Here is a 72,089-nt window from a genome sequence, read left to right as displayed (position 1 = left end):
CGTTCAACATCAACACCTGTTTTTTGGATATGTGCGGCAATTCATGGGTCAGGATTTCCATCTTCATCATCTAAAGGAAGAGGTCTAACCTATTGAAACAATTGGTTATCTTCTTCTTCACCAGCCTCAATTGTAATGTCAAGTAAATCGGGGTAATCTTTTTCCACAACTTTGTCATTTTCTGCCTCCATATCACGAATCTTTAGCTTCATATTATAATAATAGAAAACTAATTGTTAGAGCCTCGGGCAAGCAAACCGATTTCTTTGCTTTGTATGAATTAAGGCAAATGTGTTCTAATTTCTCTCACAAGTTGAAGATGACACAATTTGCAATAAAACCTTGATGGCCAACCTTCTTAATGTAGGAGTGTGGTTTCCATACATGAACCACCATTCAGCTACAACCAAATAAATCATATCAATACTTATATTAGAAAGCTACAATAATATGCTAATGTAATGTATTATTAATTCACAAATAATACTCATTGGGAATCATTTTTTACCTTGAAATAATCGTTGCTCGATCACTGAATCCTTTATTTACATCTCGGAATAGTATAAGCTACATATTAAATAATTGAAAGTAAAAAATTGAGTAAATGAAATTCAATTATTTAATTTATATTATAACTATAATCATTTACCTCATTTCCAAATTGACTAAGACCTTCTACTGTAGGATCTAATTTCGTAAAGACTTCATGAACAGCTCGAAGTAGACCAGGATTAATACCAACTGTACGTTTATATTGAAACCTTGGATTAAGAAAGAAATGGTACAATAGTAAAGTAGAAATGTAGAATTAGAATGCTATGAAAGAAACATATTAAATACCAATAACTTTTGAAGACGGATAATACTTAGTTACCTGCTACATGAAAATGATGTTTAAGAGTTCTATCCCAACAATTTGCCATTATTTCTAATACCCATTCTTTAGCATTAAGTCAATGAAGTTCTCTTTCATAACTCGAATCAATTCGTATACAAATGGCATTTCCCACTCTCTCCTAGTACGCATGGTCAAACATAAGTTTTTCAACCTTTTTATCGATTAATGTACGACTTAACTTGTGTTGTGCCCATTCATAACTGATAAACACTTTCTTCAAACTCACTTTCTTTTTCAAAAAACTGTCGAGGGCAATATAATTGGTTGCAAATCTTGTTGCTCCAAGACCAACTATGTCTCCACCACACACCTTCCGCATCTGTGCAAGCAACCAACTATGGTTATAGATGAAGTTGGTTATCTTTCAAGCCTTTGTAATCATATCTACAATACTTAGCCTTTTACCAATGTCTTCAAACATTAAGTCGATGTAATGTGCTGCACCTAGAGTTCAATAAAGATTGTATTTCTTCATTAACAGCTTCCATGCCTTCATGAATGCCGACCCATTATCTGTAACTATTTATACCACATTTTGTTTGTCAACTTCCTTGATCACATCCTTCAATAAACCATGTATGTATTTGTTGTCCTTTATATAATTTGATGCATCAACAAATTTGAAGAAGATTGTGCTACCTTTTGAATATACCATGAAATTAATTATGCGTAATTTCGTGAGCTCAGTCCATCTGTCACACATAATCATGCATCCATAAGTCTTCCACTTTTCTCTTTGAATATTGACATAAGCTTCCATGTCTTTGTACTCCATATCCAAGTACTTATATTTGATTTCATAAGAAGAGGTGGTTTTATACCCATACCTATCATCCATACATAATTAAAGCATATAAGAATATTTGTGGGAATCATACTTTATAAATAATAATGATATTATTAAAATGAATACAATTTTAAAAATTATAGTAATTACCTGCTTATTGTGCACCAACAATCGTGTTCTTGAAATGGTGAGAGTCTGCTTCATTGGGCACAACAATCTCATATATGAAGAACTTATTAATCAAATTTCCCATGGTTTCCTTGATGACATCACCTTTGAAAAGATTTTTCACATTTTTCTGTCTTGCTGCTGAAGATTTGTACAATGAGGGTGCACTAGGCGGTGATGGATCCAAATATCGAACACTTTGCGATATTCACATATGCCTTGTTGGATTAGTTAGATGTGAAGACTCACCTATTATAATTATTAAAATTAAACATATATGTTAATTTAATATTATTGATAAAGTTGATAAGAAACAGTAATAATTCAAATTAATATTATACCTGTTTTTCTTTTGTCTCTTACAATATGTTTTTCTTGTTGTTGATTCCATTTAGTAGCTTTTGATGCTCGAATCGTCGATTTATAAGCATGCCACTTATCAAGGTGCATGTCAGTCGAATACATATACACATCAACATCATCTCCATCATGATGATGATGATCATCAAGGTTCTACTCATCCTCCTCATCAGTTACATGTCTATGTCTTCCTCCCATTGTGTCTCACAATTAAGCTCGGATCTCTTCTATATCTGCAGGTTTCTTCGCTTTTGCCTTTTTTTCCTCTAGAAGTCATCTTATTTCTTGTTTCATTTATGGAGGCACGTTAGAACATTTTTTTGTATTTGAATGAGGGTCTGTATGTGACAGGTAAAATTTAAAACAAGTAATCTCACCATTTTTTATTGTCAACCCATAGTAATTGCATACTGTTCCATTTTTGTTCTCTTCCATAATTGTACAATATTTCCAACAAGGATCTCGACCAATGATACCACTTCCACTAGCCATTTTCTAAAAATGTATTTTAAATTCCTATATGAAACTAATATCAAATTTAAAATTATTAAAGATAAAACATCTAAGAAATTTAATATTAATATTATTCATGAAATTGATAAGAATCATTACAAATAAAAATTGAAATTAAAATTGAATTATGCATATATGAAATAGATAAACATTACAATTAAATTTTCATATGAATTAAATTTAAATTAAATTACATTAAATTGAATTAAATAAATTTTCCACATTCATGAAATTGATAAGAATCATTACTAATAAAAATTCAAATTAAAATTGAATTATGGATGAAATAGATAAACATTACAATTAAATTTCCATATGAATTAACTTTAATTTTAAAATTATTAAAAAATGAAACTAAATATGCATAGTTGTCAAATCAATTTCCATTCCATATGAAACTTAATGTTAATATGATAAATTTTAAAATTAGATAATATCAATTAAACTATACATAAAAAATAACATTGAATTATGCATAATAAAAATAAATTTTATGAAAGGTAAAACATATCTTAATTAGTATTGACTTGGAGTTAATCCTCTTCACCACCAAATTTTCAAAATTTAAAATTTTGGTAGAGATAAAAAAAATAAAAATTTGGAGCAATAGAATAAAATCAAATTTTTATGTATGAAATGGAGTGGAATGTGAGTATTTATAGGATTTTTTTGGTCAAACTAGCCGTTGGATGGTTAAATAGTTGTTATAAATTAATTTTAACCATTGGATCAAAATTTGGTTCAAATTTGGCCATTAGATCTTCAAATAACCATTGGAAACATTTCGTAGTCGTTGGATCAAGTCAAGATTAATTTTCCACCATTGGATCACAAATCTGACCATTGGATGGCTTTACAAAAGCACGGGTGAAATCTAGGTCATTGGATCATCAAAAATTCAAATATGATCATTAGATGAATTTTCAATTTTTTTTAAAAAAACAACAGCCGAAGAAATCATAGATTTTCTGAAAAAATCAGCAATTTTTTCCATTTCTTCCCTTTGCTCCATGTGTCGCTCCATGGCCGATTTAATATTCGATTTATTGGTTCCAAACCGATATATCACTGATATTTCAATGACATTTTCGACATTTTCCTGAATTTCCTCCTGTTCGATAATCAGTTCTCAAAATCATTTTGGGGTCATCCAATATCCGATATATCGGTGAAATATCGCCAATAAAATCTGAAATTTCAATCCTTGGTAAGACCTAAATTAGATAACCTCTAAGAATATAAAATTCTATGAATGAGAATAATTTGCTTCAAGGAGTTTGATGCTTATAATTTACGTTTATAATGTAAATTATAGTCTTTAACACCTCTTCAGTATGGTCAAATAAATGTCCTTGTAGTAATGTTTGAACACATGATCTCTTATCAAATGAGATTGTGATATCATATTGGACAATCATATTTTCTAAAAGTTTAAGTTTATAGAATTTGAGCTGATAATATCATGCTTTCCTATTATATTGATTTTAGGAAAAATCGTTTCTTGATTTATGCAAGCAAATGCTTTGTTTAGTGTGAACTTTCATAATATATATCAACATTGTTCTTTGGAAATCATGATATCGACTTCAATTTCAATTTTAATTGAAGTAAAAATACATAAAATTATAACACCAAATTAATTTATAACCATATCCATCTTAAAATGCTTTATCCTCCAAGCCAACAAAGAAAGCTTAACTTTTTGACTTAAAAGGGAGAATTTTTAGAACCATGGAGACACCCTTTAAAATGTTGTTTCCCAAAATCAACCCTTGTCTTAGTCTTGAAAATGAACCAACAACAGCTAAGCATCTTGCTTTCATGTGTTAAGGGAATCTTCAATTAATAGCTCCATTAGTTCTTTATTAATAGTGAAGCAAGTGACTTGAGTTTCAAGGTTCTGCTTTATTTCCCATATTCCCTAACAAATCACACTGTGTGAAGACTCATTTTTTAGTTATCCTACCATGTCCCTGGTTTGTTCTTAATTTTTAAATTCAACATCTAGCTTATATAACAACATTAATTTTTTTTTAAAATTTTTTTTAACAACTATATGCAAGAGGTACCACATTTACATTATTGAATGATATTAGACACACTAATTTAGAGAGAAAAATCACTCCACCATCAATGGAAAGAGAGGGTACATGGAAAACTCTATTGCCTCCTCCCTTCATCCTTTGTTGAGGCACATTGTGCTCCTATAATTATTAATTGTCTTCATGAAATTATTAGTCATTCCAATTTAGAAATCAATCATTCCACCCCTAAATTAGTCACTCATCTTCTATTATCCCTAATTTCACTCTCAAGGATAGAATTATAAATCATTTGTTCAATTAGTATGAACTATGGTCCCATTGCTTTGTATCTTTGGTCTTATTACCTTTCATTTTGGACCCATTTCTTTATGCATTTGGACCAATACAATTGAACCATTATTCCTATAGCTTTTGTACTAAAGTTCTATTGCTTTTGTATCATGCTCGTATTTGTTTGTACGGAGGACCTATATATGTATACAATTAAATAAATTGGTTATTCTCAAGTCCAATTTCATTGTGCTATAGTATATATTAAAGCAATAACCCTCTTATATAATTGATCATCATGGTAAAGATATCACCAATATCTCATGGCAAGAATTGGATAGGGTACAAAATGCAATCTTTTTAATTCAAAATATTTTATTTACACCTAAACTCTATGCCATAAATTTAAAAAAAAAAACAAAACAAAAGGAAAATTTACATCGTATTAATTAAAAACAATACTTTTGGAGCTCTCTTTTTCAATAGTTGTTTTTACTTTCCTTGTATTTTGCTTAACGAATTTCTTCTCTACTATCCACAAATATATCCGAGATAGCTTCAAACACCCACAAGCATATAGAGAGAAATAGGAGCAAAATGTCTTCTCTTAATAATTAAAAAATAAAATTAAGGGTTGCTAATTTTAAGAGTTGGTATTATGATTGATTTTTTCCCCCAGTTATGAGTGGATGTAATTACAATGAAATATTAGTATTAGGTTGTCATTGTAGTAAAATGACAATCTTGTATTTCGTAATCTTAATTATTGATGTTATGTGCATAATTGGTCAAATATGCATGTATCATATTTAATGTCTATATCTTGTCATATTCTTAATTGCTCTTTATGTTATTTATATTTGGGTATATTTTTTATTTTAACATTTTTAATATACTCCTTAAAGTTCTTAAACTTAAATATTTTCTAAAAATTAAGGACCATATATTAAGGAGGGGCATTTTAGCAACCTTGATTTTGTCATCATAAAAAAAAAATGGAGATTGTTAAACCAAGATTTGGTTAATCTCCATTTTGATGATAATAAAATAAAGCTTGAAACTAATATTTTATCTTAAATGTGTTTAGGCAAGAAGATTTATAAAGTGGTAATCATAAAGAAAAATAAGTCAAAAGAAATTCAAAAAGAAAATGAAGACCTCAAAGTGGAAATCACTGAAAACCCATTCCTTAGGATCTTTTTGTAAGGTTGTTGATACGTTAGGATTGTACATTGTATTTTTATTGATGCACCTACAATCATCCAAGAGTTAAATTGCCTTAAAATATTTTATATTTGGACAATTTCATGTTTTTAATCAAAACCTTAAGTCAAATTCTTTATAAACTTGCTTTAAAGGTTTTAATTTGCTTTACACAAGTTGTTAGAGGTTCCAAACCTCAAAACTGGATTATTTGAGTACTTCACAATGCGATAGGTTAAGGGTTTAGGAAATTGGTTGAGCCGGTTGGGCTTTATCAATCAAGGGGCATTTTGTGCACCCTTGATTTCCAGTAGCAAGTGTTCAAAAAGTTTAGACCAATTGAGGATTAGCCAAGTTTCGATCAAGGCCCAATTGAAGCCTTGAACCCCAATGGTCAATTTTAATGCACAAAGGATAGTGAACTAGTCAAGTTGATGCTCAACCAATCAAACCCCAAACTATGCCTATGGCTAGTTTGGGCTTCCCTCTCTTATAAAAAGGTGTCATTCTTCATTGTTCAAGAGAGTTTAACATTCCAAAATCTTTCTTGATTATATTTAAGCCTTGAGGGAGTGTTTTTTTAATGCACCTTATTTCAAAGCTTGCATATCCATTTAGTGTACCTTATTTCAAAACTTGCATATCCATTTAATGAACCTCAATCCTAGTTTTTCTTCATATTATTTGAGCTTAGCTTAAATTTGTAGTAGGATCTTGTGAGATTATATTTCCTATCAATTTGTATTCTTTGGAAGTCTTGGATCAGTGGAACTCTCACTCAATTAGGAGCTTGAGGAGAGTGGACATAAGTCAGGTTGCGTTAAACTACCATAAAATCCAACGTCTACAATTTGTCTTCCTTACTCTCTCTATTTTATATGCAATTAATTTTCATTATATTTCTTATACATTTGCATATAATTGTCACTTGCCTTACATAGCTTAAATTTGCAAAAAGTGACCTTCACCCATTCACCCTCCCCCTCTCTCTACAATGATTACTTGAGGTTGAGCTAGCTAAAATCCTAAGAATTAGGTATGCATTTAGTATATGTAATCCAGTTTAAAAATGGTTATAATAAATTGAAAAAAAAAATGAAAAGCATAGAATCCATTTTTTTGTAAATAACCCTACTATTTACCCATTTTCCCGTGCATTAGCAATCCTATATCTTATTCCCTTTCATTTCCCAAGTCATTACTCTTATGTTGGTTCCTATTGTAACCAAACTTCTACAATGCTTATTCTTACTCGATGCATCCTCTCCCATTCTTACTCTCATTCTTTTACTAGATTCCAAGAACCAAAGAAACAAATTATGATGACTCCAATATCTTTTAATTAAAGTAATTTAGTAAGTGGGTGTTTGGTAAAAACTTAATACTTATTACTTAATAATGACTTAATTTGACTTTAAGTTAAATTATTCATAAATTATTAATTTAAAACTTATCACTTATTTTTTACATTGAGTATTAAGGCTATTTCATAAAGTTAATTTAAAATTGATTCTAAATCATAAAATTGACATATTTACCCTTATTAATTTTAATTAATATTTATATTTTTCCTAATTTTAAACAATAAATTTATTTATTAAACATTCATATTTAAAATATTGTAGATATATAAATTAACTATAAAAATATTTACTATAAAAAATGAGTTATGAATATAGAGCCATAATTGTAAAATATACTCTTAGTAAATATGGACAAATGTTATAAAAGAGATTTGAGATTAAAAATAAATTCATTATTTTGAATTAATACTTAAAATTATTTTTTACTTTAAATTTTGATATTAAGTTATTTTACCAAATATAGTTAATCTACTTAATGACTTAAATTAAGTCATTAAATCATTAATTCATATTAATTCACCAAATTGATTTACCAAATATCATCTAAAAAAGGAAATTAATAACCATAGTTTAATTGAACTTAAATGTTAAAACAATGTCTGACTAGGAAAATTTCAATAGAGTTTCCCTCTATTTTCTCTCAAAATGGCCCCCACACCCTCTCTGCTCACAACGCTTATGCAGGGAAGATTCCTACAAGTGCCCACCTCTAGGTTTTGGCATGTCATAGATCTCCTCGTTCCCCTCATTTTGCAATTCTCTAATAGCTTTCATCATAAGCAGCAAGAGAGAGAAAGTTCTCAACCCAATCATAGTTAATTTAATTCCTATATTAATTATTATTTTTAGATATTGAAACCCCTTTAATTTGCTTTTATAGGATTTGAAGTTGATGAGAAATGGATGACAATGATATTTGGAAAATGGGATTCAGAGTATTTATACTTCTTTAGTGAGAGAACTACACAACTCTTCTAAAAAAATGACATTCATATTACGATGTGACAAGATGTCAATGCAATCTTGTGGTAGATTTGAGTTTTGTCATGGTTAGAATGCTTTGGTGCAATGGACCACGCACACTTGGGAAAGGGATGCACATTTGACATGCTGAGAAGCTGTGACCATGCATGGGTTGACAATCATACGGCTTGCTCATCGGGATCACATGCACAAAGCTTGGAAAAGCCTGTCAATCTCTCTTTGACGTATCAATTGAGAATGTTGACTTCCAAATTTAAGACATCAAATGGAAGAGAGATAGTGCCACTTAGAAGACATTCAAAGTATATGAGCATAATTTTTGCAAGGAAAATAATACTCTTATCATACAATGATATGTTTGATTTTATTTTATTTTTTTCCCAAATCGAATTGTACTGCATGTTATGGGAGAATTTCAAAGTAAATGGGTGAGACTCATTCTTATGAAACCTAGCTATTAACATGATTCTAACCCGTTAAACTGATTAATATAATTTTAATTCATTAAACTCATTAATATGATTGTATTTTAATTAACCTTTTTAAAATTTTAATTTTATAAGAATATTAATTTAAAATATTTTTTTTTAGTTTTCTTAACTTTTAAATTTAATTTTTTTAACTTTTAATTAATTTAATTATTTCTTTTAAGTTATAATACATTTATAACATAAAAATTAAATTAAAATTTTAATTATATACTATTTATAAATTTATTTATTTATTAAATTATAAAAATATTTTTAATCTTTAATATAATTATACTTTAGTTCTTTAAATTTTTTTAACTATATGATATTATTCATAATTAAAAGGTATTTTAAATTTTTAGAATTTTTAAATATTTAAAATTAATAAATTGAGTTAAACAAATCATAAATGTCTTTTCTCATAAACATGACTAATTGAATGAGTTATATGAGTTGATATGATTACAACAAAAACGTGATTATGTGTGACCCGAACCCACTAAAATTTATGTCTTTTATCACTCATGTTAGGCTGTGTCAAAATTGCCACATGCATTAGTACACTGAGTAGCCCTAAATGTAATTGCCTAAAGCCTAGATGCTCTTACATGGGCTTTAGTCAAAGATTGGGTCGTCCCAACTCTGGGCTTAGTCCAAGAAGAGAAGTGCATCAAGCATGTTGAGCTTGCCTAAGAGCTACCTTAGTGAGCCCAAACCAAGATGGCCCATAGATCTCAAGACTAGGCTGACCCAAATAGTATGACCATGTAATTACACGGGCTGGGCAGTATCCCTTCACTGTTCAAGCCCGCTCTCTTTTGGGCCTCAAGGCTTAGTAGGCTAGCACCAAACACCAATTTATTGGATTGATTCGAAGTGTTAAAAGAGAAATTATATTTGCATCTACCAAACTTCCTATATATCCATTAGAATTATAGGTTTTTTAAAGATAAAAGTACTTATATGTGAAAATATTGAAATTCTTTTACAAATTAATTCAGATCATCGTCTCACTTCTTCTTTCATTTCTTTTTTTCTTAATCTTTTCATTACTTTAGTAATTTTTTCTCTCTAAAAATTATAATATTAGAATAATAAAAAACAAATAATCATCTCCGATAATATTAGAAATGAGGATATATGATTTTTACCATTTTTTTTTATAAATTTAAGAGCTTAAAAAATGAGGGGATCATAAAAAGGTTTTTGAATTTTAGGGATGGATGCTTTTTGAAGCTTTTAATAGACACTATATCTTCACATACCTCTTAAGGTGTCTAACAATACTATACATCCAAATAAGTCTTAAACTTTTATGTAAAAAATAATTAAAAGCCCATTTGGTAATGTTTCTTAAAAGTGTGTCTAGTCCTAAAAATATTTAAAAGCATTTTTAAGGTTAAAAAAATAGGTATTTGACAATATATATTTTTTTTTTAAAAAAAACTTTTAAAAATTTAGAAAAATACTTGAAGCAATTTTTAGAGAAGCACTTAGGAAGTGATTTTAAAAAAAATCACTTTAAAAGCTTACAACTATTTCTGAAATACCCTTAAGTGTTTTCTAATACTCTCCATTTCTCTTTCACTTTTTTCTTCCTCCTTCCTTCTCCATTCGAGTGGAGACTCTACAGTCGAAGGCTTTTGTCACCCTCGTTCAATATCGTTGAGCTCTACTCCAAAGTACTCTCGGTTCTAGATGGGCAAGTTTATAAAGTGAATAATGTGTACATTGCAAATATATATAGGAAATTAATGCTTTTAGGCATTCCTACCTCACAAAAGGAAAGAAACTCGCATATGCTTATAATTGGACATTATGTGGGCATCATAAAGGGTATAATTTTAACCATATTTTATATCCCAACTCTCCACTCCACATAGGAATACAACAGGGTAAGAATTAATATTTGACTCTTTTAATTTTAAACAAATACAATTTAAGAAAACTTTTGAATCTTAAGTAGCTACCACCCATCATTTTGTAATAAAAATTTATTATTTTTAATTTAATAGATAATCAAATAGTTTGTTTCATTTTTTAGTTAAAAAAATTATTATATTATGATTGATGTTTATTTATTAATCCATTTAAAAATATATATTTTCCAATTTTTTTTGTAATTATAAAAATGATTATTTTTAGTTTTTTTAACAATATAAATATTTATACATTCTTTTACAATGAAAAGTTTTGGATTTATTATAATATTTACTTTTTGTAATTAAATTATATGTCCTTTTTGATAATTTATTAATATTAAAATATTTTTATACTTATGCAACATATTGTCAAAAAAATTATTAAAATAATTTTTCCAGAATCTCGTAAGATAGTTTTTCATAGAAATATTATAGGGAAAACTTTTTCAATAAAAACACTTCATCTAAAAGTACTATCAAACGGGTTCAAAAGTTTATTTGATAGTGTTTTTACTCAAATTTTTTTTACTTAAAATGTTATTTTTTCTAAAAGTTTTTTAAATGAATCATTTATCAAATGTTTTTTTAAAAAGCACTATCAATTATTTTTTAATACTATAAATGGTTTTTAAAAGTGTTTCTTAAATTTTATCAAAAAAAAATATTTTTCTTCAAAAATACTTTTTAGATTGAAAGTGTTTTTTGAAAACACTATCAAATGAAGTTTACAAATGCGTTTGTGAGTGGTTTTAGAAAACATTTTTAGTATTTTTAATACTTAAATGAAAAAATTTCAAGACTTAAAAAGGTTAAAAATGTTTCCTAAAATCATTACTAAACGAGCTGTAAATGTGTGTGTATAGGATGATGTATATACATAAGGACTTGATCACACAATACATTCATCATAATTTGACCCCCATAGAAGAGGCACATGAACATTAAGCACCGTGATGAGTGCCTAAGTTTCCATGAATCTTTTCACGACAAAATTCTAAAGCAGCTTTGACCAACACTGTACCAGTACTAGTATTCAATTCCCATGCCGGCCCAAAAGAGATATAGGAGCTCAGCCCAAGCCCAAGCCCAAGCCCAAGCCCAAGCCCAAGCCCAAATATAAATTCATTATTATTAGATCAAAACATATTCAAATTATTCAAAATCATTATTCCATGAACTAAAATCACCCAAACCTAGGTCAAAGTCTTGATCAGAAAATCAAGTCTTAAAAGCAAAATTCAAACAGTATAGTCGGATTCTCATAATCAGTGAAAGGACTTCATGATATGGACATGCAGTCCTTTGAGGACAGATGCCTTTCCTCTTCCCACAAGTCATTCCATTTTTTGTGTACATTTTATTCTACTGCATCCATCCCCTTGGATGGATCACTTACTAAATCATGTATGAATGAGAAGCCTTTCATCTTATTGCGTGACTCGGGAAAAGAAAAACAACCAAAATGGATCCTCCAAATGACTTTGAAGCTCTCACCGAGGCTTTCTCAGGTTTGCCCCTTATATTTTTCTTATCATTTTTTTTCATTTAATTTTGTTTATTTTAGTTGGATAATAAGAGTGTGTTTAACAATGATTTTAGGAAATGCTTTTCGTTGTTTTAGTATTTGAACTTTAAGAATGCTTCTGATAGTGATTTTATAAAGTATTTTTAACATTTTTAATACTCGAAAGATAGAAATTTTCAAATATTAGAAAGATTAAAAACATTTCTTAAAATCACAACCAATTACACTCTAAATTATGGTATAATAATTTAAATTGTGAAATTCAATTTTTGTAGGCTTTTGTTATTTTCTATTTGCTTTATTTTATATAGGCTCACCAGGAATTATATGTAGTCCATCTATTTGAACCAACCTTAATTTGTATTTTTTAGGATTTGGAGTTGATGAGGATTCGATGGCATCGATCCTAGGAAAGTGGCATTTGGAGCACTTGGAATCCTTTAGAAAGAGAACTAAATTCTTCTTGGAGGATGAACGTCTTTTTGAGAGGTGGGATGATCACCATATTGGATGCTTAACGAAAGAATTTCTGCGGTTTAAGGTACTCATGTTCTTCCTCCTGTAATAAAAATGTTAGCTGAAAGTCATAATTATGGATATCACATGAAAAATGCTTGAAAAATGTTCTCTTTTTAGCCTAGTTTTAATGTATTTTGGTACTAGATATAGCCTATAAATACTTTTCTGTATAAAAAATTGCAATATATAATATGAGAAAATTCTAATATATATATGATATAGTACCATTACTTCAAATAATGAAAAATAAAATGAAATAAAATTTTCATTTCATAGGCTTGTTAATGTTTGCTAACACTTACCCTTTCTTATAATAGTTTCATGCCCAATCTATACTCATGGATTAGTCAGATTGACTTACATTTTAGATCGACTTATTTTTTTTTAAAGTGCTTTTAATTGGCACGATGACACATTTTAGTACGATATCCAAATATACTTTTTGTGGAACCTATTCAAAAGGCACCACTAAATGGTGTCGCATATGTAATTTAGGTCCCATTGTTTTGTATTCTAAGCTCATTCATTTGTATCACATTTGGGGGTCTCATTACTCTGTATATTGATTCTATCCCATCATACCTTGGTCTCATTTGTTTATACCTTAATTTTGTTTATTTATACCTTAATTTAATTTGTTTTTACACCATAATTCTTTCTTTATATTTATATTTGTACCTTTATTCAATGATCCAAATTTCATCGTATATTTCTAGAAACCGAAATTCGAAGTTTCAGAGGCATTAATTTAGTATCTTAGTATTTTCCTAAGAGCATTGTATTATATTTTGCCAAGGCACATATATTAGGATGTGATGATACATTAGTTATGAATGGTTGAATTTTTTGCAATCTTATGACTCTTTTGACTTTTTTTTATTGTTAGGATATTGTGGTGCAATGGATCATGCATCCTTGGGAAAGGGATGCTCGTTTGGTGCATGAGGCTATTACTAAGGGTCCTCAAGCATATGGCTTGCTCATTGAGATTGCATGCACAAGATCATCAGAAGAGCTGCTTGGAGCTAGGAAAGCTTATCAATCCCTCTTCAACCAGTCGATCGAGGATGTTGCTTCCCGACTTGAAGGCATTGAATGCAAGGTTAATGTCACTTCAGTCAGGTTATCGCATCAAATGAATGATATTCAAAGCATGAGCACAGTTTTTATATGAAAAATAATAATTTTATCACATAATCCTTATACTTTATAATCTTTTTGAGAATCCATTTCATGACAGTTTTATTACTTCTTGTAAAATATTAAAATTTTCAAATACTCTTAACGGTTTTATTTATATGATTAAAAATATATTATAATATTTTTGTAAAATTAAAAACATTTATTATGATTTGTGGGATTGCTTTTTATATGATGACTAGAGCCCACTTTGAGCTCAAACCTGGTCAGCTCATATGTTTCAAGATTGGGCTAGCCCAAGCAATGTGGCCCAATCATTGTGCCATAATATGCATGGCTCTTTTGTTGATAACCTAAAAATTAAGCCTCAAATGCATGGCAATATAGTTGGCTAACACCAAAGTTCTTCCCTCTCAAGCCTCATCATATGTTTGACCCAATTTGGATTAGTACAAGGGCAAAAGAACACAAATCTAACTTTTTTTATGATAGATTAAGGCCCTGTTTGACATCTTTGATTTTAAAGGTATTTAATAAAGGTTAAATACTTCCATAATTAATGTAAATTATGGTATAACGAAAATTTGTTTTCTTATATTGATAGCTCCTAGTAGCCCTTGTGAGTTCGTATAGATATGAAGGGTCGCGAGTTAATGATGGGACTGCTAGATCAGAGGCCACGACACTTGCAATCGCTGTTAAGAATGTTGATAAGAAGAACCCAATTGAAGATGATGGGATAGTGAGGATTCTAACAACAAGGAGCAAGCTCCATCTCAAGGCAGTGGTCAAGTACTATAAGGAGATTTATGGCAAAAATATAGATGAGGTAAGGAACGAGAATGATATTATAATAAATGTGTAATATACCTTAATTTTTATTCTTCAAACTTTAATTCAACAACAGTTGTAATTAAAATAAATTTTAAATAAAGAAAAAAAAAGGAAGGTACCTTAGTTGTTTGAAGGAATAACAATGATAAGTAAACCCCTTAGTAGATATATAATAATAAAATTGAAATTGTAATATGATATTCCATATTAGTTAGAAGAGAAGTATTAGGTGTTTTTTTTATATACTAGACTTATCTTAATTATGTAATCTATTTAAAAACCATGGTGAGTAAGAGCCTAGATTTTTTACCAAGAGAGCTCTAGTTACTAAGTCTAAATCTTTGGGGAAGGAGTATAACATACCAATCAAATTATAAAAAATAAAATAAAAATGAAATGTAGCAAAGGAAAACAATTTAATATTTTCATATTTTATTTCTTTTTTCTTTTTATAAAAAAGTGAACAAATTAAGTAGGAAAAACAATGAAAAATCACATGAAGGGTTTCTTTGATTTACTTTTCTTATCATCTTAAATTACCAATTTAGTAGGATTCTCATTAATTTGCTTAGGATCTTGACACTCTAATGAGTTTGAAGGAGACACTTCAGTGCCTATGCAATCCCCAAGCACATTTCAGTAAGGTAAGATTAATTCATCATGAACAATATCTTAGAAATGATCTTATATTTGTTTGTAGAATCATGTATTGGATTGATTGTTTCAATTCTTTTAGGTCTTAAATGATGCATTCAAAGATGATGCAGACGAGAATACCAAAGAAGCCCTAACTCGAGTAATAGTGACACGGTTCAATGTTGATATGAAGGAAATCATAGAAGAATTTGATAAGCAATATAAAATTCCTCTAACCCAGAAGATTGAAGATGTAGCTCTTGGAAACTATAAGGATTTCTTGGTGAGCTTGATTAGAAGAGTGGCCTAATAAGAATACAACTTGCATTTCTTTAGTCAATATTTTAACAATCTTTTCCATTCTTGTAAACATGTACAAACACATTTGATGATATTAGTGATAAAATTAAATTAAGCTTGCATTTGTTAGGAAGTTTGTTAAGAGTTTGTTTTTGCCAGCTCAGATTGTAAGTAATTAACTAAACCCTCTTGTAATAGCTATATATATATATATATCATAATCAATAATAGACTTAAGTGAGTGTCGTCATTCTCACCAAATCCTTTCTCTCTCTAAGTTGGTATCAGAGCAAGTTTGCATTTGAGAATTCTTCTCTCTCTCTCTCACTCTCTTCTTTCTCTTTCTAAATTCTTCCATTTTTTTCTCGAAATTTTTCTCTAGAAACATGTCTTTGACCTCTTCTACTTCCTTTGGTGCTCCTAATTTGCCTCTTGCCTCTTTTGTTCCAAATTTCAATGCTTTTTCTTTTTGGTTGGATCACAATAAGTGCTACTAATGGCGAGCTCAAGTGCTTTCAACTATACGAGCTTAAGGATTTGAAGGCTTTTTGTTTGGATTTGTTCTAATTCTGCCTCAATTTGTCAAAGTTCTTTGTAACAATCATAGTTCTCCACCAACTAGGGTTTAAAATCTTGATTTCCTAATTTGAATGAGACATGATCAGTTTCTTCTAAGCTAGATTCTTTTACTGGTGAGCGAATCAATGCTCAATCATGTCAATCATTATGCTACTACTATTGAAGTTTGGTCCACACGTGAATAACTTTTTTGGTCTCAATTGAAGGCCAAAGTGATGTAGCTTTGTATGATGCTATAGACATTGAAGAAATGAGCTCTTAGTGTAAAGGAGTATATTCTTAAGACGTGAGGTTTAACTGACAATCTTAACTTTTTACTTAGGTCATTATTGATAAAGATCTCATTCTTTATATTCTTATTGGATTTGATCCTAAATATGAGTCAATAATTGTTAATCTTACTTCAAGAAATGATGTTTTCACTCTTCAAGAGGTTCAACTTGTCATATAAACTCATGAAATGATGATTCAACATCAATTGGTCTTTTTGCCAATTGATTGGCAAAATTCTCCCTCTATTAATGTTGCTTATCGCAGATCCTTTCTTGTTGTATTGAGTAATGCCAATCATGGTGGTAACTCTCATTTTCATGGTCATGATGACCTTGACAATGGTGGTTCTATTCATGGCAACAAGCCAATTTGTCAACTCCGTGGCAAGATTGGTCATGTGGTTGCTAAATGCTACAAAAGGTTTGATATTAGCTTTTCAAGTGTTGATTTGACTAGTTATCAGGCAAATGTTGCTTTCACCTCTAACTTTGCAAATCACGAGTGGTATGTCGATAGTAGCACGACAAACCACATCACTGTCGATATGAATGATTTGACTATCAAGGTAGATTACATGGGCAATGAGAAGCTTATGGTTGGTAATGGTTCTAAACTTGCTATTTCTCATTTTGGAAATTCCTTTTTACCTTGCAAAAATTCTTCTAAACCTCTTCTCCTTAATAACATCTTACATGTTCCACACATAACCAAAAATCTTTTCAGTGTTCCTCAATTTACAAAATATAATAATGTTTTAATTGAATTATGTCATGACTATTGTCTAAGCAAGGACAAAGCTTCAAAGAAAATTATGGTGGAATGAGCTCTTAGGAATGGTCTCTATCAACTTGATCTCACACAATCATAATCTTCATAGTCCAAGTCATCTTCTAAGTTCAAGGCCTTGCTTTCTCTGCTACAAGAGCCTAGTGTTTCTCAATCTAGTTGTCAAAGTGTCAGTCAATTCTTCAATAAAAAAAAGTCTTTGTTCCTATATTGTGCTTCATCTTCTACCACTACAAAATTGATTTGGATTCAATCTCTATTTCATGAGTTGGGTCTTTCTCTTGAAAAACCCTCATCTGGTGGTGTGATAACATTGGTGTTATTGTGTTACTTCAAATCTTATTTTTCATGCCAAAACTAAATATATCGAGATTGATATTCGATTCGTGATTGAGAAAGTGCTCAATAATGAAGTGGATGTTTGTTATATTCCATATAAAGAGCAAACAACTAATGTCTTTTCTAAGCCTTTGTCTATTTCTCGTTTTCTTTTTCTGTGTAACATGCTTGTCCAAATTAATCTTGAGCTTTGGAAGTTGTGTTTATAGCATACTATATTCACTCTATTTGATAGGAAAAGGGGTTGGAAGCAAAAGGTGTAGGAGAGTTAATACAGGCATGCACCATGCAAGCAGTGATGATGGCTTTCAAAGGACTTCCAAAGGGTTCAAACCTCATTAACTCACTCTCTAATTCAACACGGACAACCATATAGGGATTATTTGCTAAAGCAAGGAAACAGGCCATGCCAGAGAAGACCTGAAGTCTCAGTGATAAAGAAAGCTACCTCCTATGGTGCCCTCCTTATTGAAGCATCATTCGGTCAAATTCGTAACTAGTCGGGAAGTAATAGGAAAGATGTCTCTCAAATTGAAAGGGAAGAGAAGAAGCGAACTAGAGAAAATATTAACCTTCATCTAGAAAATGGTTCCAAACCCAACTATATGCTGTAGAAAGTGTCCTACTAACACATCCTCTAAGAGATTAAGTCACTGAAAGGATTTTGACCATCCAAACCCTTTTCGGTCATAGTGGGGGAGTGCAAGCCTCATAAGTATTGCGACTACAATGAGGATTGAGGGAATCGGACCGACAAGGATTGAAGTCCAAAACGACATATAAAAGAGTTTGTAAAAAGTAGGAAGTTAAAGGAGTTCATGGATAAGAAGGGGATTTGCAAAAAGAAGAATAAGATAACAAATAGAGACGACTCCTTCCACCTCTAGGGCCACCCTCGACAATCATTGCCACTATTCATAGTAGGCTACGAGTTACCAGGGAATGATTTTTTTGTTTTAGCAAAAAAACAATCATAGGGATATTTATTATTGATTACTTTGTTCTGAAGCCTACTACACACACACACACACACACACACACACACACACATATATATATATATATATATATATATAAATCCTTCTAACTGCAGTTGTTGCTTTAGCAGTTCTTGATAACAGTCTAACTAATCATTAACAATAGTCTGTTCATATTGTTGCAGGTCTTGAGGTGCGGTTGCTGCTTCTGGTAGTCTGTTCTTGTTGTTGCAAGCCTTGAGGTTCAGTTATTACTCCTAGTAATGTTATGTTGTTCAGTTATAGGGCATGGGACAATGGAGAGTTTGATATAAAAGGTGGAGAACTGAAAGCTTAGAAGATGCTTGGTGAAGATATCCGTGACCTGATCAGATGAGGGAATATACTTATTAAGGGTTTTATGAAGGACTTTATCAAGAATAAAATGAAGATCTATATCAATGTGTTTTGAGCGGGCATGGCAGATCGGATTGGCAGCTAGGGCAGCTGTACTTTTGTTATCACACCAGACTAGGGGAGGAAGTTCATCTGACAGTGAAGGATTTGAAACCAAATAAATTTTATTGAATTTGATTTTCCTTCTAATTTTCTTACATTAAACCTACTAAGAGAATGTGATATTTCTTCCTTTTTTATTTATTTATTTTTTTAATTTCTTTCCTAATTATTTTCATAATCCGAACAAAGCATAAGTCTCTATAATTGGAAAGCAAATTTAAAATATCCTCCCATTCTTTGAGTGGTCTATGAAAGTATAACTCATCATTCTTCAATAATCTAAAGGCTTCTATATATAGGCTCACATTATTTCTTCATACTGCGACATTAACTTTATATTATATTGATTAGATAAAAATAAAACAGCAAGGTATAAAAACATCAATAAACTTCAAAAAAAAAAAAAAAATGTCACTGTGACAACAGGTATTCATCCTCATTTCTCTTTTCCATATTTCATATTTCGAAGATACCATTTTCTTTCAATCATATAAAGAATAATTGAATAAAAAAACCATAAACCAGAAGAAATTTCTTGAAAACTAGATGATCAAAGGTACTCCTGGAGTAAAAACAGATCATCAAACAGCTAGGAAGGCAAGAGCAACCATGGCTGCCATCAGAAGTTGATACCCGGACCCAGAGATCCCATGAGCAGAGTTGGGTGCTGGTGCTGTGGGGTGGGAGGGGGCTGGTGCAGGAGACGCCGACTCTTCCAATACAGTGATGACAAGCTTCTGTCCATAGTTGCCGCAATGGTCGTTTACACCACATATGTACCACTTCCTTCCAGGGGTGGCCAGTGTAATTACATCATTTCCAGTGGTAATAGCTTCATTTGCTGGTGGTATAGTGCAGTTCGTGAAGGCCGTACCATTCACTTTGAAGACATTGTGCCGTCCCGCCGTGTATTTGAAGACTGCATGTATGAGAATTGACCATAATACTTTTAGCAGCTGGAATAAAAGGAAGTGATAAAGGGAACACGAAATCATAGTCATGATAAAGGCTTAAGCTACATTACCTAGTTTATCTCCAACATGAAATACTTTGTCCTTGGCCCAGGCTTCATAGTCGAAATTGATGGTCCATCCTTGGTCATCTCCAACAGTAAACTCTGTTGCCATGGCCACAGCTGGAAGAACAAATTAATGCCAAGATTGCTATGGCGCCAACAAACCGCTTAGAAGCTATTGGAGCTTATTGAAGTTGAGTAGTCACCAAGTTTCTTCTAATGATCAGCTTCAATGGTTACTTGAACCGGTGATTTCCATCTTGGGGTCTAAATTAAAAGTCTATTTATAGCAAAATGTTTTGACCTGCAGAATCTCATTGAAAGCCTAAAAAAAAAAAAAAAAAACCAAAGAGGAACAGGCTGGATTGCCGGCCAGAGGGTGTTGCCGGAGAGAACTTTGGTTGATACGCAGTTATGCCATACCTAATGTTGTATGACAATTATAAAAACATGTATGTTTTGGCGGTTTCCTTTGGCCTACATATATATACACAAATATCAAATGACAATTTCCCTGAGCAATCACTAGTGTGTTTTAGGTATAAATTAAATAATGATTACGTTTAACTTCAAAAGTACCACAAATGGAAGTCCCTTGAAGAAGTTATTCTGGCCAGCTTGGACACTAGGCCATTCTTACACAACTAGAAAGTGGAACAACAAAAGTACCAATCCAAACTTAATTTACATGACCTTAACCTGGGCTGATTATATTGGGAGTCTTAGAACATTTAGCAAGAAGCAAGCAATGTCAAACTTTTAATCAACGACTCCACCTGAGTTTCCATGGTTGATAATGAACATCTACGGCTTTATGATTGACTAAAGTGATCCTGAACTTTTTTTAAATGGAAAATTTTATGAATCAAATTCATGTGGAACAATAAAGTTTCATTATGTGATGAAATGCCAAATATGGCATTGTAACTGTGTAGCCTAGCTTAATATATAGTATTGACCATCATCATCTAAGCAAGGATTAAAGTTTCAAGGGGATTTGCTGCAATATTAGGTATCGGACTCCACAGATACGAAATATGATAAGGAAAGACTGACCAACGATTTTATTACAAACTTTTCTATAGGTGGGGCACTAAGCAAGGAATTGAGGTGTTTTAAAAATGTAGGAATGGAGTCATGGGCATTTTAACCATCAAGTATGCACATGGACGAAAGGGAGGGGTAAATATGAAATTGATCATTGATTATCATTGGCTGATGTATCATCGATATTTTAAAAAATTTCCCAATTTTTCTATCAAATATATTTTCATGCTCCTCTTACCGTCTTACTTGGCCAACTCAAACCCAAGTTAGAAAGTTCAAATTGAACCCTTGGCAGCCGTTGGGCCAACTTTGCACTTTGTTGTATATAGACAAACATTACTATATTAAATAGATTATAATTTTAATATTAAAAGAATATTTTAATAAACAAATTAATTATAATTATTTTATTTTAAATTTCATTTAATTGATTACCAACCATCATTATAATTTTCTTAGTAAGTCTTTTTTCTTATCATTTATATGATAATTAAATATAAATAATATAAATATTAAAAAAAATCATACATGTATCATAATTTATTTTACATCATTAAATGCATTTGAATTAAATAGATTATAGTTTTAATATTAAATATATTTTCAAGTTTGACATATTATTAATATCATAAATTTATGTATGACATATTCAGACTTACAATCAATACTATCAATCCTTTCAACAAAATGGGATCCCTTTGTCTAATAATGCGATGAAACCACAGCGATATTCATCTTGGTACTAAAGTAATATTGCCATATAATATGTATAAATTGTTCTCATTGAATGAAACCAAATGTTTCCTATCCTAATTCTAAGTGTGCACTTCCAAAATTTATATTTTGTATCCTTAAAATCCAAATATCGATATATCTGTATTTACTGATATTTTCATCCTTAAGCATACTGTGGATCCATATTTTTCACATGCGTCCCCACTCAATCGGCAAGACTCGTTTTTGTTGGGTGAAAAATTGTACTTCATAAAAAATTAGAGTCGACACTTATTTTTATTATTTTATTTAAGGGAAAATAAAATAAGAAACTAAAACCCTAAGAAAAAATGACTTCTTAAACTTTTGAAAAAACGTGTCTTTGAAAAACCCGAATCTAGGTCCAGGGATTAAGTTACCTATTAGGAAGATACCTTAAAAGGTAGCACCCCTCCAAACCCTAAAAAGGTCTCTATTAGCTAGGTTGAGGGAAGTATGACAATTAATTGATTGATTGAGACTGCAAAAGAAGCAAAGGTGATCAAGCCTAAGAGTAAACAACATAATATTCATAACCAAACAATCATACCACAAGAAACACTCATGTAGGAAGAAGGGATTGGCATACTTGAGCTACATCCCAAAGCGCTTTCATAAAAATATTGAAGTTAGTTTAACAAATATAACATACAACATGCATTTCATCTCATTCAAATAATCAAGTAGCAAACAAAACATACAAACCAACAACATATATATCTAAATTTGCACACTCAAAGTTTACATATTTGCATAATTATAGGGATAAAAGGCGTGAGAGACATACCTGGATAGTATTCATAACTTATAGTGTGCTTACACGAGATGAAATAGGGTTAGAACAATTCATGATAATAAATAACTATGATAAAAAACACTAATATATAAACATTTGTATAGCTAAAAAAAGGCAAGATTCCAAAGGAATATCATCTATCACCTAGGACATACATATAAGCTCATTATTAAATTTAAACTAATACTTTAGGTAGCCGTAAGTATCAAAGTTAGTAACTAAGACAAAAACATGCAGTAAATGGGCAGAACAGTTGCATTCACTTGAAAAATCCTAAACAAATATCTAGAGACATCATTTCAACATGGGAGGAATCATATGGCATCCTCATTATGTCTATATTACAATACCAAAGCCAAGATCAAGTAAAGACATATCAATTAACTCCAAGTTAAAGGTAAGTTAAACATTGTATGGAAATCCCAACATGCAATCACAACAAGAACCTTTAAAGAATAAATCCTAAAAATAAATATCTAGAAGTGGATTTTAATTACAAAAATTTTTGGAGGCCTCTTATACATGTCTAGATTATCAACCAAAAGGCCAAGAAATTTAGTAAATCTTTAATTGATTCCAGTTTTACAGAAACATCTCTAAAGGTCCAGATCAGAACAAAATTCAATAGTATGCATGAACTGATTTTTTAAACTAACATAGAAGTGCCACAAAATCATACAAAAAAATCAAACAAGATGTTTATAATGTCTATTTTTAGTTATTATATTTGAAAATAAACTTTGAAAGATAAGGATTCCAAACTAAATGGATAATAATCTTCATTCAATTTTTTTTAACTAATTTAATTCAAAAACAAATTTTGAGTTTCATGGAATCATATCTACTTATTCATCCTCCTTTTATTTGACCCACATGTTGACAATGAATTTTTATTTTTTTTTTTAAATTCAAATTCTAACATCTCCCACTCATAAACATTGGCTAAAATCTGTCTTTTTTCTCTTAATCTTGCATCAAGTCACTTTTCTTCATATAGAAAAAGAAATGTGCTGCATGATGAGAAGCTATAAAGGAGTGTTTATACTAAGTGTCCATCTCACTAGCGCAACACATCATTCGAAATAAAATATCTCATTTATAGCCCAAACTTGTTAATCATACCAGTTCAAGCACCTTTAAAAAAACCCCCTCAATGAGTCATATCTCAATTAAAAATGTTTAACCTCAACTCATATACATATTTGTACTCATAATTATATCGAACACAAAGTTGATATATGAGCTACAAATAGTGGTGTGTTATTAGCAATCTTCTCCAATCACTTATGTCAATTCATTTAGGTTTGACAATTTTCCTAACATTTTCCATTCGACCGTATCATTCATGACCCTATGATTGCATGTTAAAGTAGTGACATTTTACCCTTTGATTACTACTCAAAAAGTGCATTTTTATAAACTTAAACTTAATTGTACTAAGCACTTTTGAGTAGTAGTTAGACCTTTATATCCCATTTGGCATGATAAGAACCTAGCAAATGTTACTAACCAATTTTTGGTAAGTTTTAGTGTTTTTGGTAGCTTTTTGATCACTGAAGTAGGCCAAGATTAAGGGAGAGTTTTGTGCAAGCTATGGCAAGGCAAGTTGAAGGTCAATCACATGAAGAATCCGAGCCTTGGAGCACTTTAAAACCCCTTGCCAAACTTGGAAAGGGGTTGGCAAAGCTATCAGTAGTAAGATGGAGGGAAACAAAGCATTTTGCAAGGAAAAAATCATCAAATTCGCAAGGTGTGCCAAAATTTGGCAGGGTGTGCCAAATTTTGGCAAGGTGTGCCAAAGTTTCGCAGGGTGTGCCAAAGTTTCGCAGGGTGTGCGAAAATCACTTTGTGCGCACTGACCTTCGAGATTTTTCTCCAGAACTGTAATTTTTCCTTTTTACTCCTTTTGTAATAGATAAATGACATTAGGGTTTGTTTAGGAACTATAAATAGGGGTTGGAAAACCTCTCAGATATTATGTTATGTTAGATATTATGTTTTAGATATTTTGTAAAGTCAAGTGTTTCTTTGCCTTTCCTTCTCATTTTCTCTTCACTTTCTCTCTAGCCAAACACCCTCTGAGGATGATTTCTTAGAGGATGAGTGGCTAAGCTTCACGTTTCTTGGAGTGATGGAAGCTAGGTAAAGGATCCAGATGTAAAGGTGGGAGTTTTCCTTGCTTTAAACGAAGGTAGTTGTGTATCATTAATGGTTTATATTTCAAGTTTCAGCTTTAATCCCTTAGAATCACATTGAATGGACAATACTTGGTAAGCTTTTAGGATTCTATGGATGCTTATTGCTAGATCCATGGATGTTCATTAGTTATCAAGTACGAGCCATTGGAAGGAGGTTCAAGGTGAGGGTCTTTAGTGTTTGAAGCCATTAATGGGAAGCAACTACCATTTTTCAAGAATCGTTTGGATCAAAACTTATTTGCTAAATATAAATCCGGTTCGGGAGATAACCATCCTTTATGTTATTGTCCCTAATGCGAGGAGAAGATCCGGAATTTCTCACTTTGCAACAGGAACCTGATCCTAGTAACCATAGCTCCAAGAGACTTTCTATTTATAGTAATTTCAATTGTTTATGTTTGCTTAACTTAAAATCAACCCTTCCAATCAATCTTATTTTCATTTAAAAACTAACTTCCAAAAAGGAATTCACCATTTCTCCTTTCATTAATGTTAAGTGTATAAAGAAAACCCATCCTTGTGGACGATCCTAGAGCCACTATACTATAGTAGCTTTGTCTTTGCTACCCTAGTATAAGGTGTTGTAGGCTTTATAAATGTTTTGATAAACACCCGACTGGACATGAATCACCCTTGCTTCATGACATAGTCCTAGGTTCAAGGGTATAGAGTAAACTTTATAGTAACTAGTCTATAAGAGTTCACACAATGTTGGAGTAGGGATCCATCTATCTCTCTTATAGTTATAGATAACACATATAGTATTATGATATGTATGTCAAGATGGAGCTCCCACAAGAGTGGGTGTGTCACTCTCTAATGTCATAGGAATCTTAGCCTAGTTGTCTCCCTACGTGCCTAACTTGAGTTTCTTAGCACAATCGTTTATCAAGCACCTACCTAAGGTCTCACATTTGGCTTTGTTCATGCTATATGAATTTGTGGAATAACTTCACATTTAACTTTTATTTATCAACTTAGGTAGGAGTCCAAAAATTAAATACTTAATGAGAAAATAAAGGTTAATCTTAATAAGGAAAACACCCAAGAGGGGGGTAAATTGGGTTTTAAAAATTCTTTTTCAATCACAATAAATTCAAGCAAAAGAAGCACAAATATAGAGAGATAAAGTTAGAGAAAGCAAACTCAGATTTTATAGTGGTTCGATACCCCTTGCCTACGTTCACTCTCCTCAAACTCATAACCGAGTGACGTATCCACTATACTTGAAGCTTCAACCAAGCTTCACAGATCCTAACTATATGCTAGAGCAGCTATGTTATCACTAAAAATAGTGATAGGCTCTTTGGCTAAATCCATGACTTTTAGGTTTTGGAATAATCTCCTAACCAAATAGCCTCCTATATGGTCACTAAACAAGTGACATATTATGACTCCATGGTGGATAAAGCAATGTAGGATTGTTTCTTACTACGCCAAGTAATAGTAGTGTCATTGAGTAAGAAAGCATATCTTATAGTGGAGTTGAGCTCATCTCTATCACTAGTCCAATCTGCATTACAGTATCTTCTTAATCTCCAAGTCCCCATCTTGATAGCAGAGGACAAAATCTCTAGTCCCTTTGAGGTAACGAAAAATATTCTTAGTTGCTTGCCATTGAACTGGGCCTAGGTTACTTTGGTAATGACTAACCAATCCAACTACAAAACATATGTCAAGTTGAGTACACAACATAGCATATATCAAGCTTCCAATTGCACTCGCATAAAGAACTCTTGCCAGTTATTTCCTTTCCTCATCATTCTTAGGGCACCGATCAAGACTTGAGGTGTAACTTTTCTCGATAGGTGTGTCAATAGGTTTGCAATTTTGCATCCAAAACCAGTCTAGAATTTTCTTAATATAAGTCTCTTGAAACATACCAAGAAGTCTTCTTGAGTGATCTCTTATGATCTTAACTCCAAGCACAAAATTTGCTTTCCACATGTCCTCTATATCTAAAGTAGAGGGCAACCACCTTTTGGTGGCAATAATTATGTACATGCCATGTTGAGCTAATAGAATGCCATGTCCATGTCTATGTTATATTTCTTAGTTAATATAACATATTTTTTTTCCACTTGCTATTCAATCAATTTTTGTCAATTTTCCTATCAAAAGGTCAATATAATATTTTAGCCAATCTTGTCATATATTTACACAAAAATTGTCCAACCAATATGTTATATTAACTAAGAAATTTAATAATAAGCATAAAAATTGTGGTTTTTTCTTTAATTTTTTTTTTCTTTTTTCTTTTATTTATTTATTTATTTTTATTTTTATTTTTATTTTTTTTGTTGAAAGTGATATTTCATTTAACTTGGAAGATCATTTAAGGACCTACATATGTATCTAATGTAAAGCAAAATGTATACTTAAATTTTAGGTGTAACATGATTCTCACAATTTGTTGCTTCTTTTTCATAATTATAGATTTGTAACTTTATTTATTTACTTTATCATCATGCCAATATGTCATTCTTATGTGAATCAACGTAATCCATTATAATCATATTAGATCTACTTTATTAACTTTAGGAGAGAGAGAGGCACAAGTGAGTCATTTTCCATGAACATAGGAGCACATATCTTTTCTTCATGCCATTAAATCAAAGTCTTTGTCAAAGTTATATGGTTGCTTCACAAAAAAGAAAACTGGGTAAGGATGCAAAATATATATATATATCATATTAGGGCACATGATGCTTTTTTAAACTCTAGAAGGCATATCTATATAACAAAATCCTAACAAGTTGGGTATGACAAAGGAATTTTTTTTTTTTTTTTACCACAAATTTATTATAAAAAAATGGCTTGAGTGCTTAAGCGCTTATCAAGGGCAGTTGGGCACCTTGGGTTCTTGAGCACTCCATGAAATGTTTTCACAACTTGGCAGTGTTTTAGCCCACTTTTTCCATAAAACCATCCTATGCCTTTTTATTTACCATTAAGCTTACTAAGCAATTTCATTTCATACTCAACTGTATACAACATACATAAATTGATGAACTCAATCTTCAATGACCAATATAGTCTCAGTGAAGTATGTAGAGTGGATCTGGTAATGTTTGGAAACAAAATTTTAAACTTGAATTAAACTAGATAATTTAGCTCACCAACACTCCTCATCTTTCTCCATTGCATTTTCTTCTCCATGAATTTACTTACCTGCAACACCTAAATCAATTGAATCACGAGAAAAAGAAACTACTTGACTAATTTTTGGAGATTTTCACCATTAGTAGTGTAGCTTCTGTTTTTAAGATTAAGCATCCGTTGGTTACCTTTCCTAAATTTGGTTTCATGGATTTCCATTAAGTATGTATTGTTTTAACATATTTCATGCATGTAACCGTTGTATTTGAGCTCAAGCATACTATAATGGATTAATGCAAGCTACACTTGTCAGCTCATGGTTTGTTGTAGGGCTACTACTTGAACCTTGAGCAGGGATGGTTCCTTGAGGAACCAAATAGGTAGGTATCTCTTTGGTTATGAAGGTTTGAATTTTTGGAATTGATAAAGGTTTTGCCTTGGAGATGTTGGAAACCATTGGTTGTTAGTACCAATAAAGGTAGGTTCCTGCTCTTTAATTAATGGTGGCAAAGGTGAGGGTGAAAGCCTTAAAGGAGAGGACATTGGGATTCTAAAACAGGTGAAAGCTTACTTAAGAAGATCCCATGTGGATGTGATAGGACGCATAGACATGTCTTTGGGCATCAGATCCAAAGTACTTATTTATATCATCATGATGTACCATGGATTAAACTTTGGTGTGTGACAAGTTAATTATTACTTGTGCTCTATTCTATGTTATTCTCAAGCTTTCCCATTTGATGTTCAATGTGATGAGATGTAAAATTATCTATTTTACATCTAGTGGTATATGCACATGAACGTGATTATTTCTTCTTCTTAATCATAATTTGAAGTGTGGAATCATGGTAGGATCTTGAGTATAGATCAAGTCATGTTCTCGAATTTTGGGTGTGACATAACCCATAATAAGAATTTTTTTGCCTAATCTTTATAAAATAATAATAATAATAATAATTTAACCACCGAAACATTTACCTATCTAAAAATCAAATTATCAAAAGATCAATTTAATATTCTAGCTAATTTGATTATATTTTATCATGTATTTACTAAAAATTGCCTAACCAATATGTTATATTAACTAAGAAATATAAATAATAAGCATAAAAATAGTGATTTTTTCTTTAGTTTTTTTCTTCTTTTTGTTTTTTTTTTCTAATGTTGAAACCAATGTTTCATTAACTTAAAAGATCATTTAAGGACCCACATATCTTATCTAAAGCAAAATATGCAGTTAAAGTTGAAGTGTAGATGATTCTCATAATTTGTTGCTTCTTTTTCATATTTATAGATTAGTAACTTTATTTTGTTCTTTGATCATTATGCCAATACGTCATTCTTATGTGAATCCTTAACGTCATCCATTGTAATTGTATTAGATCTACTTTATTCATTTTAGTAGAGAGAGAGACAGAGACAAAGAGAGGCACAAGTGGGTATCCTTTTTCATGAACATAGAAGCACATATCTTTTCTTCACCATTGAATCAAAGTCTTTGTCAAAGTTATATAGTTGACTCAAAAGATTTCTTTCCTCCTAGCCAAGAAACAAAGAGTAGTTAGCCTATTGACTTTGAAATGAGAGTATTTTTTTTAAAAATCAACCTTCTCTTACTATGTAAGAAAAGTAAGGGTAAGTTAGTTTACATAGGAATAGGAATAAGAATGGGGATAAAGAAAAATTAAAATACTATGTAGAATAAAGGGAATTAAAATCCTGGCTAGAATGGATTTTAGTTTCGATGAGAACAAATATTTTATTCCTGTACTCTTATTTCTACAATAATCCAAATACAGTAGTAAATAGAAAATAAAATGAATTTTCATTCTTAATTTCCAAAAATACTCTAAACCTCTAGGCCCTTAAATGAAATCTACAATAGTTTCATTAATGTTTTGATAATGAAATTACTTAATTTTGAAGGTTGTTCTACTTTTTTATGTCAAAAAAAATGATTACATGTAAACAATACACTTGCATTTTTCTCAAATCTTTATTTATTTATTTTTTTTAAATAAAAGTGGCACAAAGACACTTCTGTCAAATACTTTCTTGCACCTTTCGAAGGAAATGTTTCTCGAAGAAATTATAAAATTAAATAAAATATGGTTTCTATAATATGAGAAGAATTCTAAACTTTGGAACCACTTCTCACTTCTAATTAACCAAGCTAGATAATGTACCCTTCCCCAAGAGCAAGTTTGGCATAAATATAGATTTCATTTAACATGTTAAAAGTCTTAAAATTTGGAACCTCTTTTGAATATTCCTCATAAGGAGCTCCTTTAATAAGCAAATAATTCAAAATTTTGAAACCTCTTTACAAGATTCTTTGTTGGAGTATATATCTCATTGTTATCTTATGCATATATTTTCTATTTTTTAATAATTATAAAAAAATTATCCTTCTAATTTGAGAATTCTATATATAAATATTGTCTATTCTAAACTTTAACTTTCATGAATGCATTTAGAGAAGTCAACATTTATGAGTGTCAAAATTTCTCTTGCTATTTCATAATCTAATTTAACAATGTATAGTATTTCCATTGTTGTTGGGAAATAAAAATCTTTTATTGTCTATTCTAAAATTTTTGAAGAATCACTTGAAATGATTATTAAATTAGTACTATCGGTAAATGCTTCTTCTAAAAAATCGATATTACTAAAAATACTATTAAAATTACTACTTTTTAATTTACATAAACACTAAATAATTCTCTATAAAAATAGGTGTAGTAGCTAGAAGTACTATTATAAAAAATGCTATAGACCAAAAGCCTACTTGTCAAATTCACTTCAATGGAGCCCTGATATTTTTAACATTTTTCATAAGCTAAAACCACCCTCAAGTCTAGCTCAAAACCAAATTGAAAAGATTCAAGTCTTAAAAGTGGATAAAACTTGAAAAATAACTTAAGAATCCCATAAATGAATGCAAGTACACTATGATGATGACATACAATTAAGACATTTCCCCCCTCCCACAAGTCATTCCATCTTTTAGTCTCATGGTCTTGCTTACCCTATTTACCCCTTAAGCTCACTTATAAAATTAATGCCATGATGGAGGTAAAGGACACCATTCTTGTTGCCTCCATCAAAAGAAGGAAAAAACAAACAAACAAAGAAGGAAAAACAATTATGTCTTCGTCAGATGCTCTCGCAAAGTCTTTCTCTGTTTCTCACTCTGGTAATTTCTCCTTCTCTCTTAACTTTGTTTTTTTCTAAATCACAAACAACTGCCTTCTTTTACAATATACTTTCTACTCATTCATCTATTATTTTCTTAATAATTCTAGTAAAAATTTGTGACAGTAAGGATGATTACATATGATCTCATGTCCCATATGAAACTTTTTCCTTTTTTTTCTTTCTCTTTTTTTTTTTTTTTTTTTTGAAATTTACACTATAGTTTTTTCTCCCCATTGATTAATGAATACAGTCTACAAAATTAATATAACAATTTTGAATTTAGATACTATTAGGAAGTGTCCCAAATTCCTAATTAGTATAGATTCCTTTTTTGTAAAGAATATTATATAGAATATTTTTAGGTTGATATATTATTGTAATATTAGACTTCCTTATAAAATAAGGAAGGTTGTTGGAAATATCTCTATAAATATTCTAGTTCATAAGGGGAAAAAGTTATGAGATGGAGATGGGCCTATAGAGACTATACGAGGTGGATAGAGATGTGAGGAAGAACGGGAGGTACCTGGTGGAGCTAGAGGGCTCGTAGTAAGGTATGAATACAAGGAGTGGGGAAACATGGGATGTTTCGGGAACCCAATAGTTGTATCTGGTTCTATCCTCTGTAATATTCTCTATTATATAGTGGAATTATTCTCTCTCATCCGTGGACGTAGGCATGCTTGGCCGAACCACGTTAAAACCTCGTGTACCATATGTGTGATTGTTTTATCTTTGTGTTCTTGAACTAACATTGTTGGCATCAAAGCTTTCGCTGGCACAACAGATACAATATCAGATCTGGAGAGCAAATGTTACATAATTCCCACATTCAAACATTTTTCAGTTTGTTTGTTTGTTCTTTCATTATTGATATTTATTGGAAGGTTGAAATAATCTTGATTTACATTTCCAGGATTATTTGGAGTTGACGAGAAATCAATACTGGAGATCTTAGTAAAATGGCAACCAGAACACTTGTCAACTTTTAGGAATGAAACTTCTAGCATCTTTTTGAAGGATGAACGCTTCTCATTTGAGAAATGTGAAGAAATTCTTCTTAAATTTCTAAAAAGGGAATTTAAGCGTTTTAAGGTATCTATATATCAAATACAAAATTAGATATTTATGTTAACATAAAATTAAAAATATTTATATATTATTTATCATAAAAAAATTAATTCTTATAAGAAAACAAAAATTTCAATGGAAGTACAAAGACAAGGAGACTAAAGATGACTTAAGATTGGTTTTTGCAATAATATGATTAGTTTTTTTAACATTTTTGTGGTCAGGATGTTGTGGTGCAATGGACCATGCATCCTTGGGAAAGAGATGCTCTCAAGGCAAGAAAGGCTTTGAAAAGAGGCAATCAAGCATATGGCCTACTCATTGAACTTGCATGTACTAGATCATCAGACGAGCTCTTGGGAGCTAGGAGAGCATACCAGTCCCTCTACAGTGAATCCATCGAGGAAGACGTTGCTTGCCGAGTTGAAGGCATCCAACGCCAGGTTAGTACCACTTTTAGTAAAAGAAAAAAAAATGCATCAAACGATATTTGAAGTATATGATCATATTTTTAGTTATTATATTTGAAAATAAACTTTGACTTGGATTAGTGAGATGTTGTGAAATTTTTTATAAAGTGAAGAGCATTTCTATCTTATAAACTTATTGAAGCATTTTGACCAATTATTTCTTAAGAAAAATGCATTCGTCTTCCTTTCTAACATATATTTTTTCCATAAATGATGGTTGGGAATATGAGCCTACTCTTCTACAATTGGAGTTTGGAACTTTTTTTTGGGTTCAAGCCACCTATTTTGAGCCTTAAAACCTCATTAGTTAGACTCTTAGAAAGTCCTATAATTGTGTCTTTTCTCAATAAAGGAGTTTTATGTGGTGCAGTTTTGGTTAGAGTACTATGAGAGGTAATATATATAGTCATATTAAGGAACCAATCGAGAATTAATGTGATCATAATTAGGTAAGATGATCATATTTAGAAAGTAACTTGGTCATATTTGAAAGGTAACTTAGAGTCTGTTTAATATTATTTCTAGAAAGTACTTTTAGTATATAAAAAATGGTTTTTAAAGAAAAATTAATCATTTTAAAAAATTTTAAAAACTTTTTAAAAAATTAGAAAGTCATCTAAAAATACTTGTAAATAACACACTTTTACTATAAACACTTTAAGTAAAAATATTGTAAATACACTGTTAAAAAATACATTTAACAATATTTTTATTCAAAATATTTTTAGTGAAAGTATTTTCTTTAAAATTGTTTTACAAAAAAAAATTCTATCAAGTATTTATCTAAAAGTACTATAAGTGATTTTTCAATTTTTTAAAAGTGTTTCTTAAATTTTATCAAACATTTAATTTTTTTCCCCTTTTATTTAAAGCTTTGAAATGGGCCTCAAAAGCATCCAACCCAACTTGCTGTAGCCCACACCATCCATCCAAGTTGAACCTTGTATTCTGCATGGAATTTCAGTCACTTGCAAGTAAAGTTGTATTGGTCTTGGTTTCATAAGATGCATATTACATATTTATTAGTTTATAAAATAAAATTTATTAGTATATAGGTATTATAAATTAATGAAAATAAAATTATTGTAAATAAGTTAAATTTGATTATAGTAATTAAATATAAGAAAAATATAAATTTATAAATAAAATTATTAACATTTTAAAATAATATATATATATATATATATATATATATATATATATATATATATTTCATTAAAATAACTTCAATATATGTATTATTATTATTTTTAATCATTTTTTAGTTTTTCAATATTCACCGATATGTCCCCGATATATTTGATATATCTATAAAATCTAAGTATCGATATATCTATGATTAGCAATATTTTCATTCTTATTTGTATCAACAGTTTTTGGTAGCACTTGTAAGTTCGTACAGATATGAAGGATCACGAATGAATGATGTGGCAATTGAATCAGATGCTCAGAAACTTAATAAAGCCATTAGAAATGGTGATAAGACGATGTTAATCAAAGATGAAGAGATTGTAAGGATTCTAACAACAAGAAGCAAGCCTCATCTCGAGGCGGTCTTCAAATGTTACTATGATGATTTCGGCAAGGACATTGCAGAGGTATAACATAGTCATGATATTATATTTGTAAATTCTTAGGGCATGTTTGAAATATTAGAATATGAAATGGGAATAGGAAATCTATTTCACATTTCATTTATTATTTTATTTCAAAAATAGAGATAAAAAAATTATCGAATTTTTTTTTATTTTTTTGATTTATTTTTAATTCTTGCTTATCAAAGGCACTTTTTATTCTTTACTTAAACATTAACAAATGAATAAAGTGAAAAGAAAAATGTGAAAGTTAATCAATATTAGACTTAAAGTTAGTATCTTTTATCCTCTTTGTTACCGTATCTTTTTTTTTTATCTTTCTTTGTTCTTTTTTCCTCTTTCTTATATTTCATTCTCGTCCTTTTTCCTCTACTATTATTAGTTTTTCACACACTAGAATAGGAACAAAAAAAAAAACCCATTCCATTTTCTATTCATTTATTACTCCAAATTATTTATTAAATATAGGAATAAAATTAAATTTTCAATCTTGTGGATGCAAAATTCTATCTTTTTCGAATTTTGATTTTTCTCTTTTACATGATTTTATGATTTTTATTTTCTTATTTTCACATACCAAATACATTCTAAGAAGTAATTAGATTGAAATATATACTTTGCTAATAGTTTAACACATAAAATTACGAACATACAAATTATCAGGAAAAACATATTATTTCAAACCATGGAACATTATTTATGCAGTTTTTTCCCTCTATTTTTGTTCTTTTTTTGTTTTATAAATTCTCTTTTTAGAAAAAATAAATAAATAAGTAGGACAGCAGTTCTCATTCTCATGTTGCTTTGAACAATTCTTTTCATTGTAATATTTATTAGAAGTCATTGTTCTTCGAATTAGCTTTCAAAAATATTCATTTTAATATAATTCCTCATTATTTAATTTATTTAGGATCTCGGTGAGGAATCAGGTTTGAAGGACACAATTTATTGCTTGTGTGCTCCTCCAACGTATTTCAGTAAGGTGAGATAAATTCACTATAACACATTACAAAAATGATCTTTTTATTTTTATTTGTTAAAGCATTTCTTGAACTATTTTTTTTTTCTTTTTAATCTTAGATTTTAGATTCAACAATGAAAGCTAATGCAAGCAAGAATGAAAAAGAAGCCCTAACTCGAGTTATTATAACCTGAACTGATGTTGATATGAAGGACATTGCTGAGGAATATAATAAGCAATATGGAACTCCTCTAGCCAAGAAGATTGAAGATGTAGCTCTTGGAAATTATAAAGATTTCTTAGTCACGTTGGTCCAAAGAGCTCTAGCTAAAGGAAGTGAATAAAAATGCCTCTCTTAATGAACTTGTTTTTTTTCTTTGAATCAAACTCTACTTATGCTTTATTTTCCTATGTTTGCAAGAGCAATGTGTAATAATAAAAAGTGCGGTGTTCCTATGAAGTGAAACTTTAATAAATCATTAATTCTAGTATGATTGAGTTCCAAAGCATGTCTTTTAATTGATTGAAGCATGGTTATACAATAATATTCTATTTGGACTAAGGATAGTGCGTGACAATAACATTTAATTTCAAAAATCCTATCTTCATAGCATATTTTTTCTTGTTTTTTTTTTTAAAAAAAAAATGGCCTTATGGGCATTAGGTTAATTGGCCAACTTCTTCTCTAAACCAAATCATAAACTCTGAACCCTACTTTAAGTTTGGATTGTACATTAATCAATCTAATTAAGTGATATTTTAAATCAACTAAAGCTCTAAGGTTGATGTCGATCCAACTAATTCAACCTTAGTCGCGTCGATCGATGCATTAACAAGCATGCAAAAAAAAAATAAAAAGAAAGCTTACTTATTCCATCCTTGTAATGCCACTACAACAAATATGAGGTTTTTCCACAAACTAATTTGTGATTAAAAATTAGTATCTTGTGACAGAAGATTTTTTTTCCCATAAATTTTATTTTATTATTATTTATTTTTATTTTTTTGGCGAGTTTGTCGCTCTAAGTCTATGAGCAATTATTTTTAACCACAAAATTTAATTAATAAAAAAAATGGCTTTTTGATCACCTTCAAGTCTCAAAACAATCACACAAAGTATAACTAAATTAAATTTTCTCTTTTTGTTATGCAATACTCAAATAACACAATTGGATTGGGTGCTCTTGAAATCATCAGAATTTTACTAGTAAATCAAGGCATGCAATCTAGTTTCTACAAGTACCGGCTATGGAAACTTCATCTTTGCAAATTATTTTTTAGGGTTTTTGATGCACCAAATGGTTGCATGCAATGTAGGTATCAAGTGCCTATAGATTGGAAGTCCCCGATCAAGTTCCTGAAAATAGGTAAAGAGTCATGTATGAATTGCATTCACTTTTTACTCATTAACAATGTGTAGAAAGGACTAGTTGGAATGTTGCGCACAAGTACTACTTCCATAAATCTAATTAAAGATCTATTACTTCCTTGAAGTTGCTTCAATGCAAAAACCCTACTAGAAATTCTAACTCAGCTACCAAAAAAAGAAAAAATTGTGGTTCAATTAAAAAAGATGGAGTAATTTCCATCATCCACACCTTAGTGAAGGCAGTGCTATGTTCATCTTTGTAGAGGTTGGAAGTTGTGATAAGTGATGTGTTGCTTCTTATACTCATCAATATCCAAATTATTTCTTCATGATAGCATAAACTATCCATGGAAAGCATTGTGAGGAATATATAGGATATGTTGGAAAGTGTGGTTTCCATTCTTTAGAATAAAAAACACTTAAAAACATGTTTGACAAATGGTGACTGAAAAAACAATGTTGTTCTATGTCTTCTCAAAACTATGTTATCAGAGAACATATTTAAAGATAAAAAACACTTAGAAGACATATGGAGAGCACATCATTCTCACTTTTTCTTTAGCAATGCTTCTTCTCTACTTGAGACTCATCTCTACAAGCATAACTCCATTGGCATCAGCAACATCTAGTTACACCTTGTCCAGAAATTGTTTGATGATTTTTCTAGACCCAAAAACAATAGGGGAAACTTTATGATAAAGTAATACAAGTATTTATGTTTTTGTGAGTGTTTAGTTAGGTTGATAATTTTGGACAAATTTCCTAAGTGTCTCTTAACTCAATTTTTCCAAATCTTTCTTTGGACTACTTGCCTAATGAAGATCAAAATGCTGAATTTGCTAAGGGACCAAAAGATGTAGTTGAGGTTGTAGATGGATGAAATGAATCAACCAAGTTTTTCAAATTAGTTATTCTAGAACTATTTATTTCTTAAAAGAGTTGAGGAGATTTAGTTGTTAAGAAAATTCTCTTTTTGATCTTGATTTCCAAATTGTTTTCCATCAGATTTTCTTAAAAAATGGGTTGATTCTTCTATTCCATTCATCTTTTAATTTCCTATTTATTTAGGTTTTGGCTGAAAACTCATTTTCTTCTTCTATTCTATTCATCTTTCAATTACTATTTATTTAGGTTTTCGATGAAAACTCATTTTCTTCTTGATTGAACTTCAAGAAGAAGTTGAGGTCAAGCTTGATGAGTACTTCAAGAATGTTCCAAAAGATGAAGGCATGCAGCTGAAGTGAGAAGGTGTTGGTTAAGCAATCCGTGAAAGATTAGCAAACTTGAGTTAAGTAAAACCTTCTACGCATTGGTTACTCTTGATAGTGGATTTTTTTTTTTTTTTTAATATCTAAGGAGATTTTCCACATAAAATATTGTGTCATTGTCTCTTTTGCTCTCATTCTACTATTTGATTCCTTTCCAATGTTAGATATCATTTGTTACTTAAGCATGTATGTTGAAATGATGAAATATGAGCAGAAATGGGTGTAATTACCTTTTGGATATTCTTGAATAATTTTTTATTCATATTGTTAATAATATCAAGAGGTAATTGGAAATGTATTAGGAAGATAATTGTTTTTATGAATTAATGTAATTAGGGAGTGTTAAATGATTACTACTCAAAAAGTGCATTTTTATAAACTTAAACTTAATTGTACTAAGCATTTTTTAGTAGTAGTTAGAACTTTATATCCCATTTGGCATGATAAGAACCTAGCAAATGTTACTAACCAATTTTTGGTAAGTTTTAGTGTTTTTGGTAGCTTTTTGATCACTGAAACAAGCCAAGATTGAGGGAGAGTTTTGTGCAAGCTATGGCAAGGCAAGTTGAAGGTCAATCACATGAAGAATCCGAGCCTTGGAGCACTTCAAAACCCCTTGCCAAACTTGGAAAGGGGTTGGCAAAGCTATCAGTAGTAAGATGGACGGAAACAGAGCATTTTGCAAGGAAAAAATCATCAAATTCGCAAGGTGTGCCAAAATTAGCAAGGTGTGCCAAAATTTGGCAGGGTGTGCCAAATTTTGGCAAGGTGTGCCAAATTTTGGCAAGGTGTGCCAAACTTTCGCAGGGTGTGCCAAACTTTCGCAGGGTGTGTGAAAATCACATTGTGTGCACCGACCTTCGAGATTTTTCTCCAGAACTGTAATTTTTCCTTTTTACTCCTTTTGTAATAGATAAATGGCATTAGGGTTTGTTTAGGAACTATAAATAGGGGTTGGAAAACCTCTCAGATGTTATGTTATGTTAGACATTATGTTTTAGATATTTTGTAAAGTCAAGTATTTCTCTGCCTTTCCTTCTCATTTTCTCTTCACTTTCTCTCTAGCTAAACACCCTCTGAGGATGATTTCTTAGAGGATGAGTGGATAAGTTTCACATTTCTTGGAGTGATGGAAGCTAGGTAAAGGATCCAGATGCAAAGGTGGGAGTTTCCCTTGCTTTAAACGAAGGTAGTTGTGTATCATTAATGGTTTATATTTCAAGTTTCAACTTTAATCCCTTAGAATCACATTGAATGGCCAATACTTGATAAGCTTTTAGGATTCTATGGATGCTTATTGCTAGATCCATGGATGTCCATTAGTTATCAAGTACGAGCCATTGGAAGGAGGTTCAAGGTGAGGGTCTTTAGTGTTTGAAGCCATTAATGGGAAGCAACTACCATTTTTCAAGAATCGTTTGGATCAAAACTTATTTGCTAAATATATATCCGGTTCGGGAGATAACTATCCTTTATGTTATTGTCCCCAATGCGAGGAGAAGATCCAAAATTTCCCACTTTGCAACATAAACTTGATCCTAGTAACCATAGCTCCAAGAGACTTTCTCTTTATAGTAATTTCAATTGTTTATGTTTGCTCAACTTAAAATCAACCCTTCCAATCAATCTTATTTTCATTTAAAAACTAACTTCCAAAAAGGAAATCACCATTTCTCTTTTCATTAATGTTAAGTGTACAAAGAAAACCCATCCCTGTGGACGATCCTAGAGCCACTATACTATAGTAGCTTTGTCTTTGCTACCCTAGTATAAGGTGTTGTAGGTTTTATAAATGTTTTGATAAACACCCGACTGGGCATGAATCATTAAAGCATTTGCATGTGACTTGTATTTATAAATTGTTGGGAGGGTATTATTGCATTCATTCTTGCTTGTGATATTCTTTATCCTTTGTTGAATAGCTATTAAAAGAAAGGAATATAAATAAATAGTTGTTAAAAGAAAGGAATATAAATTGTGACGATTCAAAGGGAATGATAATATATGTTAGGGGATCAGGGGACTTGGGAGGAGCGAATAAGTGATTTTATACATATTCAAAAGGTATTTATAAAATCACCTATTCACCCACCCCCCTCTCCTTCTTTCTCTAGGTGTAGTTCATTGATTCGTGCCCAATTGGTGTCTCAACTGATTCGTGTCCAGCTGGTGCTCCTTGATTGAGGGATTAATCAACAAAATTTATAACCTATAACACCATATACTAGGGTAGCAAAGACAAAGCTACTATAGCATAGTGGCTCTAGGATCGTTCACTGGGATGGGTTTTCACTTCACAAATGATATCAATTCAAAGCTGAATTGGTGCCTTTTCATTTCAAGGTTAGCTTTAAAAGAAAACATAAAGATGTTTGAATGAAAAAGGTTGGTTTTAAGCTAACCAAAAATAGTAACTGATTTTAACTACAAAGAAAAGTGTTTCTTGGAGTTCAGATCACTAGGCTCGTTCCTCATACAAAATGGGAGTTCCGGTCACTTGTTTCTTTTCCTCGCATTAGAGAATTAACATATAGTTCCTTCTCCAACCGGTGTTGTACAGATGCTTCCCATCAATGGGTTCAAACACTAAATCCCTCTCACTGATGCACCTTGCAATGGTTCATGCCTCTCACGAGCACTTACCATTCAAGGTGATCTTTAACCTTGGACTTCCCTTCTCAAGCTCGCAAGAGATAACTAATGGATGTCTCCTAGGAGTCCAAAAGCTTACCAAGTGTTGGCTATTCTAGAAAATCCTACCTTCAAACCACCTACCAAAGGCTCGCAAAGGGTAAACTAGTGCATTTCCATGGTTGGAAATCACTTGCCTTACCAAGTGTTGGCCCAGGTGATTTAAAGGCGTTTTAAGTTAACTAAAAACATAGAAATCACTAACGGGTTACACTTTCTCTTCATTAAAAACTAAAACAACAAAACTTCCAATTTATGCATGTGGAAACTTACCCGGCTTTCCTCACTCCAAGAGACAAAAAGCTTAGCCTCTCATCCTCTGTGGAAAAATCCTCAGAGTTTGGTTGGCTAGAAAGAAAAGTAAATGAAAAATGAAAGAGAAGGAAAAACAGAGCAAGGCTCTGTATATTCTATATATGATCAATATTACGGATTACATATATGGTCCTCCTCTCTCTTTTACAGTGGATGCAAGGGAATATATATAGAGGAGTTTTTCCAACCTTCCTAGCTAAGAAATCTTGTGGTTGGTGGCTTACAAGGAGAAGAATGGAAATTTATACACAAAAATCTGAAGAAAAATATCTAAAAGAGTCGGTGCAAAAATATCGGGAAGCTCCAGGAACATTTCGCAGGTGAAAAATGGTGTCTGCGAGATTTCGCAGACACTCAAGAGGGCTGCGAAATATTTTCGCAACAACAAGTTAAACTCGCAGGGCTGCGAAATTGGCTTCCACCTTGAGGTTCTCAGAGTTCCAGCTTGCGGCATGTATCGGGTAGCTTCAGGAGGAATTCCATAGCACTGTACAAAAAGGCTGCGAAATTCTCGCAACAAAAGGCTGATTTCGCAACACTTTGGAGTGATCTGCTTGCAATGGCTGTAACTCCTTCGTTTCAACTCCGAATCGCGTACCGTTTGAAGCATTGGATTCTTGACTTCCTGATCTTTGAAATGGTATATAGAATGTAGAAAATGGACTTCGGGAAGTGCTCCAAAAGTGCGCATGAAGACTGCAGCTGCTTGTCCTCTGTTTTCTTCACTCTGTTTTTCCTTTCTCCTTGCTTCTCTCCTTGCATACTTTGAACGAATTTGGCAAAGGGATATGGAGCTCCAAAGCTTGGTTTCTTCATGAATTTGAGCTTCCAAAAGCTTTGCCATGAATTCCAAATAGCTCATCCATCATTTGGCATGCTTGAATTGATTCATAAGCTGATAAAAACATGTAAACTTGCCACAAAATAGTTAAAACCAATTACTAAGGACCTTAATGAATTAATTGGGTTAAATGAATATGATTACTACTCAAAGGTGCTTAAAACCATTATAATTAGGTCTACAAAATAGCACTTTTTGGTAGTAATCACACCCCCCAACCGACTCATTGCTAGTCCCTTAGCAATGGAGGAGATAAAAACTAAGTAACTATAATAATATACATAAAAGGGATCATGCAAATCACTCCAAAAAATTATATGAGTGGCATGATGGACATCCATGGATCAATAAAGATGTGAAACTCAACCTATAATAAGAGTTGTCAAAGCATTCACTTGATCATAGAGTACAAAGAATGGATATTATGCAAGTTTAAGCATCAAAAGAATTTCCACTCTCAAAAGATCCAAATCAAATTCTTCCACTAAAAGCTAAGTGTTAATGTGATTAGCTTCCGAGTATAGTATGGATAACTATCATCTCCCCCCAACCTAAGTCTTTCTTTAAGCTTAGCAAAATTAACCATCTCTTGATAGGCTAGGAACGCACCTCTTATTCACAATTCTTTTCACTTACTAAACTTAACCAATTCACCCATGTAACAAGCAGAGGATCGGTGACTCCCAACCAATAAAGGCTTAGGGCACCAGGCTTTAAAGGCTTTCGCCACCCCTTCGGACCATGCTCAGGTTTCAAGGCAAGCAAAGAAGTTTATTCTATTTTTTTTTTTCTTTTTCTTTTTCTTTTTCTTTTTCTTTTTCTACAAAGACTCATTGGTCTTTATGAGGTGTCCCAACACTATTAAAGAGAGGTTAAAGGTGTCAAATTATGATTTCTCAAGCTTAGAGGGTGAGATAGTTTCACATCTTATAACCGGAATCTAATGTATGTGTGTGCGAATAGCTTAAGGTGGAAGAGATAAGTTTGCATGCAATGGGAGTTTCAACAATTCATCAACTTTTAGAAGAGCATAATACAAACTCTAAGACTCATGTAATCAAGTTGAAACTCGACTTCTCTCATTTAATTTTGAGAGTTAATCCTTAATATCCATGGAGTTTAAAGCAAAAATTTTAAAAATTAAGCAAAAAGTAGCTAATTTACTAAAATAACTTAGCATTAATAACAAAACTTACTTCCTCAACTCTCCCCCCAACCAAGCTGAACATTGTCCTCAATGTGACAAAAGCGATTAAAAAATAGGGAGGAAGTAGTACCTCCTTAATGACATGGAGTTTGAGTCGTATAGGAGAAACCACATGTTTCAAAGAAAACATAAGAGTTAGTAAGTAGAGGAAATAGAAAAATGCCAAGTTTAAACAAAAATGATGTCTATGTATGATGTATCATCAGTAACACATCCAATTCCAAAATATAAGACATCAAAACATGGAATATAATAAGTAGAGACAAAAAGTAAAGAGATGATCAAGTAATGGTAGGGTCCTGTGGAGCTGATGTGTCTGTGGTGGCCTCTTGAGTGGGTTGGATCAGGACTTTGGCCTCTGTTCTGGTAATCTCCTTAGGTGACATAGTCTCCTCAACTGGAGCTCTCAGCTGAAGCTATGGGATTTGATGGTTTAAAGAGGTCAGAAATGGAATGAGAGGCTTAGTGTGTGTGATCCCAGGGTGTGCAGGGCTCTCCTCTTCAGATGCATGGTCGTAGGGCTTTGATGGCATTTTAGTAACTTCCCTTGGCTTTGCAAGGTGTTTTTGCAAATCACCCTCCATTTTGCAAGTCAATTTCGCAATTTGAAGGCCATTTCTATGCTTGGAGGTGATTTTGCAGCCATTTCAAAGTTTGGAGATCATTTCGCAGAAAAGTGGCATGTTCACAGACCATTTTTGAAGCTTGGAGCATTTTCGCAGCAGGGGGTGGATTTCGTAGAGGAGGGGAATTCTCGCAGCCCATTTCGTAGCTTAAAAGTGATTTCGCAGCTCATAGGTGATTTCGTAGCCATATCGAAGCTTAGAGATCATTTCATAGCCATTTCAAAGCTCAAAAGTGATTTCGCAGGTGTATCACAGCTTCAAAATGAGGGGAATTGTGCTGCAAATGGCACTCGTGTGCCAAAAAGTGGTTTCGCAGCTGCGAAACACCCTTTCAAATGGCGTCTCGGCTGCGAAATTCCCGTTCAGCTTTGCGCGCTTGTCTTCAAACGACCATAACTTCTTCATTTCAAATCCAAATCAAGTACCGTTTGAAGCTATGGACTCCTGACTTCCCAATCTTTGAAACGAGATATCATATGCATAATTTGAGCTCCAGGAAGTGCTTCAAAAATGTGTCCAACAGTAGCAAAATTGAGGTGCGACATTTCCGCTCATGGTTTGCACAGTCTTCTTCAAACGGCCATAACTTTTCCGTTTCAAATCGAAATCGAGCACCGTTTGAAGCTGTGGACTCGTGACTTCCCAAGCTTTCCAACGAGATATTGCATGAATAATTTGAACTTCGGAAAGTGATCGAAATGTGTCCAACAATTGCCAAAATGGGGTGCGGCTATGAAATTGGGATTTTTCACATTTTGGGACTTCGCAGCCATTTCGCAGCAGTTTCGCAGCTGCGAAATGAGGGTCACTGTGCTGCGAAATGGCACTCGTGTGCCAAAACCGGCTTCGCAATTGCGAAATACCCTGCGGAATGGGACTTTTGGTGCGAAATCAGGCTTTACCACTTCGCAATGCGTTTCGCAGCTGCGAAATGGATGCTACTGTACTGCGAAGTGGCACTCGTGTGCCAAATTCACTTTCGCAGCTGGGAAATACCCTGCCAAATGGAGCTTTCCCTGCGAAATGGAGGATTTCATGCTTTGGTGGTTCGCAGCCGCTTTCGCAGTTGCGAAATGGGGGCTCCTGTGCTGCGAAGTGGCACTCGTGTGCCAAAAGTGGTTTCGCAGCTGCGAAAATTTTCGCAGAGAGGGCAATTGGGTTGCGAACTGGTTTCGCAGCAAAATTTCGATTTCGCAGAGGCTGCGAAATCTCGCAGACCCCTGTTTTTCCCCTGTTTCTCCCCTGTTTTCGCTCCGTTTGACTCCGATTTTGCTCCGATTTTGCTCCGATTTTTTTTTCTTCAATTTCTTTGCAATTCCTCTTGATTTTGATCATCCAAAAACCTATATTACATCAAAACAAATTAGAATTAAAGCATTGAAATCAAAATTAAAGCATTGAAATCAAAATTAAAACAAGTAAAAAAAAAAACAAAACAAAAAGATATGGACTAGCTAGTCTTTAAAAAGACTAAGTCCATTAAAAAACTTGCTCCTGATTTAGCTTGCCCGGATCCCATATGAAGTTTGCATCCTTCAATTGAGACTTGGTCTGTATGATCTTGCCATACAAAGCTTGGAGAAAAGGTGGAGGCATGTGTTTTTTCATCAATTCTTCCTTGATGACTATCCTCTGTGATTCTTTTTGTACATTAACATCATAGCCATCTTTCTCTATGCTTTTCCCCTTTTTCTTTCCTTTGATTTCCTCCCTCTTTTCTTTCTCTGTTTCACTCTCTACCTTATGCTCTAGCTTGCATGTGGGCAGATCAACCTCTTTACCACTCCTCAGAGTGATCACTTTGGCTTCCCTCTTTTGTGAAGGTTCTCCCTCCTTAGCCTCCATTTCATGGATACTCATGGAATTTTGATAAGGTTGAGAAGGAGATTTTTCTTTCTCTTGCACTGTGTTGAGGTTGGCAAGCCTTGAGATTGAATCTTGGAGAATATCTAACTTCTGAGATAGATCATTTTGCATTTCATCCATCCTTTTATTCAACATACTCTCCATTCTGTCAATTCTTTGATCGACCTGAGCATTGGTGGCTTCTTGCTTTCTAACAAAGTCTCCCACGAACTTGCAAAGATTCACCATAGCTTGTTCAAGGTTTGAGGCTTGCTGTGGTGTTTGAGTAGGTTGCTGATACTGAGGTGGCTGTGGTTTCCAAGAGAAATTTGGATGGTCCCTCCAATTGGAATTGTAGGTGTTGCAATCACCAAACATTTCCCTCTCGGCTGGAATGGTAGAACACTCATCCACCAAGTGCTCATATGATAGACAAATGGCACAAGGCATAGCTTGCAATGGTGTTTGAGAGATGGCTTGCACTGGTTGCATATTCGTCATTTCTAGCTTTTCCAATCTCCTTTCCATAGCTGCAATTTCTGCCTTCATGTTCATACCATCATTCAAAATATACATCTCACCCTTAGCTTTAGGTTGAGATGTCATTCTTCCCATATCTCTAGCATTTGGTTCATCCCATCCTCTTGAAACTTCAACCACATAACTCATGAAGTTCATGGCTTCCTCTGCTATGGTATTCAATATGGCATGCACAACTAGCAATTTGTGAATTAAAAACAGAGAACACAAAAGAAAACAAAAGAAAAACAATTCAAAGAAAGAAAATTAAGGTAAACTAAAAACTAAATAAAAAGTATACTAAAATATGAACAATAAAGAAATAAAAAGAGTTAGTAAAAGGAACAGAAAAGTCACCAAACTTGTGATGAAGATCACAAGTACTCTGAAAAGGTGATATCACTGTAAAGTGGCACCATCCCCGGCAACGGCGCCATTTGATTCGTCCCTAGCAGCGGCAGTGGCAATGACACCATTTGATTCGAGGTTCGATCCCCGGCAACGGCGCCATTTGATTCGTGCCCAATTGGTGTCTCAACTGATTCGTGTCCAGCTGGTGCTCCTTGATTGAGGGATTAATCAACAAAATTTATAACCTATAACACCATATACTAGGGTAGCAAAGACAAAGCTACTATAGCATAGTGGCTCTAGGATCGTTCACTGGGATGGGTTTTCACTTCACAAATGATATCAATTCAAAGCTGAATTGGTGCCTTTTCATTTCAAGGTTAGCTTTAAAAGAAAACATAAAGATGTTTGAATGAAAAAGGTTGGTTTTAAGCTAACCAAAAATAGTAACTGATTTTAACTACAAAGAAAAGTGTTTCTTGGAGTTCAGATCACTAGGCTCGTTCCTCATACAAAATGGGAGTTCCGGTCACTTGTTTCTTTTCCTCGCATTAGAGAATTAACATATAGTTCCTTCTCCAACCGGTGTTGTACAGATGCTTCCCATCAATGGGTTCAAACACTAAATCCCTCTCACTGATGCACCTTGCAATGGTTCATGCCTCTCACGAGCACTTACCATTCAAGGTGATCTTTAACCTTGGACTTCCCTTCTCAAGCTCGCAAGAGATAACTAATGGATGTCTCCTAGGAGTCCAAAAGCTTACCAAGTGTTGGCTATTCTAGAAAATCCTACCTTCAAACCACCTACCAAAGGCTCGCAAAGGGTAAACTAGTGCATTTCCATGGTTGGAAATCACTTGCCTTACCAAGTGTTGGCCCAGGTGATTTAAAGGCGTTTTAAGTTAACTAAAAACATAGAAATCACTAACGGGTTACACTTTCTCTTCATTAAAAACTAAAACAACAAAACTTCCAATTTATGCATGTGGAAACTTACCCGGCTTTCCTCACTCCAAGAGACAAAAAGCTTAGCCTCTCATCCTCTGTGGAAAAATCCTCAGAGTTTGGTTGGCTAGAAAGAAAAGTAAATGAAAAATGAAAGAGAAGGAAAAACAGAGCAAGGCTCTGTATATTCTATATATGATCAATATTACGGATTACATATATGGTCCTCCTCTCTCTTTTACAGTGGATGCAAGGGAATATATATAGAGGAGTTTTTCCAACCTTCCTAGCTAAGAAATCTTGTGGTTGGTGGCTTACAAGGAGAAGAATGGAAATTTATACACAAAAATCTGAAGAAAAATATCTAAAAGAGTCGGTGCAAAAATATCGGGAAGCTCCAGGAACATTTCGCAGGTGAAAAATGGTGTCTGCGAGATTTCGCAGACACTCAAGAGGGCTGCGAAATATTTTCGCAACAACAAGTTAAACTCGCAGGGCTGCGAAATTGGCTTCCACCTTGAGGTTCTCAGAGTTCCAGCTTGCGGCATGTATCGGGTAGCTTCAGGAGGAATTCCATAGCACTGTACAAAAAGGCTGCGAAATTCTCGCAACAAAAGGCTGATTTCGCAACACTTTGGAGTGATCTGCTTGCAATGGCTGTAACTCCTTCGTTTCAACTCCGAATCGCGTACCGTTTGAAGCATTGGATTCTTGACTTCCTGATCTTTGAAATGGTATATAGAATGTAGAAAATGGACTTCGGGAAGTGCTCCAAAAGTGCGCATGAAGACTGCAGCTGCTTGTCCTCTGTTTTCTTCACTCTGTTTTTCCTTTCTCCTTGCTTCTCTCCTTGCATACTTTGAACGAATTTGGCAAAGGGATATGGAGCTCCAAAGCTTGGTTTCTTCATGAATTTGAGCTTCCAAAAGCTTTGCCATGAATTCCAAATAGCTCATCCATCATTTGGCATGCTTGAATTGATTCATAAGCTGATAAAAACATGTAAACTTGCCACAAAATAGTTAAAACCAATTACTAAGGACCTTAATGAATTAATTGGGTTAAATGAATATGATTACTACTCAAAGGTGCTTAAAACCATTATAATTAGGTCTACAAAATAGCACTTTTTGGTAGTAATCATTCATCATTGAGATTCATCTTCGATTTTTAATTTAGCAAAGAAGTCGTGAAATAGACAAAATGGACTAATGTTGATAAAATAAAATAATATTTTTCTTTGTGCATTCCATGTTCTCCTTCTTCCAACTCCTTTTCTATAAAATATTTTGAGTATTTTTTCCATCCAATAAAAGAAAGTAGAAAATCAAACACATGTTTCATTTTTTTTTCTATGATTTATTAATGTCATTAATGACCTTTCTCTTGATAATTCCTCATTAAATAATTGTATGGGGACACAATAATATTTTAAGTTAAATTTTTACAATAATGTGTAGAGGAAAAGGTTTTAGAAAATTGATTATGAAATGGTGTTTAAGAGTGATTTTGGAAATTTTAAAAAAAAAATAGATATTTAATAAAAATTTTAAATCACTTTATTTAATGGAAAAAATTGAATGATTTTGGAAATTTTATTAAAATTAAGCATTTGATAAAATTTTTAAAATTACTTTAAAATTTTTTAAGAATCTCTTGAAATGATTCTTAAACTAGTCCTATTGGTAAATGCTTCTTCTAAAAAATTGATATTACTAGGAATACTATCAAAATTACTGCTTTTTATTTACATAGACACTAAATAATTCTCTATAAAAATGGTTGTAGTAGCTAAAACCACTCTAAAGTCTGACTCAAAATCAAATTGAAAATATTCAAGTCTTAAAAATGGATAAAACTTCAAAAATAACTTAAGAATCCCATACATGAATGCAAGTACACTATGATGTTGACATGCAATTAAGACATTTCCCCTCTCCCACAAGTCATTCCATTTTTTAGTCTTCTTACTTACCCTAAATACCCCTTAGCTTACTTATAAAATTAATGCCATGATGGAGGTAAAGAAGGCCACCATTCTTGTTGCCTCCATCAAAAGAAGGAAAAAGAAAACAAATGAAGAAGGGAGAAAAATTATGTCTTCACCAAATGAGAGTCGCACTCTTGCAAAGGCTTTCTCTGGTTCTTTCTCCTTCTCTCTTGACTTTATTTTTTCTAAATCACAAACAACTCCATACTTTTACATTCAAATTGTTTACTCTAGTTGTACTTATTGTGGCATGTTATTTTCTTAATAATTCTAGTGAAAATTTGTGACAATATGTATGATTTCATACGATCTTATGTCCCATATGATTTCAAATTGTTTCTTTGTTCTTTCATTATTAATATTGATTAGAAGGTTGAAATAATCTAGATTTATATTTCCAGAAATACTTGGAGTTGACGAGAAATCAATGTTGGAGATCTTAGTAAAATGGCATCGAGAAGACTTGACAACTTTTAGGAATGAAAATTCTTCCATCTTTCTTAAGGATAAATACTTCTTGTTTGAGAGATGGCAAGATTATCATATTGCATTTCTAGTAAAGGAATTTCTGCGTTTTCAGGTATCTATATGTCCAATATAAAATTAGGTATTTATGCGAAACATAAAATTAAAAATATTTATATATTATTTTATCATAAAAAAAAATAATTCTCATGAGAAAACAAAAATTACAAGCGAATTACAAAAGATAGGGAGACAAATGATGACTTAAATATCAGTTTTTTAACATTTTTGTGGTCAGGATGTTGTGGTGCAATGGACCATGCATCCTTGGGAAAGAGATGCTCGCATGGCAAGGAAGGCTTTGGACGAAGGCCCTCAAACATATGGCTTACTCATTGAACTTGCATGCACTAGATCATCAGACGAGCTCTTGGGAGCTAGGAAAGCATACCAGTCCCTCTACAGTGAATCCATCGAGGAAGACGTTACTTCCCGAGTTGAAGGCATCGAACGCTAGGTTAGTACTATTTTTAGTAACGTTTTTTTCCTTTTTTTTATTTTTTGCATCAAACTCTATTTGAAGTATATGAGCATTATTTTTAGTTGTTTTAATTGAAAATAAAAATTGACTTAGATTAGTGAGATATTATGCAATTTTTTATCAAGTAAAGAGCATTTCTATCTTATTAATTTATTGAAGCATTTTGACTAATCATTTCTTAAAAATATGGCATTCGTCTTCCTTTCTAACATAGATTTTCTCCATAAATGATGGTTGGGCCTAAGGATATACAATTGCAAATGATCTTTTGAGCCTACTCTTCTACAATTGGAGTTTCGAACTTTTTTTTTGTCCCCATTAGTTGGACTCTTAGAAAGTTCTAAAATTGTGTCTTTTCTCAATAATGGAGTTTTATATGGTGTAGTCTTGGTTAGGATACTATGAGAGGTAATATATATAGTCATGTTAATGAACCAATCAAGAATTACTATGATCATAATTATGTAAGATGATCATATTTAGAAAGCAACTTGGTCATATTTGAAAGGTAACTTTAAGTGGAAAAATTTAGAGAACACTTCAAAAAATTTAAAAATCACCTAAAAAAACTTGTAAACAAAACACTTTTACTAAAAACATTTTAAGAAGAAACACTATTAAATAGGTTCTTAAGGTGCGTTTGGCAACTCAAAGTATTTTTCGTGAAAGTGTTTTGTTTGGAGGTATTTTTTTAAGAATCATCTATCAAGTGTTTCTCCAAAAAATATTATAAATGACTTTTCAATACTACAAGTGATTTTTCATATTTTAAGAAATATTTCCTAAATTTTATCAAACATCTAATTTTTTTTCAAAAACACTTTTTAGCCTAAAAATACTTTTTCGAACTATTGTCAAACATACTTTTAGAGTGCGTTTGGTAATGATTTTAGAAAATGTTTTTAGTTTTTCTAACACTTGAATTATATATAATTTTTAAGCATTCAAAAGGTTAGAAACACTTCCTAAAATCACTACCAAGCGGGCTTTTAGTTTAATTATCTATCAATATCATCAAATATCAACTCAATAGTTGAGATTTCATTTTAGTTTGGTCCAACACTTCAAAAACTCCATCCAAGAATCTGTACCACAACCCCTAAGCCCAACCATAATAAATTGGACTTCAAGCTTTATCATATGTTGGATCCAATTTGAAGTTCTTTTATGAGCCAAAAAGCATAAGGTGGTGTTTGTTTGTTTTTACTTAATTTTAAATAGAAATTAAAACTAAATAGTGCTTAATATTATTAAGTATTAGGTTGTTTATTTTTGTAACATTTTATTTCTATTAAGCATTAAAAAGTAAAAAAAACAATATGTTACTTTTTTCATATAGAAAAAGTCAAATATTTTGGTTTTTTCTATTTAGCAAAATATTTTAGCTTTTTTCACTACTACAAAAATAGTTTATGGTGTCACTATTTACGGTGTCACTTTTAAAATAATGACACCATAGGGTTTATAATTAATAAAGGTGACACATCATATAAAAAATCTTTAATTGAGGTAGTTAGATGATATTAATTTTATATTTATAGTGTCATTTTTTGGGAAGTGACATCATATAAAATAAATTTTTTTAAGTATTATAACTTAATGAGCCCACTTTTAGAATTAATAATGATGGATACTATATAAAAATCCCATTGTTTCCATATCTCACCCACAATCCAAAAAAATCTCAATATATAAATCCTATATATAAAATCATGATCTTCTTCAACCTTTTCTCTCACCCATCCATAGTCAACACGCTCAAAACCGACATTCTTCACTTTGTGGACTCCCAGGTAACCCAAAATCTCTTGGATCTATCATTTTTTTTTCTTTTATTAATGTCATTATATTAATTGTTTCAACATCTTTGTATTATGGTTTTTGTGAATTGTGTTTTCTTGAGTTGTAGGGAAGAAAAATTTAAGTTTAATCTTCTAGCATGGAAGAAAAAACTATAGATTAATTGATTTTTTTAATCTAAACCAAACACATGATCAAGTCCTTAAAAAAAAGTGAAAAACAGGAAAAAATGAATGATTTTTAATATGTATTTGTGTGAGAATGACAGGTACAAATTTTTTTTAAGATATACTATCACATAATCTTCATCCTTTCTAAAAAACGAGAGAGGAAAAAAAAAGAATGATTTTTCTGTTTGTATCTAAGTGGGAATGAGATATAGAATTTCGTTGAGAGTATCCAACCCCAAAAGGACCAATCCGGGAAGGCATGTGTAGTATTGACGGGAGATGATAAGATGGAAATCATAACCATAGCCATGTTCTCTCTGTGTCTTTCTATCCTCTTCAATTAATTCATGGGCATAGATATTTTATTTAGTTTTTATATTTAGTTTATTTAGAGTTTATTTAGTTTCTAAAATCCAATTAGTTAGATATTTTATTTGATTTTGTTTTTATATTTAAGTATTTGAGTTTTGGAAAGTTTTTATATTTTGTTAATAGAAATAGAAATTTTTATATTTTTTATTATTAGGAATTTCTATTTTGTTAAATTGTAAGTATCTATCTCAATAAGAGATTATTAATATTCAAATGAAAGTGATGAAAGAGAGTAAATATTTTAATGTTCAATTATATTTTAATGTTTTTTTTTTTTACATAAGGGTTTATTTATGTTTTCAATTTTGAAGTTCCCTTTCCAAGTCCAGCAACAAAAGTAGTGTCCAACCTTAAAATGGGCATGTGTGGTATTGACGGGAGATGATAAGATGGAAATCATAACCATAACCATGTTCTCTCTGTGTCTTTCTATCATCTTCAATTAATTCATGGGCATAGATATTTTATTTAGTTTTTATATTTAGTTTATTTATAGTTTATTTAGTTTCTAAAATCCAATTAGCTAGATATTTTATTTGATTTTATTTTTATATTTAAGTAGTTGAGTTTGGAAAGTTTTTATATTTTGTTAATAGAAATAGAAATATTATATTTTTTATTATTAGGAATTTCTATTTTGTTAAATTGTAAGTATCTATCTCAATAAGAGATTATTAATATTCAAATGAAAGTGATGAAAGAGAGTAAATATTTTAATGCTCAATTATATTTTAATGTTATTTTTTTTACATAAGGGTTTATTTATGTTTTCAATTTTGAAGTTCCCTTTCCAAGTTTAGCAACAAAAGTAGTGTCCAACCTTAAAATGGGCATGTGTGGTATTGACAGGAAATGATAAGATGGAAATCATAACTATAGCCATGTTCTCTCTGTGTCTTTCTATCCTCTTCAATTAATTCATGGGCATAGATATTTTATTTAGTTTTTATATTTAGTTTATTTATAGCTTATTTAGTTTCTAAAATCCAATTAGCTAGATATTTTATTTGATTTTGTTTTTATATTTAAGTAGTTGAGTTTTGGAAAGTTTTTATATTTTGTTAATAGAAATAGATATGAGGACTTAAAGGGTTTATATTTAGGTAGTGCTTGAGCCAAGGAAAATGATAGTCCACTATCTTGACCCTATGCATCACAAACCATGTGAGGACTTAAAGGATATCGTAAACATGTAAGTTCTTCCTATTATTTTTCATAGTATTATTTTTAAATAAAAAAAAAATACATTCACCTCAAACACATTTTTTTTTGTATATATATTAAAACATATAACATTTACCTATTTTAAAAATGTACCCATTGAACTTATTTACATAGGGCTCTTCGAATATCTGCAAAGAAAACATCTAAGAGGGAGCCATCTTAGCAACTAGTGTAGGTAACATCCAAAAATTTTTCTTTACACATTAGCTTATGCATTTGCACCATTTATATATGTGAGTACTAATGTTATTTTATAATTGATCGATTAGTGTCCAAGACAAGAAGAAGGGTTCGAATGTGGCTACTTTGTTATGAGATTCATTAAAGAGATAATTTTTTATCCTACAATTATTGCTTCAAAGGTATTACTTATTTAATGAATTGTACATAGTTTTAGGCTTCCAAATGTTATGCATTTTAATGTTATTTTCTTATTTGATTTCAGTTTGGTAATAAAAAAAACATATTCTCAAGTAGAATTCGATGAAATTAGAGAAGAATGGGCTACTTTTGCGCTACAACTAATCATGAATCATGTTGATGCATCATGATCACCATGCATGGTGAGTCCCTTAGCTACTACATGAATTTTTCCATAGGTATTGTATAGTAATGCTTATTCTTTGAATAATGTTTCTATTTGAAAAAAAAAATTAATTCTTAGATTTGTTCATTTATGATAACATAGATCCATGTTTATTTTCTTCAATAAAAATCTCTAAAACTCATTAAATTTTGAAATGCAGGTATACACTCTTGGGAGGGTGAAATGGAGAATAAAAAGAAAGAAGGCAACAAGATTTTGGGTTTTTAAATGCAACTCTTATGTCATACGTTGTAGGACATAAACGTTACTTTAATTGCAACTGAGAAATTTAGATTTTTAGATAGGACTTCTATGTCATTTTATGGTTAGCCGGTTTTATGCTTATGAAATGGAGGTATACATGAATCTTGGGATCTTTAACATTTCTAAATCATGTTTTGGTATGTATTCACTCTTCTTTTTTAGTTTTGATGGGTTTGATATGTTGGACGTACTATCCTTTTGTGAACATTTGATATGCAAATATTATTAGATGATCAATGTATTATGAGTTATTCCAGAAACATTACAGAAAAATGAGTTAAATATAATATGATTGTTATATTTATGGACAAAATATAAACAGATTAATCTTATTAATTCATAAGCATTGCAAAAACCAACAACTAAAACCAATCATATATTCCACAATAATTTACAATGATGTGATACCATAACTCAAAGGTGATGCATTTAATGGGACATCATAACTCAAAGATGATGTATTTAATGTGACACCCTATCATCACTAAAAATATATGGTGTCACTTCTGAATGGGTCACCATTTATCTACTTTGGTGTCACTTCCAAATACGTCACCAATTGGTACCCTCTATGGTGTCAGTGGAGAAGGTGACACTATGTTGTAGTGACACCTTATGTTTATGGTGACTCGTTATAAATGTCACCATATACCTTTATAATAAGTAAAAAAAAGTAGAAAAATAAATAACTTAAAGTCTAAAAGTAAATTACTTTCAGCAAAAAACTAAAAAGACAAACACCCTCTAAGTCTTGTTCTTGACCGAACCTAGCCCATTGTATGTAGCAATTTGAAACTTGAAAACCCAATTTGCCCACCAACCAAACATAGTTCTTTCCTTCCCACATCTTTGATTTTAGAGAGCTTTAATCAAACACATTCTCTCTAATGATAATTAAAAACTCATAACCACATAAAGAAACCATGCAACAAATATTATTATCAACATGAAATAATGTAATGAAAAATTTCTTCTTATATTAACAGCTTTTGGTAGCACTTGTAAGTACGTACAGATATGAAGGATCACAAATTAATGATGTGGCAGTTAGATTAGAGGCTACAAAACTTGGTATAACCATTAATAGACATGGTGATAAGAAGAAACTATTCAAAGATGAAGAGACTGTAAGGATTCTAGCAACAAGAAGCAAGCCTCATCTCAAGGCCGTCTTCAAATGTTACAAGGAGACTTTTAACAAGAACATTGAAGAGGTATAACATAATCATGATATTATAGTTGTTAATTCTTAGGTCTTGTTTGAAGCATTAGAATATGAAATAGGAATAGGAAATCTATTCTATTTTCCAATCATTATTATATTTGGATTATTTCAAAATTAGAAATAAGAAGTAAAAAAGAAAAAAAGAAAAAAAAGAAAAGTGTGTTTCCATACATGTGTATGAAAAAACCACAAAATAGGAACTTAAGTTTATAAAATACAAATTTCAAGTAGTTATCTAAAAATAATTAGCATTTCATGTGTTTTTTGGTCAAATTACATCTTTAATAATTCAAATACTACATTTTAATGATATAGATATTACATTTGACCATTCTAGGTACTACCTTTGACTAGATGAGTGCATAAAACTTGAATTATTTTTACAAAGTTCCTATTTTGTAATTATTTTTGCGCAAGTATATAAAAACACACTTTTTCCTTATTTTTACATGAGTGAATGCGTGAAAACACATTTTTTCTTATATATATATATATTATAAAAAAATGATTTTTTTTTTTAACATAATACATGTCATCCAACATTCCTATCATATTTTAATTCTTACATATCAAAGACACTTTTTATTCTTTACTTAAACATTAATAAATGAATAAAATCAAAAAGAAAAAAAAATGAAGGTTAAGTAGTATTTAACTTAAAAGTTAGTATTTGTTATCCTTCTTTGTTATTTTATGTTCTTTTTTTCTCTTTCTTTGTTCCTTTTTCCTCTTTCTTGTATTTCCTTCTCTTTCCTTTTCCTATACTATTATCACTTTTTCACCTCAAAGCAATTTAAAAAGAATTATTTAATATTTGACACACTAGAACAGAAAATGGGAATGGGAATACAAAGAACCTATTCCATTTCCTATTTATTTCTAAGTCCAAATTACTTAATAAATATAGGAATGAAATTAAAATTTCAATCTTGTGGATACAAAATTCTTTTTTTTTTTTTTTTGGATTTTAATTTTTCTCTTTTACCTGATGTTATGATTTATCTTTATTTTCATATACCAATACATTCTAAGTAATTAAATTAAAATATATACTTTGCTAATAGTTTAACATGTAAAATTATGAACATACAAATTATAAGGAAAAACATATTGTTTTGAATCATGGAACATTATTTGTGCGGTCCACTCATGTGCCTTTTTTTTTTTACTCTAATTTTATTCTTATTCATTATATTGTTTATAAACTGCAGTCTTTTTTATAAATTCTTTAAATAAAAATAAATAAAACAATTCTCATTCTTGTGTTACTTTGAACAATTCTTTTAATTTTAATATTTATTAGAACTCATTTTTTCCTTGAATTAGCTTTCAAAAATATTCATTTTAATATAATCCGTCATTGTTTAGGATCTTGATGAGCCAAGTTTGAAGGACATAATTTATAGCTTGTATGCTCCTCCGATGTATTTCAGTAAGGTGAGATAAATTCACTATAACACATTACAAAAATGATCTTTTTATTTTGTTTGTTGAAGCATTTCTTGGACTATTTTTTTTTAATCTTAGATTTTATATTCGGCAATGAAAGCTAATGCAACTGAGAATGAAAAAGAAGCCCTAAGTCGAGTTATTGTAACCCAAGCCAATGTTGATATGAAGGACATTGCTGAGGAATATGATAGGCAATATAAAACTCCTCCAACCCAGAAGATTGAAGATGTAGCTCTTGGAAATTATAAAGATTTCTTGGTCAGATTGGTCCAAAGAGCTCTGCCTAAAGGAAGTGATTAAAAATGCCTCTCTCGATGAACTTGTTATTTTTCTTTGAATCAGACTCTACTAATGCTTTATTTTCTTATGTTTGCAAGAGCAATGTGTAATAATAAAAAGTGTGGTGTTCCTATGAAGTGAAACTTTAATAAATCATTAATTCTAGTATGATTGAGTTCCAAAGCATGTCTTTTAATTGATTAAGGATAGTGTGTGACAATATCATTATATTCTGAAGCATAATTATATAATAATATTATACTTGGGTTAAGGATGGTGTGTGACAGTATCATTTAATTTCAAAAAACCTATCTTCATAGCATAATGGCCTTTAGGGCATTAGGTTAATTGGCCGACTTCTTCTAGGAACCAAATCATAAACTTTTAACCTTACTTTAAGTTTAGGTTGTACATTAATCAATCTAATTGAGTGATATCTCAAATCAACTCAAGCTCTAAAGTTGATGTCAATCCAACTAATCTAGCCTTAATTGCTTCAATCCATACATTAACAAGCATGTGAAAAAAAAAAAAAACTTATTTATTCCATCATTGTAATGCTTGAAGTGTCTTGATTACCACATCATCAAGAGAGACATTGTTTCTCTTGCAGAATAGCTCTTTGATAACCTTCTAGTCCTTCTCAAGTCTCATAACAATCACACAAAGTAAGTATATCTTAATCAAATTTGCTCTTTTTGTTGTGAAATACGTAAATAACATAATTCAATCGGGTTCTTGAAATCATTAGTTTCTACTAGTACTAGCCATGGAAATTTCACATTTGCAAAGTATTTTTTAGGGTTTTTGATGCAACAAAAGGTTTTCATGCGATGCAGGCATCAAGTGCCTATAGATTGGAAGTTCCTCAAGTTTCCCTGAAAATAGATAAAGACTCAAATATGAATAGCATGCATTTTTTTACTCATTAACAATGTGTAGAAAGAACTAGTTGGAATGTTGCATACAAGTAATACTTTTGTAAATCTAATTAAAGATATGCTAATGCTTCCTTGAAGTTGCTTCAATGCAAAAACCCTACTAGAAATTCACACTCCACTACCAAAAAAATTATCATTCAGTTAAAGAAGATGAAGTGATTACTATCATCTGTACCTTAGTGATGGAAGCCTCATGTTCATCTTTGTAGAGGTTAAGAGTTGTGATAAGCGATGTGTTGCTTCTTGTACTCATCAATATCTAAATTATTTCTTGATGATAGCATAAACTATCCATGGAGAGCATTGTGAGGAATATAAAGGCTTTGTTGGAAATTATGGTTTCCGTTCGTTAGAATAAAAAAACACTTAAAAACGTGTTTGGCAAATGGTGACTTAAAAAACATGGTTGTTTTATGTCTTCTCAAAACTATGTTTTCAAAGAAAATATTTAAAGATAAAAAAAAACAAAAAAACACTTAAAAGACATATGGAGAGCACATTGTTCTCACTTGTTCTTTAGCAATGCTTCTTCTCTACTTGAGACTTGTCTCTACAAGCACAACTGCATTGGCATTGACAAGTGACAACATCTAGCTACACATTGTCCACACCCAGTTGGAAATTGTTTGATAATTTTGTAAAGAATCAAAAACAATAAGGGAAACTTTATGATAAAGTAATACAAGTATTTATGTTTTTATGAGTGTTTAGCTAGATTAGCAATTCTAGACGAATTTCTTAAGTGTTTCCTAACTCAGTTTTTCCAAATCCTTCCTCGAACTACTAGCCTAATGAAGATCAAGATATTGAATTTACTAAGAAACCAAGGTATATAGTTGAGGTTGTAGATGGATGAGATGGAATCAACCAAAGTTTTTCAAAGTGTTTCTTCTAGAACTATTTGTTTCTAAAAAGAGTTGAGGAAGCCAAGACAAATTTTTTTGTGTAAGTGTTTAAATGTCATGTTCCAAGATCTATCTAGGTTTTGGTCAAATCAATTAAGGTTTTTGTTTTTTTTTTCTTAACCACTGGATCAAGGGCTTCTTTCCATTTAAAACCTAAAATTGCTTTCTATTTTGGGGAAGAGATACCAGTAGCCATTCTCCTTCTCTCATGAGCTCTCTCTATCCTTATCTAATTAAGGGTGTTTGGTTGTCAAGAAAATTCCCTTTTTTATCTTGATTTCCAAACTATATTCCAATAGTTTTCGTTAAAAAAATGGGTTGATTCTTCTATTCCATTCATCTTTCAATTTCTTATATATTTAGGTTTTGGGTGAAAACTCATTTTCTTCTTGATTGAACTTCAAGAAGAGGTCAAGATCAAACTTGATGAGGACTCTAAGTATATTCTGGAAGATAAAGGCATGCAACTGAAGTGAGAAAGTATTGGTTATGTAGTATGTGAAGGATTAGCAAGCTTAAGTTAAGTAAAACCTAGTACAAATTGGTTGTTTGTCATAGAGGAATTTTTTAACATTGGTTGTTTCATAGCTTTGATCTCTAAGGAGATTTTTCATGTAAAATTTGGTGTCATTATTGTTAGCCCAAGGGTTCTCCCAATCGGATTTTGATGATAACAAACCATGGTTAAGTGACTGATTGGTTTGAATGATAAAGAATTTCAAGTATAAATTCGGAAATTCATCAAAGAACCAAAGGGATACAAGATTGAGACTATTGGAAGACTTTTGATCATAGGAAACGAATGTAAGATGAATACATGGGTGCATTTAGGTTTTTCATACATTTTTATGCATCTTTGAAAACTTGGTTTATTCTTTAAAATTTTGATTTCATTAAAACCCAAGTTTTATCAAATGTACCTTAGGCAAAAAGTTTCAAAATTGACATATTATTTTACCTAAAGACCTTGCCTAAGTGTTAGAAAAGAAAGGAATTGAAAATGACAGGTTTTCGAGGCCAAAAGGTTGAACCGATCGAGGCTTTGACCAACCAGCTCAACTGGTTGGGGAACCGGTTGACCGATTGCCCTTGTCCGATCGAGGAGTGCCAAAAACACTCTCTCTCATCCAGTAACTTCCTCTTCCCGGTTGAGGTTCACCCATTCTTGGTCGAGGCAACGGTAACCTGCCAAAGCATTAACGGCTAGTGAACTAGTCGACCCCCAGCTCATCTGGTCGAGGTTGTCTTTTTGCTGTTTTTAGCTCCTGAGCTTAGAAACCTATAAATTGAGAGCTCCACTTCATTTATGAGACAGAGAACACCTGCAATCAATTGTCTACCTACCTATTCTTAGCTTAACAACTCTCATTTCTTTCTTAGTACATTAAAATCATCACTTGCACATCTTTTAGTGCACCCTTGTGAGTCATCCTAGCTTTGTTTTGTTTTTGAGCTATCTTTGAGCTAGGTTGAGGGTTTCTTTCTTGTAAAACTTGAGTGTTAAAGACTTCAAGAGGTCTGAATTTTGAAGAGATTGTGTAAGAGGCCATTAGAACCAAAATCCAAGTGTAAAGGATTGAAACCTTGGTTGAAGCTTCAAGTTAGTGGAACTCTCACTCAATTAGGAGATTGAGGAGAGTGGACATAGGCAAGGAAGTGCTGAACCACTATAAAATTCGAGTTTGAATTCTCTAATTATATCTCTTTATTTCTTGTTTATATTATGCTTGAATTTGTTGTATTGAAAAAGTTTTTGAAAAACCCAATTCACCCCCCTCTTGGGTGTTTTTCTCCTTTAAGCATAACTTTTATTTTCTCAATTATCTCTTTTGCTCTCATTCTACTCTTTGGTTTATTTCTAGTATTAGATATTATTTGTTACTTGAGCATGTATGTTGAAATGATAAAATATGAACTAAAATTGGTGTGATTACCTTTTGGATATTCTTCAATAATTTTTTTGTTCATATTGTTAATGATATCAAGAGGTAATATGAAATGTATTAGGGAAATAATTATTCTTATGAATTAATGTAATTGGGGAGTGTTGAAACATTTGCATGTGACTTGCATCTATAAATTATTAGGAGAGTATTGTAGTATTCATGCTTACTTGTGATTTTTATCCTTTGTTGAATGGTTGTGGGAAAAAAGGAATATAAATTGTGAGGATTCAAAGTGAAAGGGGACCTTTTGAATTTGTATAAAATCACCTATCCACCCAAACCTCCTCGCTCCTCTGCTCCCCCAACCCTAATCCTGCCCCTCAGCCCCTAAGTGTAGTTCTTCTTTGGGATAGTTTTTAGTTTAGCAAAGAAGTTGTGGAATAGGAGAAATGGGCAAATAGATATTGAAAAAATTTAACTAGCGCTAATGAAATAAGACAATATTTTCCTTTGAGCGTTCTATGTTCTCCTTCTTCTAACTCATTTTCTGTAAAATATTATAAGTATTTATTCCATCCAATAAAAAAAATGGGAAAAGTAAACACATGTTTCATCTTTTTTTCTTTGATTTATTAGTATCACTAATGACCTTTCTCTTGATAATTTATCATTAAATAATTGTATATGGACATAATAATATTTTAAGTTAAATTTTTACAGTATTGTATAGAAGAAAAGGTTTTAGAAAAATAAATATGAAAGGGTGTTACCCTGTTTTAAAATATCATAAGTGATTTGTATGATTATTTGAAGATTTAAGAGTAATATAAGTAGACTTTTGTTAAAATAAATAAATAAATAAATCTTATCCCCACTCTTTACCATGTTGAGAAAAAAGGTTTGCAACCAAGGATGACAATAAAATGAGTTTGGGATAGGTTACTTCTGTCTTGACTCTAAGTCAATTACTTACGCTTATTCTTATAACCATCCAAAAAAAAAACAAACAATTTAAATGGGTAAGGGAATTTCTCATACCCTCTCCTCCCTATTCGATATTTTTTAATTTTTCAATTGCTTATTTTCTTAAAAAATTAAATATGTTAATGATAAATATAATTTACAAATAAATAAATATTATAAAATTTTATTTTTTAAAAATTAATTTTTTATTTATAGGTATAAAAAGAAAATAAAAATAAAAATAAATTAAATTAAATAATTTTTATTCAATTATATTCATAATCAGGGTAGGATGGGCTAAGACAATAGTTGAACTTGCCCCAACCTTACCTAAGGTTTTTAAAAAATTTTCAAAACCTACTTGTGACCCATTTATGCTCCTCGGTCCTCCCACACCTATCCTATTATGTTCCCGATGAGGTGGATACTATGACATCCCACATCAAATAGGGGAAAAGTTTTTGGCACTGTATAAGTATGAACTTCTCCTAATCCTGTAAACACATTTTGAAGCCGTAAGGGCCCCTTTGGGTCCAAAGCAAATAATATCTACATGGTTGGGTGTGGATTGTTATAGAATGGTATCAAAACCAATCTCTAACCCTAATGTAAGGGTTTGTTTGGCCCCGTAAGGGGTGTTTGGCTATTTGGCCCCACAATCTCGTAGGATGCAACGAGAACGTTATGTCTGCATGGTGGGTGTTTGTGACATCCCACATCGAATAGAGGAAAAGTTTTTGACGCTATATAAGTATGAACTCCCCTTAACCTATAGACGCGTTTTAAAGCCATGAGAGCCCTTTTGGGTCTAGAGTAAACAATGTTTACACGGTTGGGTGCGGGTCATTACAGGTACTCAAAGAAAAACCTACCCATTGTCATCCCTCTAAACAACCCCTATATTTATATATTATTTCCATCTTTCTAGTAAAAGCTTATAATTATGTAAAAATTAATTACTTTTTTATCCATGCACATATTAATCCAATCACATCTTGCAATTTAATTATTTTATTTATATAATAATTAAATATGATTTGATGACTAATCAATATATATTTGAACTCGAATCTTAAAACATAACCCAACTTTTTTCCTATGTATTAAATTAATTTCAAATAAAAGAGCAATATAAAATTCCTCTTGAGTATCCAAAAATGAAAAGAAAATACAAATATGAAAATAAGCAATAACCAACCCATTTTTACATTACAAGAAGTTAATAAAAATGATCCATCTCAATTTATTTATAAACACATGAAATTAAAAAGATGAACGTTAATAAATTAAAGTTGTCAACTACTCAAACAAAAAGAAAGAAAAGGAAGGATGTCTTTCAAATAAGCCATACGTTGCTGAAGGAAAAAAAAAAATCAATTAGAGTGAGAATGTGGACTATGCCTAACCTCTCTATTAAGTATCAAGACTCCATGGCCAAATGGATAAGGCAAGTCTATGGAACCAGAGATTCTGGGTTTGATCCCCAATGGAGTCGTGTTCTTCCCTGTTCATGTTTCCCCCTCCCCCTTTTCTTATTTGGAATCTTAAGAATTTTCATGCATGGAATTGTTGTTGGGCACAACCCCTTTTATTATTATTATTTTTAATTTAAGGGCTCATTTTAATATTAAAGTACTATTGAGAAATTATTTAAAAATTTAAAACTATCCTTCATATAAACTTCAAAGAATGCTTTGAAATTTAAAATAAAATAAAAAACTGAAAAAATAAATAAATGCTATAAATGGAAACATTTGGATTATGACTAATATTTTCACCATGACAAATACAATATTGATTTTGAACCATTATTAATGAAATTATTATGATTATCTATAAAATATTAATTCATTAAAAAAATAAAATACTAATTATTACACATTAATTATTGTTTAATAATAATAGATGAAACAACTTATTGCAAATAAAAATACAATAGACATTTATCATTTTTACTTCTATTAATTTAACAATTTTTACAAAATGAATGCAAATAACAAATTAAACTGTAATGAGCAATTATTAAATGGAGTCTGGGTCATAATTTATGTAAGGGAAAAAAAGAATTTGGATATATTATACTCTTCATATGCAAGTTGGGGGATTATTTTTCTGTTGAACACTTGGCATGAAAACTTATCTTTGGATCCCTTAATAATTCTTTTTGTTTCAATCACATAATGTTACATCATTTTTCTTGGATAAATAAGATATATTTGCTCTCTTGGATATACTACTGGTTTCTACTTTCAAAAATTTCTAAAGAGCAATGAATTTCTTTTTATGTACTTTTTAAAAAAGAAAAATCCTGAGATATAATACAAAATCAAAGACTATTAGGGGTGTGATGGTTGGTTGGGTAATGGTTGCTATGCTGATAGGTGACGAGCTTCCCTCATGACTCTCAGTTGTATATGTGATTTCAAGTAATGATTGTTTCCACATTGATTTAGGGAATAACCCTTTTCACGCTGTAATTATGACTTGTAGTCTTATCTTATTGAATGCTAGCTAGACATGCTACATTAAATTTTCTAATGGGAGGAGGTTGTGCCTAACCAGCCTTTGATCATCAACTAACCCTCCTAAACGCTATGGTTAGAGGAAGGACCTATGACCCTCTTAGTAGGTCATGCACATAGGTGGGTTTGTCCCATGTCCAAGTCTTTCCATGTCATAGGGGCACCACTTGTTAAGCCAATCCAGTCCTAAAAAATTACCAGCTGTCCAGATCATAGGGGCACCACTTGAATATTTGAAGATCGTAGTTTGTCCATATCTCATTTGCTTTCCTAGAAGGTAGCCACCAAACTCCCGAGCTTAAGCACATGGAGACAAAAGACTAAAAACTAGAGTTTCTACCGAAAGAAATGACGTAAAATTGGTTATATAGGAGTTTTTAGTGCATTAGGTTGTTTTGGTTTAAGTTAGTAATTTTATTCCATTAATCCTGATTGAGGACTTTTTTTTTTTTTTTTTTTTTTTTTTGTGACTTTCACTCCATTACACACACATAAGAAGTATAGAAAGGTTCATAAAAGCTATTGACTTTAAACAAATGACATAACAGACTTTAGGGTATTTAAGTTGAGTGTTTTTAAGATAACTGTTTTAGAAATTCTTGATCGAGTGCATGAGCATTGACAAGGGCCGCCTAAGGAGTAGAAGCACTCAAGCACACTTATTCAATACTCAAACATTTGGGTTTGGGTTTTCCAAAAATTAAGTCCTAGACATGAGATTTGGTATAGGTTCTAGGACATAGGTCTTAGAGTAACTTCCACTATGTAAATTTGTGAACCATTTTTGGAAGCAGTGGATTATAGCTTTACGATCTCTAATCACATACTTTTTACATACACAAAATGTCTGAAAAACTTCATCGCTGTGTGTGGTTATCCAGGTAAATCATGCATCCCTGTGTGTGGTTGAAGTTTTAATTATTAAAAGAATTATAAAAAACAAAACTTGGTAATAAAACTTATTTTCTATGTCTAACTGAAACCAGTAATTGGGATGCGAGGGAAATGGATTCATGCCAGAATAATTAGGATGCGAGGTAAATCTGAATAGGCCAGAAAAGGAGTAAAATAATGAATATCAAGCTAACACTCGTTTACCAGAATAAATTATGAGTTAATTACTTCCAAAAAGAGCTAGTTTGCAATGTATAGTCAACTATAATAGGCTAAGATTGTGCGGTGAGAATCAAATTCTTGCTCCAATTAAGGTCATCAAGAAGTCCTTGTAGCCCCCTGATGTTTTGCGTACCACTGCATCATCAAGACTTACCTTGTTCATGTTGAAATACTCTTCTTTGATCTTCATCATGTCAATTTCCACTCGAGCCAAAATGGCTCTTGCTAATGAATGAACATCTGTCCGATGACCACTGAGGGAAGCTCTTATAACCTGGTGATGGTTCAAACAAAGGAAAAAGAAATTTCATGAGAAGCTTAAAGTTTAATATCATCTCTGACAAATACGAAGAAAATCTTTTGATGAAAGCAGTTTAAGAAAAATGACTTTCATTCAGAAGATGAAGTTCTGTACCAACCAGAACCTTTTTATAAGTTTCAAAATCATGTTCCTGTTTAATAACTTTAAGCAAGTTTACTGCCAATCTTCCTTAAGATTACTCCAAAAAGCATCCTATCACTCTGTTTGGAAGGTGACAAAATTTTTTAATCATCATGACACACAATTTGAGACCATAAGAAACACTAAGCATAATACCAAGTCAGGGTAAGCTTAAAAAATTTTTATTTTCTTTATTTATATATTTCCACCACCTCGGCAAAGTGTTTCTCGGGAGCATCAATGCATAAAATTACCACCCGCAATAGAGATCCCAAATCATCACTCCCTGAGCTCATAATAGCCTGTCAAGAAGGTATATATGTGTCAACTTTCAGTAAAAGAAAATGACTAGAACAGATCTGTTAACTAACCATATATAAAAACTGAACCTGGTAGATAGGAACTTGGTAGTTTTGTTTATAATGCTTAAAAGTTGCTCTGAGCTGGAAGAAATTCCTGGTGCTGAGTATCCACATAACTTCATCACCATCCAATTGCTTCTTTTCAATGGCTTCATGTAGCTTAGCAGCCTCAGATTTTGCAACATTCAAATCCACCAATTCTCTATCATACCTGTAGGAGCTTACCAAGCCCAGTAGAAGCTGTGCATGACCCACATTACAAGTCATTCATAGAAATGCAAATGGTGTGCATACAGCATAAGTTTAAACCCTAAAACTGAAACATATTTTCTTAATTATTCATAGGACAAAATAAAGAAATGATAATGATATCACAAATCCATATATATTTTGACTTGTATATCTAAGAGAGTGTACCACCTTTTGGAGAGACGATGAAACTTTGGATGTGATGGCTTCTTCAAGGGAACAATCAAATAAAGAGCAGTAGGCCTGCCTGACTGCCATTAGATGGTTAGGAGATGATGCGCATGCTATCTCGACAATGACTTGCAGTTGAGTGATGCCCGCCTTCCCCTTCTTCAAGGTCTTCTCTACCAACTTGGCATCCCTTTCAGGCGGTTCTTCCATCCAATAGGTCATTGCTTTCTATAATGAAACATTTAATACCTATTATGGTCCCATATGCATGGGGTTTCACATGGGGAAGACTAGCTTATGCGAATTAAATATTTTAGGCTCATTATCATCATTAGGTGATGCCAATGTAGATATGCATGAAGGGGACAATCTTTTACCAGAAACACTCTCCTATACTCAACTAGGGATTGAATCCTAATCTGCCTTGAAAGAAAAATAATGAAGGCATAGACAGATGCAAAATGGTATGGGATTTAAGTTCAGGCTGTATAGAACACCATTCCTTCAATTTTTGACAGGAATAAAGGACTGCCACTTTGAGAGAGAGAGAGAGAACTCAATTTCTGCGAAGCTAACTAGCCCAATGCCCTAACTAATGGTGTAAAAAGGTATTCCCCTAACTACTTTCAGTGGTTTGACTAGGAAAAGTGAACTATGGATCATAAACTCTGGACTACAGATCACATTATGGGTTTTGAGAAATTATTCTCATCTTATACTCAAAGCTCCAGGAATCACAGAGTTCAATTAGCAAATGGATCCTATATGACTATAGCTGGAATTGGCAACATTGAGATAAGTCCTATGATCTCACTTAAGGAAGTACTTCATGTGTCAAATTTGTCTTACAATTTAATTTCTATTAGTAAAATTACTAAAGAGTTGAATTGTTTGATAAAATTTTCTCCCACCGATTGTGTTGTTTTTTATGACCGAATCTTGGGAAGGACGGTTGGCAATGGTAAGGAGTTTAACGGATTATACCACTTTGAGAAGAATTTTTTGGTGAATGGTCAAGCTCATACTACGGTGTGCAATCTCTCTCTCTCTCCCGTGAAGATGAAATAATGCTTTTCCATCGCAGGCTAGGACATCCAAGTTTCTTGTATTTAATACATCTTTTTCCATTATTGTTTAAAAGTAATGACTTGTTTCAATTCGAAGATGGCCAATTAGCAAAGTACAAGCATGTTTCCTATCTTTGTCATTTATGTCGTGCTTCAAAACCTTTTGTATTGATTCATAGCTATATTTGGGGTCCCCCTCGTGCCGAGAGTCTTACTAACAAACGTTGGTTTATTACATTTACTGATGACTATACTCGATTGTGTTGGGTTTATCTTTTGAAAGATAAATCTAAAAAGGAAAACAAAAGTCCTTAAATACTTCCATAGTTTGGTAAAAACTCAATACAACAAAGACATCAAGGTTTTTCATACTGATAATAGTACAAAATACTTTAATTCTATACTGAATGAGTTTCTTATCAAACATGACATAATTCATCAAAGTTCTTAAATCAACACTTCACAGCAAAATGGGATTTTAGAAAAAAAAAACTGTCATTTGTTAGAAGTTGTTAGGTCGTTATTTTTTCAATGTGATGTTCCAAAATACCTTTAGGGGGATGTCATTCTTATTGCATGTTATTTAATAAATTACATGGTGAGTTGTGTTTTAAATTACAAAACTCCATTAAACTATCTTCAAGAGTCCTATCCAAAGTCTTGCATGTTCTCAAGTCTTGATCTCAAAATTTTTGGGTGTTTAGCGTTTGTCCACAATCATGATCCATCCCTTTCAGAATTGGATCCTAAGAATACAAGTGTATTTACTTGGATATTCAACCACTCAAAAAGGATATGGGTGTTATTCTTGTGAGAAATGAAAATATTTCATATCTCTAGATATAACATTTTTTTTAAGACACTCACTTTCTTTTGGAAAAAATTCAGGGGGAGAATTCAAGTGGAAAATTTTTGAACGAAAAGAATTTTTTGGAAGGAAATTTGGAGAGAACTAGATCATATACGCCTCACCTAATTTCGAACTTTGTGGCATATGAACACTTATCTTCCTTAGTTTAGGCACTTTGCACTAATCTTTTAGATGAAGATATTTGAAAGAATGTGGAAAAGGCATTGAAGAATCCAACATGGAAATAGGCTATCATGGAGGAAATGGAAGCTCTAGAAAAAATAGAACATGGGACATAGTTCAAAAGCCTAAAGAGAAAATAACAATGGAATCTAAATGGGTATTCACCATCAAATACAAAGTTGATAGATTAATTGAACGATACAAAGCAAGGCTTGTAGCGAAGGGGTATACTTAGACCTAGGGGATTGATTATTAGAAAATATTTGCTCTTGTTGTCAAGTTAAACACTGTTAGAGTTCTTTTCTCACTTACAACAAATCTAGATTGGACTCTCCAATAGATGAATGTGAAAAACACATTCCTTAATGGCAATTTGGAGGAAGAAGTTTATATAAACCTACTACTCATATTTGACAAGGAAAGCAAAGATGGAAAAGTTTGCAAACTAAGAAAGTCACTCTATGGCTTAAAACAATCTCCTCATGCATGGTTCATTCGTTTTTCAAAGTCTCTACATTATCAAGGATACACTCAAGCTAACTCAGACCATATGTTATTTTATAAGCATAGAAATGAGAAGGTAACCATTCTCATAGTTTATATGGATGATATCATCTTAACTAGTAATGACAAGGGAGAAAGGGAACGATTAAAGGAAAAACTAGCTTTGGAGTTCAAGATGAAGGATCTAGGAAGCTTACATTATTTTCTTGAAATGGAAGTTGCAAGGAGCCGTGAGGGAATCTCAATATCTCAAAGGAAGTATGTTTTAGATCTCTTAAAGGAAACAAACATGATTGGTTGCAAACCGGCTAATACACCAATGGATCCAAATACCAAGTTGAGTACCAAATTAGCTCAAGGACCCATGAATAAAGGAAGATACAATAGATTGGTGGGAAAACTCATTTATTTATCCCATACTAGGTCAGATATTGCCTTTGCAATAAGTTATGTTAGCCAGTTCATGCATCCACCATTAGGTGAGCAAATGGAAGCACTTCACAAAATCTTGAGATATATGAAAGGAACTTTTGGAAGAAGCTTATTCTTTAGGAAGACAATGGGAAGAAGCATTGAAGTCTATACTAATGCAGACTAGATTTAATGGATGATTGGAGGTCTACTTTAGGTTATTACTCATTGACATAGGGAAACCTTGTAACATGAAGAAGTAAGAAGCAAATTGTGGTTGCTAGGAGTAGTACCAAAGTAGAACTAAGAGAAATCGCACATGCAATATGTAAAATTTTGTGGCTAAAAATGATACTTGAAGAGTTAAAAGTTATGGTCAAGAAGCCAATGGAAGTTTACTGTGACAATAAACTAACCATAAATATTTCACATAGTCTATTTCATCAAGATAGAACTAAGCCTGTTGAAGTTGATCATCACTTCTTCAAGGAAAAGATTGATGGAGTGTTTGCATAACTTATTCCTACAACTAAGTAGGTTGCTGATGTGTTGACAAAAGGCTTAAGTAGGCCACTATTTGAAAAATTGATAGATAAGTTGGGGATGTACAATTTTCTACAATCCATCTTAAGGGGGAGTGTAGGAATATTTAGAAAATTTATATATTTAGTTGTAAATATCTCTTTATTATCTAGTTGTTAGGAAAATATGTGTATCCTTAATTCTAGTAGTTAGATTCAATAGTATCCAAAAGCCTATAAAGGCCAGATTGTACTCTTATTATTATGTAAGAATGAAGTACATATTTCATTAAAGAACGTGGCAGTGGTTTGATTGTATTTCTCCTATTATTAGTTTTCATTAATCAGTGTATCCTTAATTCTATTTTTTATATATGAGAATGATCATCATGTCTCTGGAGTCTACCTTGATGTGTCGTCGTTTAATTGATTACCGATACTTGATATTGTTTCTCATGCTATGGAGCCATCTAATTTCACCTAACTTAATTCCTAACAGCTAGCGATGGTTGAAGGTTAAAAATATTTTGTTCATAAAATTAAAACAGAGAAGTATATGAAAACAAAGTACCCCAAGTACACCAGAGAGTGCAGATTGAAGACAATGAATGATGGATTCTTTAAAAAGCTGTTGATAAGTCTCTTTGATCTTCTTCCTTTGGACTGCATTTCTGTGTCCCAATATCCATATTATCACTTCCTGATCCACTCCCCACCCTACGTACAAATAAGCATATAAATAAATAATAATCATAATAATAAAGTAGTTTACTATATATATATATCGTTCTTAACTATTTACCTTCTAAAACTGTTGACGAAAAATGAAAAAACCTAAGAAGATGAAGAGAAATGAAAGAAGAAAAAGAAGAGGGATAGAAACCTTGTAAAGCTACTCTAAGTCTCTCACTGTCTTGGGTTGAAGAAGGGGCTACATCAGGCAGTCTAAGTGTGGCCATTTTTCATATTTTTCTTTACCAAAATGAGAACCACTCTTTATAGAGAAAAGCTTGTGTTATTCATTTACTTATTTGTTCTCCTTTTTGAGAAAGATC

General features: G+C 31.7%; 4 protein-coding genes across 4 annotated transcripts; 2 read left to right on the top strand and 2 right to left on the bottom strand.

Annotated features, from left to right (window-relative positions):
- Positions 1-12,384: 12,384 nt before the first annotated feature.
- On the top strand, positions 12,385-16,053 carry LOC100265461 (annexin D4-like). The gene is made up of 6 exons (XM_002264797.3): positions 12,385-12,492; positions 12,881-13,050; positions 13,915-14,130; positions 14,773-14,997; positions 15,575-15,646; positions 15,739-16,053. The coding sequence occupies exons 1-6, from the start codon at positions 12,447-12,449 to the stop codon at positions 15,946-15,948; spliced, it is 939 nt and encodes a 312-aa protein (XP_002264833.1). The 5' UTR covers positions 12,385-12,446; the 3' UTR covers positions 15,949-16,053.
- Positions 16,054-19,971: 3,918 nt separating this feature from the next.
- Positions 19,972-20,664, bottom strand: LOC104878016 (blue copper protein 1a-like). The gene is made up of 3 exons (XM_010647692.2): positions 20,646-20,664; positions 20,415-20,525; positions 19,972-20,309 (listed from the first exon to the last, which is right to left on the bottom strand). The coding sequence occupies exons 1-3, from the start codon at positions 20,662-20,664 to the stop codon at positions 19,972-19,974; spliced, it is 468 nt and encodes a 155-aa protein (XP_010645994.2).
- A 10,781-nt stretch (positions 20,665-31,445) lies between these two features.
- Positions 31,446-35,937, top strand: LOC100248274 (annexin D4-like). The gene is made up of 6 exons (XM_059742004.1): positions 31,446-31,494; positions 32,413-32,591; positions 32,792-33,010; positions 34,411-34,635; positions 35,543-35,614; positions 35,806-35,937. Exons 1-6 carry the CDS (start codon positions 31,446-31,448, stop codon positions 35,935-35,937), a joined length of 876 nt encoding a protein of 291 aa, XP_059597987.1.
- A 30,271-nt stretch (positions 35,938-66,208) lies between these two features.
- LOC100258538 (annexin D3) lies at positions 66,209-71,993 on the bottom strand. The gene is made up of 6 exons (XM_002264648.4): positions 71,918-71,993; positions 71,606-71,751; positions 67,499-67,726; positions 67,106-67,318; positions 66,929-67,018; positions 66,209-66,548 (listed from the first exon to the last, which is right to left on the bottom strand). The coding sequence occupies exons 1-6, from the start codon at positions 71,991-71,993 to the stop codon at positions 66,345-66,347; spliced, it is 957 nt and encodes a 318-aa protein (XP_002264684.2). The 3' UTR covers positions 66,209-66,344.
- Positions 71,994-72,089: the final 96 nt, after the last annotated feature.

Source organism: Vitis vinifera, chromosome 13 (genome assembly GCF_030704535.1).
Source record: "Vitis vinifera cultivar Pinot Noir 40024 chromosome 13, ASM3070453v1".
Lineage (NCBI taxonomy): Eukaryota > Viridiplantae > Streptophyta > Magnoliopsida > Vitales > Vitaceae > Vitis > Vitis vinifera.
The sequence above is the reverse complement of the archived record's forward strand: the minus strand, read 5'-3'. Positions and strand labels throughout refer to the sequence as shown.

What these genes read in the sequence shown, in the direction of transcription:
- LOC100265461 (XM_002264797.3), top strand. Translation starts at nt 12,447, where the DNA reads ATGGATCCTCCAAATGACTTTGAAGCTCTCACCGAGGCTTTCTCAG. An exon ending in TCTCACCGAGGCTTTCTCAG is followed by an intron (nt 12,493 to 12,880) that starts GTTTGCCCCTTA and finishes TGTATTTTTTAG; the next exon opens with GATTTGGAGTTGATGAGGAT. An exon ending in TTGAAGGCATTGAATGCAAG is followed by an intron (nt 14,131 to 14,772) that starts GTTAATGTCACT and finishes TTATATTGATAG; the next exon opens with CTCCTAGTAGCCCTTGTGAG.
- LOC104878016 (XM_010647692.2), bottom strand. An exon ending in TCATGTTGGAGATAAACTAG is followed by an intron (nt 20,310 to 20,414) that starts GTAATGTAGCTT and finishes TCATACATGCAG; the next exon opens with TCTTCAAATACACGGCGGGA.
- LOC100248274 (XM_059742004.1), top strand. Translation starts at nt 31,446, where the DNA reads ATGTCTTCGTCAGATGCTCTCGCAAAGTCTTTCTCTGTTTCTCACTCT. An exon ending in TTGAAGGCATCCAACGCCAG is followed by an intron (nt 33,011 to 34,410) that starts GTTAGTACCACT and finishes TTGTATCAACAG; the next exon opens with TTTTTGGTAGCACTTGTAAG. An exon ending in CTCCAACGTATTTCAGTAAG is followed by an intron (nt 35,615 to 35,805) that starts GTGAGATAAATT and finishes GTTGATATGAAG; the next exon opens with GACATTGCTGAGGAATATAA.
- LOC100258538 (XM_002264648.4), bottom strand. Translation starts at nt 71,993, where the DNA reads ATGGCCACACTTAGACTGCCTGATGTAGCCCCTTCTTCAACCCAAGAC. An exon ending in CACTCTCTGGTGTACTTGGG is followed by an intron (nt 67,727 to 71,605) that starts GTACTTTGTTTT and finishes GTTTCATTATAG; the next exon opens with AAAGCAATGACCTATTGGAT. An exon ending in ACCAAGTTCCTATCTACCAG is followed by an intron (nt 67,019 to 67,105) that starts GTTCAGTTTTTA and finishes CCTTCTTGACAG; the next exon opens with GCTATTATGAGCTCAGGGAG.